General features: G+C 43.1%; 1 protein-coding gene across 1 annotated transcript; it reads left to right on the forward strand.

Moving 5' to 3' along the window:
* Positions 1-6244: 6244 nt before the first annotated feature.
* Positions 6245-27125, forward strand: LOC308705717 (uncharacterized protein; the record flags this gene model as incomplete). The annotated part of the gene is made up of 3 exons (XM_081390868.1): positions 6245-6804; positions 11416-13037; positions 26674-27125. 3 exons carry the CDS (start codon positions 6245-6247, stop codon positions 27123-27125), a joined length of 2634 nt encoding a protein of 877 aa, XP_081246994.1.
* Between the last annotated feature and the right edge of the window lie 44964 nt (positions 27126-72089).

A 72089-nucleotide genomic window follows, 5' to 3' on the forward strand; every position in this document is an offset into this window, starting at 1 on the left:
AGACTGAAGGCAGGAAGCTGTAGTATTTTGGTATACAGTGTCGGCATAATCCAAAATTGGCAATAAAAGTTGAGAAACAATTCTTTTTCTGACGGGAAAATTAAAACAGTTAATTGATTGGTATAAAATTCTAAGTGAGCAGTTGAGCTTATTAGTTATATTATGTACATGAGTGGTAAAAGAAAGATCAGAGTCCAGCCAAAGGCCAAGATACTTGACCTGCCTAGTAGGTTTTATGAGAGTTTGATCAATAAATTAAATTTTTAGTAAATCTTCAGATGAAGGATTGGGCTTTTTTTTGAAAAAGCATCAAATATGATTTGGATTTGTTAAGTAGAAGCTTGTTGGACAATAGCCACCGCTGGACTGATTCAAAACCATTTTGTAATGTAGTGCTGATGTCATAAATATTAGGTTTGGAACAATAAATGACCGTGTCATCGGCATAAAGTTGGATATTGCATTCAGTGCAGCTACGCGGAAGATCATTGATAAATATCGAAAAAAGTAAAGGCCCGAGAGAGGAACCTTGAGGAATTCCTCTCTCAATGTCAGTGAAATTAGAGATGCTGCCCCCAAAGGACACACACTGGCGACGATTATGTAAATAAGAGTTGAACCAAAGCAAAGAAAAAGTAGACAGACCAACAGAATACAATTTGTCTAAAAGTAAATAATGATCAACTAAGTCAAAAGCTTTAGTAAGATCTAAAAATAATGCACCTGTACACATACGGTTATCAAAACTCGAAAACACATCATTGGTAAATTTAAGAAGTGCTGTAGTGGTAGAAAAATGTTTTTTGAATCCAGATTGGCATGGAGTTTGAATTGTTCTGTTTAAAAGAAGACATTTCAAGCTTTCTATAGATATATTTCTCAGGTCTGTGAGACAAGTAGGCTTCCTTATACACCGAGTTTTAGTTCATTTATGAGACGAGCTCCAGTTCACGCGCCGGCGCCTCCGTGTCCTGATTATCTCTTGTCTACTATATTTATTATACTTATTTATTAAATCCAGGCAATTGGTTGATGAAACATTGATTAAAATTAAGATACAATTAATACAAAACGAAATTCATTTTAAAGACCGGCTTTGTGCTTTCTGTTTGAGGTCTCTGTGAAAGTTTTAAAGCAGTCTTTTAGTGCCGCTTTCAGAGCGCTCACGTGCGTAACATTGTTTTTTTCCTCATAAATGCGAACACAAAAAATAAAATGAATATGTTATGTTATGTTCTGTGGAGAGCCAACCCTTCTTCATCCAGTGGGTAGTATTACTTTTGGTTTGCGCAGTGTAATTCACAGAATTACAAAAAAATATTTTGCCACCTAAAAGTTAAAGATTTTTTGTGTCCCACGGCATGTGTAGCCTATTTCCCTCATATTAAATATAAAACGCATGTGTAGACTGATATTTTTCTGATGTCTGGACTCCTTTATTAAAAAAAAATTGGACCATATTCAGTGAAATTGACACTATAATCCGACAGAACAACATAAATAAGGTGGTTTTAGAAAAAAAACAGAGCTTCTAACTCCACCTGGAGCGTGTTACTTGTTTTGCAAAAATCCACCGCTCCCGGATCATCGGGTCCAATCAGCGCAGGGGGGTGTGAGATCTGACTGTCAATCACATGTCGTGCACACACCACAGATCCCACTCCCCCCTTGCGCACGTTACAATCACATGCACACGCCTGAAGTTCGCGCAGTAACGAAGAGTGATGGCGGAAAAGATTCCAATTCCTTTCAAAACACTAACAAATCAAATAAACTCATTTAGAGTATAAATGAAATTAGCAATAATCTATGGGTAGATTAGCCAGGGCAGCATAGCTCCGAGTACTCCATGGTGTTGATCGATGCTTATGAGACGGGCGCGTTCATAGAAAATCTGGTGCACATGCACTGACGAGCACAAACTCGATGGTAGGGTATTCGTTGATGGGGGAGGGGCATGAGAGTTGTAAACATTAAAAAAATTGGCTAAGTCCACTCAATCTTCCAGGGTTGCCGACGGCAGCTTTAATAAGGGAGTATGGATATATAAACAGTTTCAATATAATGGTATTAAATGCATTTTCTGAGAATTTATATTTCAAGTTTTTACTGCAAATGTCACGTCCATAACGCTGGAATTGACATCACTTGATTACACATTGTACTGTATTACCTTGTTATGATATAGTGACCCATTCAATGTGCCAATTTGCCAAACATATTTTTCTTACCTTGTCATCCAAGGCCAGGGCACTTTTTGTACAACCAACGTGCTGGTTGATCTGCTGCTGCAGCGGCGGCCAGCAGCGTGTACGCCTTTTGCGCGCTTCCACATCCCACGCAACTACGGATCTCCCAGGAACATTCATTATATTGCTGCGTACATTTATCCGTGTCGGAGTTCTGAGTAGTAGGCTAACCTACCTAGATTATAATCAGAAATATGTTTTCAAAAGCATCACTTTCATCAAATTTTATGTGACAATTTCCAGTAGGCAACTGACTGCAAACAGGCACATCAAGACACAAACGAGCAGGCGTATGTGCTGGGGCTGAGCCCCGGAGAACCCCGGCCCAATTTAACCACTGAATATAACTGTATGTGTAGAAATAACTAATATATATTTGCTTACCTGTCTATTAAAACACATGCGAGAGCGGAGTCTCTATTGACAGATCAAGTTTTGCAATCAACAATGCCGAACCATGATGACTGAATGACACAACAGCGGTGTGCGAGATATTGTATCATAGATATACAGTACATACAGTGGGGCAAAAAAGTATTTAGTCAGCCACCAATTGTGCAAGATCTCCCACTTAAAAAGATGAGAGAGGCCTGTAATTTTCGTCATATGTATACCTCAACTTAACTATGAGAGACAAAATGCAACAAAAACAATCCAGAAAATCACATTGTCTGATTTTTAAAGAATTTATTTGCAAATTATGATGGAAAATAAGTATTTGGTCAATAACAAAAGTTCATATCAATACTTTGTTATATACCCTTTTGTTGGCAATGACAGAGGTCAAACGTTTTCTGTAAGTCTTCACAAGGTTTTCACACACTGTTGCTGGTATTTTGGCCCAATCCTCCATGCAGATCTCCTCTAGAGCAGGGCAACACAGACTTTCAACTCCCTCCAAAGATTTTCTATGGGGTTGAGATCTGGAGACTGGCTAGGCCACTCCAGGACCTTGAAATGCTTCTTACGAAGCCACTCCTTCGTTGCCCGGGCGGTGTGTTTTGGATTACTGTCATGCTGAAAGACCCAGCCACATTTCATCTTCAATGCCCTTGCTGATGGAAGGAGGTTTTCACTCAAAATCTCACGATACATGGCCCCATTCATTCTTTCCTTTACACGGATCAGTCGTCCTGGTCCCTTTGCAGAAAAACATCCCCAAAGCATGATGTTTCCACCCCCATGCTTCACAGTAGGTATGGTGTTCTTTGGATGCAACTCAGCATTCTTTCTCCTCCAAACACGATGAGTTGAGTTTTTAGTTTTTGGTTTCATCTGACCATATGACATTCTCCCAATCCTCTTCTGGATCATCCAAATGCTCTCTAGCAAACTTCAGACGGGCCTGGACATGTACTGGCTTAAGCAGGGGGACATGTCTGGCACTGCAGGATTTGAGTCCCTGGCGGCGTAGTGTGTTACTGATGGTAGCCTTTGTTACTTTGGTCCCAGCTCTCTGCAGGTCATTCACTAGGTCCCCCCGTGTGGTTCTGGGATTTTTGCTCACCGTTCTTGTGATCATTTTGACCCCACGGGGCGAGATCTTGCGTGGAGCCCCAGATCGAGGGAGATTATCAGTGGTCTTGTATGTCTTCCATTTTCTACAGTTGATTTCTTCACACCAAGCTGCTTACCTATTGCAGATTCAGTCTTCCCAGCCTGGTGCAGGTCTACAATTTTGTTTCTGGTGTCCTTTGACAGCTCTTTGGTCTTGGCCATAGTGGAGTTTGGAGTGTGACTGTTTGAGGTTGTGGACAGGTGTCTTTTATACTGATAACAAGGTCTACTTCGTGTGTAAACTAAACAAGCCAATGCACATTGGTGTACAATCATTTGCAACAGCTGCTGTGCCTTGCAGCGCGGGTATATAACGAGCAGAAGGTGTGATTGCACTTCAGTTCCCTTTCGTCAGCAGGGAACTCCGACGCCTCGTCGGGGGAGTTCCCCTGACGAATTGGGATCACGCTAGGGAGACCAATTGCCTTCGAGTGAATTAAAACGAGCCAATGAACATTGGCATGCAACATTTGCATTCCGCAGCCCGCCTACCAGCGCGGGTATAAAGCCCGGAAGCAAACATTGCATCATCGCTTATTGCTTCGGAGCCGACCGGTTGTGTCCTCTTTGAGTGAATGAGCTTAAGATTGTATCTTTCTTACGCTCTACGAGTCTGCTGTTTCAGGAGGGGATCTTTCTGTGTTGGTGAGACGGCGCTTCAGCGACCACGCGATTCCTGTCTGCCGGCTGCGTCTACACTGTTAATTCAAAAGCTGTTTTCACAGCTGGTAAACGGTTGAGTGCGCACAGCGGGCTTGCAGTTTCCCCGCTGTGTCGCCGCGTTGGATCCCTGTGTGCTTCAGCACAATAAAGAGAGTACTTTCTTCCTGAAAGAGCAACACGAGTGAAAATCGCGTCCTTTTCAGGATGACGTTTCACTCGTGTGTTTCTGGATGCGATCGTTTCCTGTCCTCATTGACGGCCACGACCGCTGTTTCACATGCCTAATCGGTGTGTTGAAGCTGCGTTCGTGGGTGGTTCATGCTCTCTCATGAGTGCATGACCACGTCGGCACGTTGTTCGTCTCCCCTTTTTAAAGGATCGAGCCGTTCAATGTGCCGTGTGCCGTCGAGCGCCGGCTGACAGCGCGGGTTGTCACGGCAACTCAACGCGCGTCATTCGGCGCTCTAGATGCGCGGCCGAGACTCGTGTGCCTCTACGAGGTTGAGTCCCATTTGCTTGTTCCCCAATTTAGTTCCTTTTCTAAAAAGAGGACTACTTTGGTTAATGACATTTGGTGGTCTGAGGGTTACAGTACGGAATGTCTCGCCAGGTGAAAGACCCTCACGAGCTTCCTACTCCTCTAGCGCATCGCAAACATGCTGAGACTGTGTTCGTGGGTGGGTTATGCTTTCTTATGAGAGCATGACCACGTCGGCACGTTGTTCGCCTTGAGCGCTCAGCGTGCCGTGTGTCATCAAGGCGATGGCCACGTTCACTGTCTTGCATGCCTGGTTGACGGCCATGATCACTGTTTCACATGCCTAATCAGTGTGTTGAGACTGTGTTTGTGGGTGGTTATGTTCTCTCATGAGTGCATAACCACGTCGGCACGTTGTTCGTCTCCCCTTTCTCGTAAAGGCTTGAGCCGCTCAGCATGCCGTGTGCCGTCGAGGCTTTCGGATGGAATTCTGGTCTTTCTCATGAGGGACCAAGCATTTCATTCGGGGCCCCAGGGGAGGGCAGATGTCGGTTGCTACATCGGAGAGAGGGCTGTTATACTCTGAAAATGATGCTGAGTTCCTACTATAATGGTGTGTTCTCATGCTGAAGATTCAGACTTGACAGCCACACTTTCCTGGGCTATTCTAAAGTGCCTGGATGTGTGTGAAAAATTTTGGCAGTATGGAAGCTTTTTGGTGCCAATATGGCAAGCCAAACATGCCTAAATCTGCAGAAGTTTTTCCTCTCTCACTACCCCTGCACTTTCACTGCACGTGGGTAGTTCTGACTCGGGGTGGAGCTGCGCTTAGTGACTGACCGTGATTAGTCACAACGCTGGCCCTCGGTCAGACGATGTCCACACTAGTGGTCCAGGAGCGCCTCAAAACCAGCCCGCTCAGAGTTGTTTCCCCCTAGCAAAAGGAAGGGAAATAACTCTGAGAGAAGCGACCAGAGTATGTGACATTCTGCTCTTCGGGAGTGCGTGTCATCACCACTCCTTCCCCCGGGAGAGGGCCGGGTGGAGAATTTTGTTTCTGTTCCGCCGCTGGTCATCCAGTCAGTGGTACCCAAAGTTTGAGCAGTCCACTTCCTCTAAGTCGCTCACGGGCCCCAGCGCTCAGATGGCAGTGAGGGCTTCGGCCTCGTCACTCTCGTCTCTCGCTGGGTGAGGCGGAAACCAGGACTCGATGCCCCCGGGCCTCGCTCCTCGTTTCCCCTCACGGTCGAGACTGGCAGTAAAATAAGACCAGTCTCCTCCGTCTGAGAGGGTCAGAATGGCAGTGTGCGCCGCCCCCGAGCTGCGCCGCTCTCGTTCCCCTCTCCCCAGCTCTCAGATAGCAGTGGCGCCACCCCGGTCACGTCACTCCTGTCTGCTGCTGGGCGGGAAGGTACGGAGACCAGCAGCCGCCCTTGGGCCTCGCTCCTCGTCTCCTCCCCTTCTCTCGCCAGGCGACAGCCCGCAGCAGAACACTCTAGGGTCTTCTCTGCCGTCTGTCCCCCGGTGGAGGCAGGTAGGTGTTGTCCAAATACACACCCAGACCCCGCTCTCGGCCGCTACAATGCCACCGGAGCCGTGTCCCTGCCTTCCGCCTCGCTGCCCCTCCGCGGGTACGCCGGCGGTGCGGGTGGGCTCGTTGCGGCAGTTTCTCGGAGCCTGGCTAGCGCTCCCGAGGCCGTCGCACTGGCTCATCCACACCTTTCGGCTCGGCTATGCAACTCAGTTTGCACACCGGCCTCCCAAGTTCAAGGGCATCCACTTTACCCATGTGCATCCAGTGGATGCTCCTATCTTGCGGAAAGAGATCGACGCCCTGCTGGCGAAGGACGCGATCGAGCCGGTCCCTCCAGCCGATATGAGGTCAGGGTTTTACAGCCCTTACTTCATTGTACCCAAGAAAGGCGGTGGGTTACGGCCAATCCTGGATCTGCGAGTATTGAATCGGGCCCTGCACAAGCTCCCGTTCAAGATGCTCACGCAGAAACGCATTTTCGAATGCATCCGTCCCCGGGATTGGTTTGCAGCGATCGACCTGAAGGACGCGTACTTTCATGTCTCGATTCTTCCTCGACACAGACCATTTCTTTGGTTTGCTTTCGAGGGTCGAGCATATCAGTACAAGGTCCTACCCTTCGGGCTGGCCCTGTCGCCCCGTGTCTTCACGAAAGTCGCGGAGGTGGCCATTGTTCCCATGAGAGAACAAGGCGTTCGCATTCTCAACTATCTCGACGACTGGCTCATTCTTGCTCACTCGCGAGATGTGTTGTGCGATCACAGGGACATGGTGCTCTGTCACCTCAGTCAGTTGGGGCTTCAGGTCAACTGGGAGAAGAGCAAACTCTGCCCCGTGCAGAGGATCTCTTATCTCGGTATGGAACTGGACTCGGTCGCTCAGACTGCGCGCCTCACAGAGGAGCGCGTCCAGTCAGTGCTCACCTGTCTCAAGTCCTTTCGAGGCAGGACAGCGGTCCCACTGAAACAGTTTCAGAGGCTCCTGGGGCATATGGCAGCCGCAGCCGCAGTAACGCCGCTCGGCTTGTTGCATATGAGACCGCTCCAGCACTGGCTTCACGATCGAGTCCCGAGGTGGGCGTGGCAGAGCGGCACGTTCCGGGTCAAAGTCACCCCGCACTGTCGCCAAACCTTCACCCCTTGGTCGGATCCTGGGTTTCTACGGGCCGGAGTGCCCCTAGTCCAGATCTCCAGGCATGCTGTGGTGTTCACAGATGCTTCTGCCAAGGGTTGGGGGGCCACGTACAAAGGGCATGCAGTCTCGGGTCTGTGGACGGGGCCCCAGCTGCATTGGCACATCAACTGCCTAGAGTTGCAAGCAGTACGCTTGGCCTTGTGTCGCCTCAAGGGGTTTCTCAGACACAAGCACGTACTGGTCCGTACGGACAGCACTGCGACCGTTGCGTACATCAACCGACAAGGTGGTCTGCGCTCCCGTCGTATGTCGCGACTCGCCTCCCACCTCCTCCTATGGAGTCAGAAGCATCTGAGGTCGCTTCGTGCCGTTCATGTCCCAGGGGAGTTCAATTGTGTGGCCGACGAGCTTTCACGTCAGCCTCCCCTTCCGGGAGAATGGCGACTCCATCCCCAGGTGGTCCAGCTGATTTGGCGAATCTTCGGAGCCGCACAGGTAGACCTGTTTGCCTCTCTGGACACGACCCATTGCCAGTGGTATTACTCCCTGACCGAAGGAACTCTCGGCACGGATGCCCTGGCACACAGCTGGCCCCGGGACCTACGCAAATATGCGTTTCCCCCAGTGAGCCTTCTTGCACAGACTCTGTGCAAGGTCAGGGAGGACGAGGAGCAGGTCCTTTTGGTGGCCCCGTATTGGCCAACCCGGACTTGGTTCCCAGAACTCACGCTCCTCACGACAGCCCCTCCTTGGCCGATTCCTCTGAGGAAGGACCTTCTTTTTCAGAGACGGGGCACTCTATGGCACCCGCGTCCAGACCTCTGGAAACTCCATGTCTGGTCCCTGGACGGGACGCGGAGGTTCTAGATGGCCTGCCACAGGCAGTGGTAGATACCATCTCTTCAGCTAGAGCCCCCTCTACGAGGCGCCTCTATGCTCTGAAGTGGAACCTGTTTGTCGGCTGGTGTTCTTCCCATCGAAGAACCCACGAACTTGCCCGATCAGAGTCGTGCTCTCCTTCCTACAACAGGGGTTGGAGCGAAGGCTGTCTCCCTCCACCCTTAAAGTGTATGTTGCCGCAATAGCCGCACATCACGATGTAGTTGAAGGTAAGTCCGTGGGGAAGCACGACCTGGTCATCAGATTCCTCAAGGGTGCTAGGAGGCTAAATCCACCTCGCAACTTTCACCCTGTACCCTCTTGGGACTTAACTCTGGTGCTTAAAGCACTTCAAAGTCCTCCTTTTGAGCCTTTGTTGTCAGTCGAGCTTAATATCCTGTCCATTAAGACAGCGCTCCTGTTAGCATTGGCTTCCTTCAAGAGGGTGGGGGATCTGCAGGCATTTTCGGTCGACGAATCGTGCCTAGAGTTCGGGCCTGGCCTTTCTCAGGTTATATTGAGACCCAGGCTCGGATATGTGCCCAAGGTTCCTACCACTCCCTTCGCGGACCAGGTAGTGAACCTGCAAGCGCTGCCCCAGGAGGAGGCAGACCCAGCCCTAGCTTTTCTCTGTCCCGTCCGGGCCCTCCGGGTTTATATAGACAGAACGCAAAGCTTTAGGACCTCAGATCAGCTCTTTGTTTGTTACGGAGTCCAGCAGAAGGGGAAGGCTGTCTCCAAGCTGAGGTTAGCCACTGGTTAGTGGATGCTATCACCAGGGCTTATGAGTCCCAGGGTGAGCCCTGCCCTCCCAGGTTGCAGGCTCATTCCACTAGGAGTGTTGCCGCTTCTTGGGCTCTGGCACAAGGCGCCTCGCTAACAGACATTTGTAGAGCTGCGGGCTGGGCGACACCGAACACGTTCGCTAGATTTTATAGCCTACGTGTGGAACCTGTTTCCTCCCGAGTACTCGCCACGGCCAGTAATTAGAGGGAATAGGTGTGTCGGCTTGCGACGCCATTCCGTGAGCGGATACGTGCGTCTTTTGCTCCGTTGGTTACCCAACAAACGGCTAACCTCGTGAGTTCCTCCATCACCCCTCCGGTGCCAGGCGTTGCGGACCGCCCGGCACCAGGTCTGCTACCTTCAGTAAGGAGTTGCTAGTAGACTGGGTGCTTTTCCAGTGGTCCCTGCGGTGACCCATAATTGCCACGTGCAGTTCAGCCGTGTCTTCCCCTTGACAGACTCACTCTGTCGTCCCTGTTGAGTACGCTCCACACTCCTCCGGACTGGGACTACCTTCAAGGACTGCCATATGTTTCACTACCCTACGTGGTTAGTACATGTGTGTATTTGAGGGCCTTCCTCTAGGCTGCCTCAGCTTCCGCAGCGTTCCCCCCCCCCCATTATTATTTTCCTTGGGGACGGGCACGCTTTCCCAGTGTTATCCAATATCCACTGATTGGGTCTTGTGGAACAGCAGTGTGATTCCCTAGCTAGCTCCCGCAAAATTTCTGGAAACTGCTGCAGGGCTGTAGCTTAGCTGGGCGCTGGAAGGGGCCAGCACCATGGCGTTTTGGTAGGGATCCCGAGGCGTCGGAGTTCCCTGCTGACGAAAGGGAACGTCTCGGTTACGTATGGTAACCCTCGTTCCCTGAGTCCAGGGAACGGAGACGCCTCGTCCCGTCGCCATGTTGCTGTACCTTCGCGGAGGGCTGGACACTGTTCGGCTCCTCAGCGAAAAGCGATGATGCAATGTTTGCTTCCGGGCTTTATACCCGCGCTGGTAGGCGGGCTGCGGAATGCAAATGTTGCATGCCAATGTTCATTGGCTCGTTTTAATTCACTCGAAGGCAATTGGTCTCCCTAGCGTGATCCCAATTCGTCAGGGGAACTCCCCCGACGAGGCGTCTCCGTTCCCTGGACTCAGGGAACGAGGGTTACCATACGTAACCGAGACGTTTTTCACTGAGGAGCCGAGAATTGACCCGACCACGCAGCGGGGTGCAGGAGCTGTGGCGAGGGGACGAAGTCTCCGTTCCCTCCTTCAGGGAACGAGGGTTACATACGTAACTGAGACGTTCCCCTTCAGTCGCTCACTCTCGATGTTCGTCGATGCGCCAAAGCGCTACAGCTGCTGCCCTCTTCCAGTGCCCTATGAACTGAGAGCATCAGTCACTGTTGTTCTGTGGTAACCCATACAGTGAGATTATTGGATAACACTGGAAAAGCATGCCCTTTCCATTAGGAAGCAGAATGCTGCGGAAGCCCCATTCTACCCGAAGGAGTTATGTGGAGAAAGTAGGTCCTTCCTCAGAGGAATGAGCCAAGGAGGGGCTGTCACAAGCAGCATCAGTTCTGGAAACCAGGTCCGGGTGGGCCAGGTAAGGGGCTACCAGCAGGACATGCTAAATACTGTTTTTGCCCCACTGTACATAGAACCTCGTTAGTGGTTTACGTATAGCGGTCCATTGAAACGGCCGCTAATGAGGAATCTATGTAATCTATGCTTTCTACAAGCGGAAACCGAGGAGCCATTATTTAATTTATTTACAAATCCATGAGAGTTTTTGGGATTTTGTAAGTACACAACTGCATTAAATATAGCACACTGTGCAAGTGGTTATTTTTATATTTTATTACAAAAATCTTACATATTGTCCCTTTAAGTCACATCAATATACTGTAATGCTGCTTGTCTTGGAAGAAATTAAAAAAAGTTACAAGCTTCTCAAAAACTTCAGAACTCTAAAAAAGAGAATGAAAAATATGAATCAGTGTATGGAAATGAATTAAAAAATAATAATAATAATAATAATAGAAACACTCCACTAACAGTTATAAAGTCACTGCAAACCAGGAAATATAGTAATACATAGCTGATTTAAATGTTGATGCTAAATCAATTCTCTCTTTTGTAGATCACATCATGATGCCACACTATTGAATCCAGGTCCTCCAGCGCTTTATTGTCTGAACACTGAAAGAAAATATTTTGATGGGACTGATAAAAAGGTCAGACAGTGGACATATGGAAGAAGAGACAGAAACAAGCAGAACAAAGTCATATTGATGGTGGGAGAAACCGGCGCTGGGAAAACCACCATGATCAACACCATGATCAACTACTTACTGGGAGTAAAGTTTGAGGATCAAGAGTTTTATCAAATCACTGAAGATGAAAAAGATCAAGATCAGTCAAAATCCCAGACACGCAAGATCACTGTTTATGAGGCGTTTGCTGAAGAAAACCCAACATCTCTGACCATCATTGACACTCCAGGATACGGAGACACTGAAGGATTCGAGAAAGACAGAGAGATTTCTGAGAATCTGACCAGATTATTTTCAGATAAGGATGATGGGATTCATTACATTGATGCAGTGTGTTTTGTGATGAAGGGGTCTCAGAATCGACTCTCTGGAAAAGAGCTTTACATATTTCACTCAGTTCTGTCTCTGTTTGGTAAAGATATAGAGAACAACATAGTGTTTCTACTCACACAGTCAAATGGACGACGTCCAAAAGATGCTCTCAATGCCATTAACACAGCAGAAATACCCTGCAGAAAAGACGTGGGAGGAAAGCCTGTTCACTTCTTATTCAACAACCAGCAGAAAGAAAAAAGAGACGAGGAGTACGAGCATCTCGACAGATCAGCCTGGGAAATGGGAGAGAGAAGCATGAATCAGTTCATCAAACTCCTGGAAGAAAATAACAGAAAAAGTGTTGAGATGACATTAGATGTTCTGAAAGAGCGAAGACGACTTGAAGCCTGTGTCTCTAATCTGATAGAGCGAATAGATCTGAAGGAGTCAAAAATGAAAGAATTGAATCAGATTCAGGAAGCCCTCAGACAGAACAGAGACAAGATTGAGAAATGTGAGAACTTTCAGTTTAAAGTCGAGAGAGTTTTCAAAGAAAAAGTCCCCATGGTAAATGAATGGCCGTGGAACAGCAACCCAACCTGCTGTTCCGTCTGTCAGGAAAACTGTCATGAGTGGGACTGCTCAGTGGCACCAGATCCCTCATGGTGTTGGGTCATGAAAGACAGCCACTGCACTGTGTGTACAGGAAAGTGTCATCACAGCAAACATGTCAGAGAGAACAAAAAATATGAGACGAAGACAAAGGTTGTCACAATGACATTTGACGAGCTCAAACATAAGTATGAAGACACTGGTGACCAGAATGAAGCCAACTTTGATAAAAATACATTTGAAAGTCTTAAGAAAGAAAGTGAAGAGTATTTTGAAAAAATGAAAATAGAAGAAAAACTGAAGAGCGATCTGGAGAAGAAAATAAAAGAAAAGTCCAACCTGCTGCATGAAGTTTATATCAGCATCATGAGTCTGTCTAAGATCGCATTAAAAGCCGACAGCGCTTTCACTCTTCTACATCTGGATTTCCTGATTGACAGACTGAAGGAGGAGGGAAAAGATGAATGGATAAAGAACCTGGAGGAGCTGAAGAAAGCTGGAGAAGAAAGGAAAAACAAGGGGGCTTTAGATCAGCTGTTGGGTTTTTGGAGTCATATAACTGGTAACAAATAATGCAACAAATATGAAAATACAAGATGAAAAAGCAGAACAGATGCTGTTTCATTACAGAAAATACAGGGGGTTTGTTTAGTTTAATGATGAAATTTTTGCATATATGAATATATTGAAAATGACAAATGATTATAACAATTTAAGTTGACACTATTATTTTGTGTCTTTATTTTAACTTTAGATATTATCACGTAACAGGTTTATAATCATATAATGCCTACTTTCACCACTTTGTCAATAATGTCCTATAAATATTTTATTTAAAAAAAAATCTGTATTTTTTTTTCTGTAATGTCACTTCTGCTCTAGTTCTCGTGTATTACTCCAGCGTACTCTTGTATCTCTGTCTTACAGTAATGTGTTCTGTTGCACTTATATGATAAATTGCATGTGATAATAATCATTTAAAAGTATTATGTAGTTCTCTGTGCTCTTTCTCTCTAATGTCCAGATCTAAATCTGCTTTGTGTATCGTAATGAACAACTATACAAATAAATCTGATGTGAATTGACCTTTTTTGACTTGTGCTTTACTGGTTAATCTGGTTTGAGTCTGTTCTGTTCAGGTGATCAATCCACAGTTTCAGCAGTTCTCAAACTGTGGTACATATCAAAACTGTCTTGAGTCTATTCCTCCTGAATTCAGCAGCGGTTGTTAATTTGTTGTCATGTGGTTTGTTCGGGGACTGCACGGAAAAATGTTCAGTAAGACGGAAGATGACCCAAGAGGTCCTCACTGCAGCCTGTAGCACGATGACGTAGCTGGATCAGATCCAACACGTACTGGACGCTGTTACGCACATGTGCGGTGGTGTGTTTTGGTGACATCATATATGCATGCGCACTAGTAGATTGTGATTGGTGTTGTCAACTGGAGTGCATTCTCCAGTGACTACAAGGAGATGTATCGAGGGCCATAACTATGGAAGGGGAACGGGGCCAAAGTCTTTGAACGAAACCCTTGAATTTTGACCGAGTCAACACGCACTGTTTGTCCGCGTTAACGCAGCAATTTTTTACATGTTTTTTTTTTTTTTATGTGTAGACACGCACATTCTGATCGTGTTAAGGTGTCAGTTGTTGTCGCGTTACTTTAGTACGTGTAAAGACGCACAGTTTTACCATGTTAAGACGACCAATTTGAACGTGTTTCTCAATGCGGACATTCTGGCCATGTTCGAACTTGTAATATTTTTTTAAAGCAGACTTACTTTTAGATTTACCTACATTTTAATCCTTTAGTTTATTGTGGCCTTGTTTTACTGATATCTTCAAGGGTTAGTTCACCCAAAAATGAAAATTCTGTCAGTAATTACTCACCCTCATGTTGTTCCAACCATGTAAGTCTTTCGTTCATCTTCGGAACACAAATTAAGATATTTTTGATGAAATCTGACAGAATTTTGACTCCTCCATAGGCTTTCAGAGGGACCCAAACTCGCCGGCCCAGAATAGTTATTAAAAACATCGTTAAAATAGTCCAAGTGACTACAGTGGCTCTACATTAAGTTTATCATGCGACGACAATACTTTTTGTGCGGAAAAACAACAAAAATAACGACTTTATCCAACTATTAGTGTTCTTCAATGTGGGCCTCTGACGAGAGTTCACGGGAGCGCCACGACGCATGCGCGAGAACTGAGATTACTCCTTGGGAGTATTACTGCCATCTACTGTACAAGATGATGTCCCGACATTGCCGGAAGCGCAAAACGATCTGTTTATAAGCAGAGGAAGACACGCGCTGTATGTAAAACTGTATTCGTCAATATGTCCGCAGATTTCGATGTAGATGAAGATGAAGACTTGAATTTTTTTAACCAACCATACTTATTCGAACCAGAATACACAGACACTGAACTATAAGAGATGGAAGAGTCTGCATCACAACCGCAGTCTTAAGCTTCTGAAAGACAGAGAGCATTGGACATCTGGTGGTGTAAATGTAATCAGTGCCAAGCGATGCCTAATGAACAGGAGAGTGTGTTCTGCATCGATTGGGACATTGTCATGCCACAGCTCGAAAGTTTGGATAGCGCAGACAATGGGACGACAAGTGTATGTCGCTGTATAACAGAGGATCCCGGTTTTCCGCCCCTGCTAAGTCGCAGTGTTTTAGAAGTGTTTATTTCTTTGCCAAAAGTGAACTGGAAGGGACGTCCGAGGCCAGAAGGACCGGGTGGCATGCTATCTATGAAGTAATTAGGTTTGTTTCTATTGTAGAGTTATTACATATGCAGCCTAGTTATTTATTATGCATCTTTGTATTATGCTATCCATGTGTGTAAACACACTTGGCAATCAAACTCTTTCTGATTCTGATCTGTTTTCTGTTTACAGTCAGTGCAGACTGGTGGCTTACCGGGTTGTTCTAGAGTGGATACTGAAAGGTCAAAAACTTGGAAGACACAACAGAAAAGTTCTGCCGTCATGTGTTGTGCGAGCCATATGGGAAAAATATCCATCATCATCTGGAGCATATGCTGGTTTCAAGGAAGCCGAAGAAGCTTTCAGGCTAATTTAAAGAAAGGAAAAGCAACACAATAAAAAAATTATATTTTATTTTTATTTTTCATTATTAGTACAAATATTTTCAAATAAAACGTGTGGGTACTGCTGGTATAAATACTTGTTAAATAAAAATGTACATAAACATAAATTGGCTTATGTTTGTCAATCACAGTTTATAAAACAGGTTTTGTTGAAATGTTTGAGAATTTCAGTCAGAGTATGGCTTTATCATATGAAGGAGCTTTTTTGTTTTGATATCACTGCAATAGATAAGCAATTTTTGTTATTCCCAGCAGTTTTACACTAAATTTGTGCTTACCCAAACAAAAATAAATACGTAAACATGCATGTTGAGGTAGCGTTTTACCAAACGAAAAATCTAACAACACAAGAAAATCCAAGAAAAATATTACAGTATGCCGTACCAATACTTGGTAAACCTTGACACATGTTTTGCAATAGCTGCTTCCTTTCCCGGTTTGGGTTTTGTTGCGATATTGAAAGGGCCGTTAAAACAGGCAAAGAAACGTGAGAGGTTGGGTCCTTGAAAAGTACAGTAGGGTCACTGCGCCGCTCCTGTACCTTTTGAAGAAGTTCTTCCCTGAAGGTTTGTGTAGTCGGTTCATAAATTTTCCTTGCCAACCATTCTTTCTTTTGTTTTGGAAAAACAATGTATCGCGGATCACCTATAAAAGTGCAATATATAGTCACAAGGCAATATTTTCTGCCCTGATTAAAGTACCCTGTCCATTTTTTTTGGCATAGGCCTATGCACACACACACACACACACACACACACATACACACACACATACATATATATATATATATATATATATATATATATATATATATATATATATATATATATATATATTAGAGGTGGGCATAGATTAATTTTTTTAATCTAGATTAATCTAGATTAATTTTGAAATTAATCTAGATTAATCTAGATTAAAATGGCTCATTTGAATTCTGCCGAAGGCATTCAGAATATGTGTGCTACCCAAATAATGACTATACAAGTAAGTCTTTGAGAACGGGTTTCTGGGCGATGGGCGATATGGCCTAAAATCCATATTATGATATACATTGCAGCCTCTTGTGATAACGATATATATTATAATTTTTCATTTCATTTCGTTTATTTGGTTTATCACTAACAAATATACAATAACAAATATTCAACTCATCATATACATAACTTTTGATTAAACCAAAGGGTATAGGCTGAAGCTCAAGGCTTATTAACGCCTATCCCTCTCAATTTTCACAAACAGTCAAACAGTGCTCAATTCTCTTCTTGCAAACACTTGAAACAACAAAGTCATAGAAATTGATTACCCAAAACTTATCTATGTGAAAGTATCATCTTGTTTCTTAGGAGCCTTTTAAATCCACTTATTGTTTGTGTCAATTTAAGGTCTATATGCAAACAATTCCATAAATTCACTCCTTTTACAGAGATAGTTCTGCATCTAATATTTGATCGTACCTTCAGTTTTTTAAACAAACATGTTCCTTTTAACTCATACTTACAATAACGTTTCTCAAACATACTCAAAATTTTATCAGGCAGCATTTTATAATATGCTTTATACATTGTCAATGTAACCTTGTAATCCACTAAATCATAGAATTTTAAAATGTTTAATTTTAAAAATAAATCGTTTGTATGATCCCTATATTGTGATCTTGTGATGATAATAAAACCATTTCAGAACAGGTTACACAGACCCTGCTAAACAACTGCTAAATGTATTATTATTTTTTTTTTTTTAAAGGGTGTATGTAGTTTTGTGAACATATATTGCGCAAAACTGTAAGTATACAACACAATTTTGCAGATAAATAAAATGTAAGTACACTAGCTGCAGAGACTTAAGTAGGTCTAATGTTTATTATGGCTTGGAGCTTATGAAACCCCAAATTTAAAATTAGAATATTGTCTAACTGATGTCTTTTCAGTTAAAAAGAAACACAACAACGATTCTTAAAATCGGGCGCAGACAGAGATTATGTGCTACACCACTAAGATATATTGGGAATAATACGCGCGCGCTGGTATTCAGTGATATCATGTTTCGTTTTGAATTTGAGGTGGTAGAACGGATTAGTCGTGTGTTAACTTACCGAACTGTTACCCACACACTCTGTCTACATAGTTTGCTGCTGCTCGTTGGACGGCTTAAATCCAAACCTTTCTTTCACTTTCAAAACCAAAGCTTTCACTTTCAGCAGTTTACTTAAGATGACGACGAATTATGATGCGTTGCAGCCGGGTTTACCTCGCGGCCGCGGGTAGATTGCATCATCATAGCTTGTGTAGTATAGAGGCAGCTCCCAACCCAACTTTGAGAATAGATTAACGGCGATATTTTTTTTATCGCGCGATAAGAGTCTCGCGTTAACGCAGCACGTTAACGCCGATAACGGCCCACCACTAATATATATATATAATGTATATTGGTGTGTGTACAATTGAATTGAGCATTTAGTGTTGTAAACACCCCACTTTTTGGAAGCTGACTACTTGCCTGAGGAGGTTGTGGCCTGTTGACGGTTTACATTTTCATTGTGATCCATGACAGCAAGTTGAGTACGAGCTGTCATCGAGGAGTAGTGGAAATGCAGATTCTTTCTACAATATTTCAGAAGAACTGAATGGTAAACCTCAAGACTGCCTGAGAAAAAAAATATATACATTTTATACTGTTTCCCTTTCCATGTGAAATTGAATAAATTTTGGTGTAAGAGTAACTTGCCTGTGTGCTTGAAGAAGGCCATTTGCCTCATGTCCTTCAAGAGATTTGGATGTAAAACAAGAGATGATAGTGTGTGAAAGGCTGGAGATTTTTAGTAGCCATCGTTTCCTTCTTTGCTGGTCAGGAGTGAGGTCATCGTGGGCACATCTTTGTTGCCGTCCATTTTCTTCCCAAATGTGTTCACCGCAAATGTGATGGAGAAGGGATTTCCACTTTTCTGTCAACAGCTGTTTAAAAATATTTACAATATAATTTTTGAAAGAAGTTTGTCTATATCAGATTAAAAAAATATATTAGATAACATACATCTGGGTCACCGCTGCAGGATGCACATGCATACCACAAATGGTTGCATATGCTTTTTATCCATGGCTGAAGGTTTCTATTTTGTCTTTTTTTGGAAACTGACAGTAATTTTTTGAAGAAACCTGAAAAATATTATGTAAGTTATGTATTCAACATTATGAGGTTGTGGGGTAAGCCTAGTGCATACAAACAGCAGTTATATTTTGTTATTGTCAAACTTTAGTTTATGCAAAGCAGCTTTCCTCTACTGCTGTAGAGATTCTGAAAAATTAAATTCAATACATCAACGAACATATGAATTATTGAGGAAAAATGTACATACCCTTCACAACATGCCAGATGTCAAACTCGTGATGAATTTGTGGATAATCAACCCTCATAATCTTTATAATAGATGGGGATCTGTCCGTAGTCATTACCTCAATTTCAATTCCCATTTCCAAAAGTGAGTTTACACCTCTCTTAAAGCCTATGGGCTCCATGCCAACAGAGCTTGCCGCTTCTGTAACCTTTATTTCATTTTTTGAATGTTTATAATTATATCATCAATTGTTATTTCTGCATAAGACTTGATAGCTTATAATTACAAAATTTAAAAATAATAATACTACAAATATTTTAAGTGCACCAATATTTCAAAACGCATGTTAAATATACATGTTGATAAATTATAAAGATAAAAGATAAAGATAAAATAGGTTACAATTTGTTTCACTTATACACACAATTTAGATTTACACTTACAGTGCCTGTCATTTCTCCCATCCCCTGACATATGCACACCTTTGTGCAGTATGTTTTTCATCCTCAAGGCTTCCAACATTTTATCCTGTTGTTCTCTGTACATAACATCTACAACAGGGATTAGATAAGAGGACTGGATAGCGTAGAAGGTTGTTTTCTTTGGTAGTTGGAGGTTGAGCAATGTAGCCCAATCATCAATGTCCGTATATGTTGCCCCAGTGAACAGTGTACACGCTGACTCAAGAAGGTTGTTATCTGGCATTCCTCGAATTTCATCAGACAATTTCCATTTTCCTTTATGACCATTCGAACATTCCCAATGAACACATATGAGGCTACCACAGGTTATTTTTTGGGTTTCAATGACTGCTGCTCCGCAATGATGGCATCTACTAAACAGATCCATCAAGCTGGACATTGTTCACTCATTGACAATCCATTTTCGATCTTTGTATCTACTGTTGTCTTCATCTTCCTCTGTAGTTGGAGTTGATGTTGAGGTCGAACTTAGAGGAACAAAACCTAGGTCCTTCTTTTCTGTTTGAGGAATCAGGGAAAGCATGCTGACATCAAGACTAAGATCTTCAAATTGGTTCTCACTTTCAGCATCTGTTTGTTCATACTGAAAAAAAATATATATATATATATTACTTACATTCGTGTTTGACAAATTACAAAGAACAAAAACATAATAGAATAGTAAATAACAAAGTTAAGCCATTGTACATTTTATGCCCATTATAAAATGTCTGATTTAAATATTAAAAACCACTAAATAAGGACATTTTAATTAAAAAGTTCACTTACTTATTGATTGGACTTTGTTGCAGGTAAGGCGTAGTATGTTCCTGATGTTGATGGTTTTGAACACTGTACTGTTTCTGGACTTGATAACACCAACAGAAGTTTCGACGGAAATTAATAGTCAGGTTCTTGCGTAGAACTATGGATTATATTTTGCTTAACTGGGGTTAACAGGGGAACACCAGCTAAATATGCAGCCGAAAATATTTCCTCTGTACATGTGTTTTCACTTTGATCAGTTACTTGAGGGCAAAGACTGGTAAGGAGTGGACCTGCTGACTGGGGGTCCTGACTGAGCTGTAATGGGTCCTTTGTCTCCTAAAACATTTCAAGTCACTGTTGTAACTCGGGTGTAATTCATTGTATCATAGGCAATGCAGTTTTTTATATATAGCCATATGCAAATAAAGTCAAATAACTAAATTAATGTATCGTTACTTTAACAACGACCACATGCCGATTCCACTTATTACCTTGTTGTAAAACTTGTAAAAACAAGTTGGGCACAGCTGTTGATTTCAGTAATCGTCTTGTGTTTAGTTGAACTGGTTTGAAGTCATCTATTGAAAAATGTTCACTGCACAACTTTATGTTCTTAACGACTTTAAGCGGTAAATTAACATCCCGCTGAACTGCCAGCAGCCATAGCTTCAGTCACTCACGATCATTTAATGGGAATTTGTGAAAGGTAAGCCGTTCATTTTGCAGAATTGGTAAAGCACCTTTACGTTTTCTCGTTGGTTTCTCACGATTCTGACATCCAGGAAATGCACACTTTTTAACCATTGTAAAAACTACATCGAGACCTAAATCACAATAAGTGTCAAATTCAATAGCTTATAAAGCGCGTGTCTTCCTCTGCTTATAAACAGATCGTTTTGCGCTTCCGGCAATGTCGGGACATCATCTTGTACAGTAGATGGCAGTAATACTCCCAAGGAGTGAGCAGGCAGTAACAAATAGTAGTAGAAGAAGAACGCCGTAATCTCAGTTCTCGCGCATGCGTCGTGGCGCTCCCGTGAACTCTCGTCAGAGGCCCACATTGAAGAACACTAATAGTTGGATAAAGTCGTTATTTTTGTTGTTTTTCTGCACAAAAAGTATTGTCGTCGCATGATAAACTTAATGTAGAGCCACTGTAGTCACTTGGACTATTTTAACGATGTTTTTAATAACTATTCTGGGCCGGCGAGTTTGGGTCCCTCTGAAAGCCTATGGAGGAGTGAGACAGCTGTCAGATTTCATCAAAAATATCTTAATTTGTGTTCCGAAGATGAACGAAAGACTTACATGGTTGGAACAACATGAGGGTGAGTAATTACTGACAGAATTTTAATTTTTGGGTGAACTAACCCTTTAACTGCTAGAGTAAATTTATAAATGTTACATTGTAAATTAAGTAAATGTGTTCCATATTATAAATGATAATTTATTTATATGGGTTATTAAATGTTTGTTTAAAGTTATTGGCCTATCATTTTCAAAAGTATATAACTTACACAGCATAGGCTATATTTGTAACTGAACACACACACACACACACACACACACACACACACACACACACACACACACACACACACACATAACTATTCACTTTCACATAATAATGTTTTTGTAATTTGGTGTTCAACCCATCATATTTTTTTTTTGTCAGAGCTGTTGTGTAAACAAATTAAAATAAAAGTCAAATAAGACAGCAGGTTAAACTATGTCCTCAGAACAAGAGTAAAGTGTCTGTTTTATCGGTAAAAGCACAAATGGAGACATGAGTTCTGACCCTATAGTTTGTTTGTGCTGTTCTGTCTCTGTGTTGTTTACAGTAAACATCGTCTTGGATGCTGCAGGCTGATGAGTGCTATAATGAAATTAGTACATCATATTTAAAATATGTTTTGATCACAGGCTCGACATGTACGCTTGACAAAATCCACCAAGTGGATTTTTTGAAGGGGCAAGTGAAAGAGAATTTGATTTGCCCGACCGGACAAATAGCCTGATAAAAATGTCAATAACAAAAAAAATACTATTCTGCATTCATTTAGTGTAAGTGGCGACTGATAGTGAATACAATTCACCTTATTTTCCATGACAACAAGGGCGACGCCATTACGCTAATTTTGTCATCTTACTTCCGGCTGAGCGGGACTTCAACTTCCGGCTGAAACGACCTACGCTAGTTTCTAGCGTAATTCCATAGTTGTAACGGTAAAATATGTAAAGTATTATATGCTCAGTTAGGGGCTGCCATAACAATTGGATTAAGAGGATAGAACAATTTAACCAACGGTGTTACGAACACAATGTAGGCTAAAGCGATCGGAGTGTTGTGGTGCACCTGAGGCAATGGCGGAAGGCGCTAAACTTGAAGTGCTCACCCAAGCGCTGTGTGTTCGTACCATGTGTGTTATATGTGTTCGTACCATTTTATGGACGGGGAGCAGACTGACGAACGAACACCCTTACCCCGAGTAAAGGCTCGGCTACGATGTTCTGGTAAAGAAGTCCTGACGGGTGCTGAACAGGTTGTCAGATGCAGGTAAGCTAACTTACCTAACTGTTGTTTCCTAACTTACCTATCTATATGCTTGTTAGTCTAACGTTAGATGAAGTCCGTTCTATGAATACATTAGTAACGAGCCGTTCACAAAATACAACGAATCTTGCATGATTACCATTGGCCACCTATATGTCATATTTCTTATATTTCGTTTACTCTGTGATATGGACCTAAGGGTCTGAAATAAAGAATGGATGAATATTCACGATAGTACAATATATTATGGTACATTACAGTCTTATAATAGCTCACATTATTCCTGTAAGGAGGCCAGCTAGCTACATCTCTTATTCAGATATTGACCTATGTAGAGTTAGGAGATTGTGTATATACTGTTTCGTTTTTAATGCATCTTTCTTTTTCACACTGTTCTAAGTATGAGTGCCATCATAAATGAATCCATTCTCATTTTAAGTACTAATTTAAATCTACATTTTAAATTTAAATCTAATTTAATTAAGTACTATTTAAATCTATTTTAAGTACTAATGTAAAAATGTTTATGGTTCTATTATTTCCTTAGATCATCGATGAGCGTCAGTGTTGCAGTGGACATCTGTGAGGATGATCACAGCCACATGCCCCAGACCTGTGATGCAGAAACACAATGGGAGGATCCATCTGTCTCTGACCACAACTACGCTCCAAAATCTCAACTCAACCTGAAGCCACCTACATCTGAAATGGGAACACAATGCGTTGAGCCATTGCCATAGTACATAACTCTGCTGAGAAATGACCACCTTTGTCAGCTCTACACAGGGTCGACATTGATGCATTCCACTCAGTTGCCGAGCACCTTACCAGTTCACACACCAACAGCTTTCAGCTACACACTTGGTATCAGCTCCTGATGACTCTGATGAAGCTGCGTCTTAAAGGGTTAGTTCACCCAAAAATGAAAACTCTGTCAGTAATTACTCACCCTCATGTTGTTCCAGCCTCGTAAGACCTTCGTTCATCTTCGGAAACACAAATTAAGATATTTTTTATTAAATCTGAGAGCTGTCCTCCATTCTCACTCCTCCATTTTATTATTTTTCTCAATTTGTGTTCCGAAGATGAACGAAGGTCTTACGGGGTTGGAACAACATGAGGGTGAGTGATTACTGACAGAATTTTCATTTTTGGGTGAACTATCCCTTTAATTTATTGCAGGGTGATCTTGCTGAAAGGTTTGGTGTTTCTCAGTCCATTGTAAGCAAGGTGATTTTGCGTTGGCTTGACATCATGGAGAAGTGTTTCAGAGAGCAGTTTCCAAACACAACATGTAGAGCACAATATATCAAAATTGCGCAAATGTATATATCGCAATATGCATAATTTTTTTTAGCTTTAATAAGCTTTAATCAGTTTATATAATTCATACAGTGAAAAACTAAGCAGTGTTTTACATTTACATTTGATTATTCAGTTTCTGTTGTTAAATAACCCTAATGTAGGATAACCTGAACCCCGTGGTTTACACTGATGTTAAAATAACACTTCTTATATACAGTAAAACACTGATGTTCACTATCACAAGTTGAAGGGATGTTTTCTTGTTACAAAAAGAATGTGAAACACATATGTAGGTTATATAATTTTAAATCTAATTTAAGTTAAGTTTATATACTTTAAGCATTATCGTATCGCATATCGAATATCGCATTGTTTAATGAGTTATCGCATATCGCATTTTTCTTCAATATCGTGCACTTAATAACTTGGTCCAGGCGATGAAGTAATGGCAGACAGAGGCTTCACCATTACCGATCTCCTCTATGAAAGGAAGGTGAAACTTGTCCTCCTTTTGAATCTTGTAAAACAGATGTTACCTGTTATGAATAGTTCCCTTTCAAGGGAACTTCGAGCTGCGTCGAGACGCGGTGGGAACGCTCTGCGTGATTGCGTCGTGAAGCACGTGTATAATCAGTCCAATGGAAAGACGAGACGTCATAGGCGGGTGACGTCATCGACCAGGAAGCTATAAAGCACCCCTGCGACAGACCGTGGCAGCTTTCTGTGCCTTCAGCAAGCGATCTGTGTATTCTGTCCTTGTCATATTTATTGTTGTCTGTCAAGTTGCAATATATATATTTATTATGGCAAAAGAGAACAAGCAAGTGTTGTGTTGTTCCCTCCCCACGTTATATCACGGGTGGGGACACACACTTCAGCTTTGTGTTGCTTGTTTGGGAGTGGAGCATGCCAACAGTCAGTTCTCGAGGGGGCTGACTGTGAGCATTGCGAGAAGCTGTCCGTGAGGACGCTCCGCTCCCGCCGGCCGTTCTTCGAGGAGGACGGTTCGGTGCGCGCGCCCCGAGGCGCGGGTCCCGCTGCTGCCGAGGCACGGCATCGACGCGCATCTTGGGGATCGCAAATGGTTCTAACAAACACCTGTTCGATCCACGTGCCTTGATCGGGGAGAAGCACGCTCTGCGGTTTCTGCTCCCCGGGAGTAGGCATTCATCCTGCGATTTCCAGTTCCGAGGAATTGGTATCGTTAGTGTTTTTGTTTAAAAAAAAAAAAAGAAAACAAGTAAATAAATAAATAAAAAGATAAGGCAGATGTTTATGAGTTTTCAATAAATAAATAAACAAGTCAGCTCATAACTCTGTTGAATAAAGAGGAGCTTATAAAAGGAGGTTTTATATAATGCTGTTGCTAAGTTAAATATTACTGGCCAGCCGAACATATATATATGAGAGTGAAAGTATAAGGAAAACTCTATATCTCAGCCTCCTCGTCGGGGAGTGCCGTTTTTTCCCTATCTCCACACTGAGGTGTCGAGATCGTGGAATAAACCGGTTTCTGTTTATGTATTTTATCCCTAAACTTCTACTATAGTAATGTTATGGGTATTACGTATTATGGTATGACAGTGCCTCGGGTTAAAGAGACGCTTGCGAGCTATCTCTCTCCCGTGTTGGTGTCATAATAACCCCGACGTTACCCACCAGCCACCATAAATAATAGATAAATATTATTAGGCAGCACTGGTGGGTAAAATGTATAAGCATGGATTAATGTGAGGATGTAACAGCACTGACGCTATTTGAGAATTGCGTCGCGCAACAGATAAACTATACCGGGGAGGGACAGTTTCGAGAAATCGTTTCTCCTCGGCGTCCTCTTGGGCGACTCTCTGAGGAGGGTCGCAGCGCTGCCAGTTCGGTTGTTTCCTGCTGGTGGCCACGGAGTGTTATATTTATATATATATATATATATAGTTTTTCTGATGTAAAGAAAAATTAAGATAAAATATGTCTTTTCTTCTGGACGCTCGAAGACGAAGAAATAAACTCTTCAGTGGCGTTCCAAAGGTTTCTTCCTCACCGATCTAACGTTCCTGAGACTGCTGGGCGGGAGCAGTCTCAGCATACTTAAGCTCCTCGCAGCATAGAGTGCGGTAAAACAAAGATTCGCCATTCGGGCTCATCCACAATCGATGGGGACCTGGGTGGCGGTCACAGTCTAGCCAGTTAGAGATATGCAAGATCTGAGGACTGTTTTATCTCTAAAATAGCTAAAAATGGAAGAAGCCCTGATGCCGAGGCTGCAGGCTTCTGAGGGTGGTCCCCTCCGGGGTAGGGACGGTTTTGAGAAATCGTTTCTCCTCGGCGCCCTCTGGGGTGCAACTCTCTGAGGAGGGTCGCAACGCTGGCTGTTCGGTTTTTCTGCCGGTTCGCCGTTTCAGGACACCGAGGTGTCAGCGTCCCCAAACGATCCTCTGAGGAGGGTCGTAGAGCAGTCATTTCGGTTTCCCTGCCGGTTCGCCGTTTCAGGGCGCCGAGGTGCCTGCTTTTTTCCAGCGATCCTCCGAGGAGGGTCGTCGGAACAAAGCTAGTTAGAGGTAGGCAAGATCTGAGGACTGTCGTTATCTCTATTAAAACTTAGACAAGAAGTCCTGACGCTGAGGCTATCAGGCTTCTGAAGGTTTCCCCGGGGCAGGGACGGTTTTGAGAAATCGTTTCTCCTCGGCACCCTCTGGGGTGCGACTCTCTGAGGAGGGTCGCAGCGCTGCCAGTTCGGTTGTTCCCTGCCGGTTCTCCGTTCAGGGCACCGAGGTGTCAGCGTCCCCATACGATCCTCCGAGGAGGGGCGTAGAACGGTCAGTTTGGTTGTTCCCTGCCGGTTCGCCGCTTCAGGGCACCAAAGTGACTGTTCAACCAAATCCAGAGGCCAGTCTCGAGAGACTGGTTCTCCTAGTAGAATTTCTGGCAGCGTGGAAACTACTGCCATATATTTCTCAGTGGGTCCTGCACACTTTAGAAAAGGGTTTCAGAATTCAGTTCGGTTCTCGTCCGCACAGATTTCTAGAGGTCCTCCCCACAGTGGTGGACCCCGAGCAGGCTCTGGTTATGGAGCAGGAAGTACTGACACTTCTGCAAAAGGAGCTATAGAAGGGGTTTCTCCTCCCAGCAGACAGTCAGGGTTTTACAGCCGTTACTTCATTGTTCCGAAAGAGGATGAGGGGTTGCGTCCTATTCTAGACCTGCGTCAATTAAACAGCAGGTTTCAGAATCTCAAGTTCAAAGTATGCTATACGCTAAAATGATTGTCACAGATTCAGTCCGAGGACTGGTTTGTCACAATAGACTTGAAGGACGCTTACTTATCTATCCATCCTCATATCACAGGAGGTTCCTGAGGTTTGCTTTCGGGGGCGAAGCATACCAGTATTGGGTTCTTCCCTTCGGCCTAGGTTTATCACCCCGCATCTTTAAAAAAAAGCGTGGATGCAACTCTGGCTCCTTTGAGACTCCAGGGCATTCGCGTATTATACTTTATCTACGATTGGTTGATTTTAGCTCAGTCCGAGCAGTTGGCGGTTCGGCATCGAGATGTCGTTCTGTCTCACATAAAGAGGTTGGGGTTGTGGCTCAACGCCAAGAAGAGTGTGCTCCTCCCAGCTCAGAGGACCACTTTTCTGGGTGTTTTATGGGATTCGACAATAATGCAAGCACGTCTGTCTCCTGCACGTATTTCTGCGATTCTCACAGCCGTAAAGGGGATAAAACTAGGCCAGTCACTCACTGTGAAACAGTTTCAGAGACTGTTGGGGCTCATGGCAGCTGCGTCCAACGTAATCACTTTTGGCCTTTTGTACATGAGACCTTTGCAGTGGCTCAGGATCAAGGGGTTTTCTCCGAGGGGAAATCCATTTCGCACGATCAAGGTCACGCGGCGATGCCTTCGTGCCTTGGTCATGTGGAAGAAACCTTGGTTCCTCGCCCAGGGCCCAGTGCTGGGGGCTTCTTGTCGACGCGTAACGCTTTCGACGGATGCTTCCCTCACGGGATGGGGGGCGGTCATGAGTGGCCGCTCAGCGAAAGGTCTTTGCAGGACCATCAACGTTCTTGCCACATAAATCGGCTAGAAATGATGGCGGTATTTCGAGCTCTCAAATACTTCCTGCCAGACCTGAGAGGTCACCATGTGCTTGTCCTTCCGGACAACACACTGATGGTCTCGTATATCAGAGCAGATATCCTGTTGAGGCAGGGGCTGAGCCCCGGGGAATGGGGACTTCACCCCAAGGTGGTGGAGCTCCTTTAGGAGAACTTCGGTCAAAACTCAAGTCTACCTTTCGCATCGTTTATACAACGCATTGCCCATTTGGTTCTCCCTGATGCATCCAGCTCTGCTTGAACTGGATGCAACGTATTAGGTGTGGTTGAGGCTACACCTGTACGCATTTCCTGATATCTTTGCTCCTGGGAGTTACTCTCTTCCGGAGTTATGGATACTATGGGCTCGGCCTCTGAGGGGGCCCAGCTCATAGATTCAGGTCTCTCGACTGAGGTCGTGGAGACCATACTCCAGTCTAGAGCTCCCTCCACGAGAAGACTGAATATGCATTGAAATGGAAACTGTTCTCTGCCTGGTGTGGAGAATGCCTTCTGAATCTTGCTATCTGCCCTATGGTACAGTACTTGATTTCTGCAATGAATGTTTCTTTGCTGGGTTATCTCTGAGGAGAGATCCTTATTTCATCTTCTCCGTGGTACTTGAGGCTGGGGCCTGCACGTACTTGGATTTGCACCTGGTATAGTGATAGTCTTCCTCACCCCTTGCCGGGTTGTATTCCTACTAAATTTGTGGGTCATTTGTGCTGCAGGCCTTCTGTCCTCCACCTTAATACAAGCCAGATCAGGAAGAACTTAATCTGTTTTGCCCTGTCCGGGCTCTTGGATGCTTATGTCCACAGAGCTGCAACCTGTGGCATATATATAAGAGCAGTTATTTGTCTGCTTCAGGTTACCTAAGATAGGTTGCCCTGCATCTAAACAGATAATGGGCAAGTGAGTAGTTGAGGCTATCTCACTTGCTTATGAAGCGGCCGGACAGCCTTCACCTTTGGCTGTCCCGGCCCATTCTACCAGGAGTATGGCTGCCTCTAAGGCTTTATTATCAGGAGTTTCACTCTGACATCTGTAATGCGGCAGGCAGGTCCTCACCGCATACATTTGTTAGATTTTATGACTTGGACCTAGGCTCCACTCCAGGGTCTAGGGTGCTTGTTTCCTAGTATGCGCATGGTCTTCATACAGAACAGGCATTTGTCATATGGCATCGTGGGTATAGGGTTCCCACCGCGTCTCGACGCAGCTCGAAGTTCCCTTGAAAGGGAACGTCTCAGGTTACGTATGTAACCCTGGTTCCCTGAGAGGGAACGAGACGCTGCGTCGCCTTGCCATACTCCCTGCATGCCTGTGATCGACTTGCTTCGGCTTACAGAAGCTGCCACGGTCTGTCGCAGGGGTGCTTTATAGCTTCCTGGTCGATGACGTCACCCGCCTATGACGTCTCGTCTTTCCATTGGACTGATTATACACGTGCTTCACTACGCAATCACGCAGAGCGTTCCCACCGCGTCTCGACGCAGCGTCTCGTTCCCTCTCAGGGAACCAGGGTTACATACGTAACCTGAGACGTTATTTTTATAAACCTTTACAATGTGCCCAGATGTTACCTGTTATGAATAGTTATTTTTTATAAACCTTTACAATGTGCCCAGATGTTACCTGTTATGAATAGTTATTTTTATAAACCTTTACAATGTGCCCAGATGTTACCTGTTATGAATAGTTATTTTTATAAACCTTTACAATGTGCCCAGATGTTACCTGTTATGAATAGTTATTTTTATAAACCTTTACAATGTGCCCAGATGTTACCTGTTATGAATAGTTATTTTATAAACCTTTACAATGTGCCCATATGTTACCTGTTATGAATAGTTATTTTTATAAACCTTATAACGAATATGACTTAGCTCAAATGATTATAGGGAATCAAAATTATGAATCGGGTTGATTCATCTATATTCTTACAATATTAATCAATAATTGAAGCTGAAATTTGGACCCATTTGTATACATCAATAATCAATTACAATGAGTTATAATTGAATCATTAATATACCCAAAAGGTCCCTCTTTCAGATCAATTAATCAAAATAATATTTTAAGGGAAATTAATGTATTAATTAAACAGTTGTTTGTCCCGCAAACTGGTCGTAAAATTAATGCCATTAACTTCTCGACAAATTATCTTTCTTATAATTCGAAGAAAGCTATATTTTCTGGCCATGAAAATTACTTTCTTGTTCTTATAAAATGTAGGTTACTTAACAGTAACGCATTGTAAAGCGTAACTTGATCGGAGTTTCATTGACTTGTAACATGAACACTTAGAGACAATCCAGAATATAATGGTTTTAATAATTGGACTAATTACTACATCGATTCACACAGAATATATGTATATACAAAACACGTAACACAAGACTAAACGAATAACGAAAATGAGAGAGAGAGAGATAGATAGATAGATAGAGAGAGATCGGAAGATGCGAGAGATGGAGAGGATGAGCGAGCGAAAGTGAAAGCAACCTGTGCGATCAGAGAAAGCACAGTTTTAGGCAGACTCACAGACAGCAACCTTTTGACAGACAACAAGGAATCAGATCACCTTGAAAAAGGGAAGATACAACCTTAAACAGCATTTAGATTTCGAGACTTGCATGTGGTCTGTTGTGGTGCTGAGGCAGGCGCGCGCGCATGGGCCTTTTGTTCTCTCATGCGTGTTCAGGTGAGCGCGGCCGCGGGATTTTCAAAAGAGTCTTTTCTTTTAGTTGAAGTTGCTTGCTGCGTTTGCTTCGCTGAGTCCGAATACGAAAGAATGCTCCCTAAAAGGGAGCCATGGGTCTTCTGAAGAAGAGGGTTCGTAAAAGCAGGAGAGAGAGAGAGAGAGGATTTTCTGAGTCGGTCTTTTATGGACAATATGGGTTGACGCCTCTGTTCGCGCGAACAACCAATGAACGTCCAAAGGTCTGAAGCGGGAAAAATGTCTTTGTCTCTGGGGCCACGCCCACTCGGATGAGTCATGAGGAGATGAGCTTTGAGCTGTTCGGCTCCCGAAATATGAAAAAGTGTCAAATAATGCCCCCTCCTTGAACTGCCACCTTACCGTGGTGGAGGGGTTTGAGTACCCGAATGAACCTAGGAGCTATGTTGTCTGGGGCTATATGCCCCTGGTAGGGTCACCCAAGGCAAACAGGTCCTAGGCGACGGGTCAGACTAAGAGCGGTTCAAAACCCCTTATGATGCCCAAAAAAAGGAGGACCGTGACGTCGCCCGTATGGCGCAGCCAGGGCCCCACCCTGGAGCCAGGCCCGGGGTTGGGGCTCGTATGCGAGCGCCTGGTGGTCGGGCCTCCCCCCATGGGGTCCGGCCGGGCTCAGCCCGAAGGAGTGACGTGGGGCCACCCTCCCGTGGACCCACCACCTGCAGGAGGGACCGTAAGGGGCCGGTGCAAAGTGGATCGGGCGGCAGTCGAAGGCGGGAGCCTAGACAACCCGATCCCTGGACGCGGAATCTAGCTCTAGGGACATGGAATGTCACCTCTCTGGCGGGGAAGGAGCCTGAGCTTGTGCGTGAGGTTCAGAGATTCCGACTAGAGATAGTTGGGATCACCTCTACGCATGGCTTGGGCTCTGGAACCACACTCCTCGAGAGAGGATGGACTCTTCACCACTCTGGAGTTGCCCATGGTGAGAGGCGGCGGGCTGGTGTGGGTTTGCTTATAGCCCCCCAGCTCAGCCGCCATGTGTTGGAGTTCACCCCGGTGAACGAGAGGGTCGCTTCCCTACGCCTTCGGGTCGGGGATAGGTCTCTCACTGTCGTTTGTGCTTACGGGCCGAACGGCAGTGCAGAGGACCCGGCCTTCTTGGAGTCTCTGGGAGGGGTGCTGGAAAGTGCTCCGACTGGGGACTCCATCGTTTTACTGGGGGACTTCAACGCCCACGTGGGCAGCGACAGTGACACCTGGAGGGGCGTGATTGGGAGGAACGGCCCCCCTGATCTGAACCCGAGTGGTGTTCTGTTATTGGACTTCTGTGCTAGTTACAGCTTGTCCATAACGAACACCATGTTCAAGCATAAGGGTGTCCATCAGTGCACATGGCACCAGGACACCCTAGGCCGGAGGTCGATGATCGACTTTGTGGTCGTTTCATCCGACCTCCGGCCGTATGTCTTGGACACTCGGGCGAAGAGAGGGGCGGAGCTGTCAACTGATCACCACCTGGTGGTGAGTTGGATCCGATGGCGGGGGAGGAAGCTGGACAGACTCGGCAGGCCCAAACGTACTGTGAGGGTCTGTTGGGAACGTTTGGCCGAATCTCCTGTCAGAGAGATCTTCAACTCCCACCTCCGGCAGAGCTTCGACCAGATCCCGAGGGAGTCTGGAGATATTGAGTCCGAGTGGACCATGTTCTCCACCTCCATTGTCAACGCGGCCACTCGGAGCTGTGGCCGTAAGGTCTCCGGTGCCTGTCGAGGCGGCAATCCCCGAACCCGGTGGTGGACCCCGGAAGTAAGGGATGCCGTCAAGCTGAAGAAGGAGTCCTATCGGGCCTGGCTGGCTTGTGGGACTCCTGAGGCAGCTGATGGGTACCGACGTGCCAAGCGGACTGCAGCCCGGGTGGTTGTGGAGGCAAAAACTCGGGCCTGGGAGGAGTTCGGTGAGGCCATGGAGAAGGACTATCGGTCGGCCTCGAAGAGATTCTGGCAAACCGTCCGGCGCCTCAGGAGGGGGAAGCAGTGCCCTACCAACGCTGTTTACAGTGGAGGTGGGCAGCTGTTGACCTCGACTGGGGATATCACCGGACGGTGGAAGGAATACTTCGAGGATCTCCTCAATCCCGCCGTCACGTCTTCCATTGAGGAAGCAGAGGCTGAGGGCTCGGAGGCGGACTCGTCCATCACCCAAGCTGAAGTCACCGAGGTAGTCAAGAAACTCCTCGGTGGCAAGGCACCGGGGGTGGATGAGATCCGCCCTGAGTACCTCAAGTCTCTGGATGTTGTGGGGCTGTCTTGGCTGACAAGCCTCTGCAACATCGCAAGTCGCAAGTAATGGCCTAAAATCTTCATAGCCACACCCTAGCAACCAGTTTCAGCACCCTAGCAACCACTAAGAGCTCCCTAGCAACCACCCTAAACAAAAAAAAAAAGTTTTTTACATTTTTTTGTATTTTTTAACGCAATATTACACTCGTGGCCTTGCAATATTGCTCCATGCTTGTGCCTATTCGGCCATAGGCACGAGGCCGCAGGCCGAGTGCCGTACTGAAGGCACTCGTTATTAAAGATTTTAATAACTCTATAAAAACTCCATAGTAACCATCTTTGACAACTACCAACCACCTAGTAACACCATAGCAACTAACAAAAACACCTTAGCAACCATCCTGAACACCCTAGCAACGTCTAGAAATGCTCTAGTAACCACAAAAAACTCTAGCAACCACCCAGAACACCCTAGCAACTGCCTAGCAACCACCTAGAACACCTAGCAACTGCCTAGCAACCACCCAGAACACCCTAGCAACTGCCTAGCAATGCCCTAGCATCCACCCAGAATACCATAGCAACTGCCTAGCAACACCATAGCAACCACCTAGCAACGCCCTAGCAACCACCAAGAATACCCTAGCAACTGCCTAGCAACCACCAAGAATACCCTAGCAACTGCCTAGCAACCACCCAGAACACCTTAGCAACTGCCTAGCAACACCATAGCAACCACCCAGAACACCCTAGCAACCACCTGGCAACAGCATCTTGCTAAAAACATGCTGGCAACATGCTAATCAAGCTAGCATGTTGCTAGCAACATGCTAATCAAGCTAGCATCATGCTAGCAACATGCTAATCAAGCTAGCATCATGTTAGCAACATGCTAATCATGCTAACATAATGCTAGCAACATGCTAATAAAGCTAGCATCATGCTAACAACATGCTAATCAAGCTAGCATTATGCTAGCATCATGCTAATCAAGCTAGCATCATGCTAGCAACATGCTAATCATGCTAACATTATGCTAGCAACATGCTAATCAAGCTAGCACCATGCTAATCATGCTAGCAACATGCTAATCATGTTAGCATCTAGCTAAAAACATGCTAGCAACATGCTAATCATGCTAGCATCTTGTTAAAAGCATGCTAGCAAAACATGCTAATCATGCTAGCATCATCCAACCAACATGCTAATCATGTTAACAACATGTTAATCCTGCTAACATCATTCTAACAACATGTTAATCATAGTAAATCATGCTGGAATATGTTAAATCGTAATAAATAATCTTATAAACATGGTAAATCGTGGTAAATAATGCTAAAATGTGGTATATCATGGTATCACAACATGTCAATTGTGTTAGCATCTGCCCAGTGGCGAATTTTGCCACTGCAAGCACCACTTCACATTTTCTTCAGGAAATGTACATTCTAGTTATTATTATTAGTGGTGCTTTTTTGAAAGCATCACTATTGTTATCCTCCATACTTATTAGTGGTGCTTTTTTGAAAGCATCACTATTGTTATTGCTCATACTTATTATTAGTGGTGCTTGCTGAAAGCAAGGCATCACTATTGTTATTGCTCATACTTATTATTCTTATTAGTGGTGCTTGCTGAAAGCAAGGCATCACTATTGTTATTGCTCATACTTATTATTCTTATTCTTTTTATTATTATTCCGGACAAAAGTTTGGCGCGTAATGCGCCCCGCACCGTTTGTCACAGACCCCTGAGTGAGGTGGCAAATCGACCGGCTCATTGAGGAGAGGTGTGCTATGACTTTTATAAGCGATCGGGGGGGCGGTGTTCGCCCCAGGGGCGAAAAAGCGGCCCAAAAAGTCCCATTGACTTAACATTGCGACGAACTTTGAGCACTCGTAGCTCTGAGCGAGGATTTCGGAGAAACGTGTGATTTGCCACATTTGAAGAGGCTGACAGGCTCTGTAAGAACATATCTCACAATGGGGTAAAAGTTGCACCCCTGGGGGGCAGGAGCGTCCCAAAGTTGCCCCATTGACTTACTATGGGGAAGGAATGTCCCGTGAAACACACATGCTTTTCCTACTATGGTAAATTGCATAGGGATTTTGTATTGAACGTAGCTCTGGATCACAGTGTCAGAGAGACAAGGGGGCGGGCTCATTTTACTCAGACGACCAATCAGTCTCTAAGGATCATTGTGAAGCTATCAAGCCACGCCCTAGCAACCATTTAGAGCCCCTTAGCAACAAGTCCCATAGACTTACATTGAAAGAGATCAAAGGGATATCTCTGGACTGAATTGTCATAGAAACATGGAGGTGGTCTCAGTTGACTCGGGGCAGCAAACAGCCAATCATGAATCACCTCAACACTTCCTAGCCCCTCCCTAGCAACCATTGTCGAGCACCTTAGCAACCAAAATCCAAAGAGGGATATCTTCCATTCTGAATGTCACAGAGGCATGGGAGTTGGTTTATATCATTCATAGTGACAAGAAGCCTTTGCAGTTTCATCATTGGCAGCTGCCAAGCAACTCCATAGCAACCAAACAGAGTACCGTAGCAACCAAAATTCAAAGAGGGATATCTTCCATTCTGAATGTCACAGAGAAATGGGAGTTGGTTTATATCATTCATAGTGAAAAGAAGCCTTTGCAGTTTCATCATTGGCAGCTGCCAAGCCACTCCATAGCAACCAAACAGAGTACCCTAGCAACCAAAATCCAAAAGAGGGATATATGCCATTCTGAATGTCACAGAGAAATGGGAGTTGGTTTATATCATTCATAGTGACAAGAAGCCTTTGCAGTTTCATCATTGGCAGCTGCCAAGCCACTCCCTAGCAACCAAACAGAGTACCCTAGCAACCGTTTAGCAATACAAATATCTCTGTATCAGAACATCGTATAGAGATGGGAGTTGGTTTATATCATTCATACTGACAAGCAGCCTTTGGAGTTTCATGATTGGCAGCTGCCAAGCCACTTCCTAGCAACCAAACAGAGTACCCTAGCAACCAAAATCCAAAGAGGGATATCTTCCATTCTGAATGTCACAGAGGCATGGGAGTTGGTTTATATCATTCATAGTGACAAGAAGCCTTTGGAGTTTCATGATTGGCACCTGCCAAGTCCATCACTAGCAACCAAACAGAGTACCCTAGCAACCCCCTTATCAAGACCCATGTCTCTGCATCAGAACATTGTATAGAGATGGGGGTTGGCTCTTTTGTTTCGGTTGGGAAACAGTCTGTAAATATCACCATGGTAACTGTGTATTCACACCCTAGCAACCGTTTAGAGCCACCTAGCAACCATGTTGAAACATATAGAAGCCATATTTCAGCTCCACAACATCGTACAGACATGGTTGTTGGCTCGTATGCAATCATGTACACCACCCTAGCAACCGAGTGGCGAATTTTGCCACTGCAAGCACCACTTCACATTTTCTTCAGGAAATGTACATTCTAGTTAATGGTGCTTGCTGAAAGCAAGGCATCATTAGTGTTCTCTTGCATACTTATTATTATTATTCTTATTTTTATTCTGGACAAAGTTTGGCGCGTAACTCGTCCCGCACCGTTTGTCTCAGACCCCTGAGTGAGGTGTCAAATCGACCGGCTCATTGAGGAGAGGTGTGCTATGACTTTTATAAGCGATCGGGGGTGCGATGTTTGCCCCAGGGGCAAAAAAGCGTCCAAAAAAGTCCCATAGACTTAACATTGCGACAAACTTTGACGACTCCTAGCTCAGAGCGAGGATTTCACATAAACTTGTGATTTGCCACATTTGAAGAGGCTGACAGGCTCTGTAAGAACATACCTCACAATGGGGTAAAAGTTGTAGCCCTGGGGGGCAGAAGCTGCCCAAAGTTGCCCCATTGACTTACTATGGGGAAGGAACGTCCTGTGAAACTCACATGCTTTTCCTACTATGGTAAATTGCATAGGGATTTTGTATTGAACATAGCTCCTGATCACAGTGTCATAGAGACAAGGGGGCGGGCTCATTTTACTCAGACGACCAATCAGTCTCTCAGGATCATTGTGAAGCTATCAAGCCACGCCCTAGCAACCATTTAGAGCCCCTTAGCAACAAGTTCCATAGACTTCCATTGAAAGAGTTCAAAGAGATATCTCCGGACTGAATTGTCATAGAAACATGGGGGTGGTCTCATTTGACTCGGGGCAGCAAACAGCCAATCATGAATCACCTCAACACTTCCTAGCCCCTCCCTAGCAACCATTGTCGAACACCTTAGCAACCAAAATCCAAAGAGGGATATCTTCCATTATGAATATCACAGAGGCATGGGAGTTGGTTTATATCATTCATAGTGACAAGAAGCTTTTGCAGTTTCATAATTGGCATCTGCCAAGCCACTCTATAGCAACCAAACAGAGTACCTTAGCAACCAAAATACAAAGAGGGATATCTGCCATTCTGAATGTCACAGAGAAATGGGAGATGGTTTATATCATTCATAGTGACAAGAAGCCTTTGCAGATTCATCATTGGCAACTGCCAAGCCACTCCCTAGCAACCAAACAGAGTACCCTAGCAACCGTTTAGCAAAACGAATATCTCTGTATCAGAACATCGTATAGAGATTGGAGTTGGTTTATATCATTCATACTGACAAGCAGCCTTTGAAGTTTCATGATTGGCAGCTGCCAAGCCACTCCCTAGCAACCAACAGAGTACCCTAGCAACCAAAATACAAAGAGGGATATCTTCCATTCTGAATGTCACAGAGGCATGGGAGTTGGTTTATATAATTCATAATGACAAGAAGCCTTTGCAGTTTCATCAGTGGCAGCTGCCAAGCCACTCCCTAGCAACCAAACAGAGTATCCTAGCAACCAAAATCCAAAGAGGGATATCTTCCATTCTGAATGTCACAGAGGCATGGGAGTTGGTTTATATCATTCATAGTGACAAGAAGCCTTTGGAATTGCATCATTGGCAGCTGCCAAGTAACTCCATAGCAACCAAACAGAGTACCCTAGCAACCAAAATCCAAAGAGGCATATCTTCCATTCTGAATGTCGCAGAGGCATGGGAGTTGGTTTATATCATTCATACTGACAAGCAGCCTTTGGAGTTTCATGATTGGCAGCTGACAAGCCACTCCCTAGCAACCAAACAGAGTACCCTAGCAACCAATATCCAAAGAGGGATATCTTCCATTCTGTATGTCGCAGAGGCATGAGAGTTGGATTATATCATTCATACTGACAAGCAGCCTTTGGAGTTTCATGATTGGCAGCTGCCACGCTACTCCCTAGTAACCAAACAGAGTACCCTAGCAACCGTTTAGCAAAACGTATATCTCTGCATCAGAACATCGTATAGAGATGGGAGTTGGTTTATATCATTCATACTGACAAGAAGCCTTTGCAGTTTCATCATCAGCAGCTGCCAAGCAACTCCATAGCAACCAAACAGAGTACCCTTGCAACCATTTTACAAGACCTACATCTCTGCATCAGAATATTGTATAGAGATGGGGGTTGGCTCATTAGTTTCAGTTGTAAAACAGTCTGTAAATATCACCATGGTAACTGTGTATTCACACCCTAGCAACCATTTAGAGCCACCTAGCAACCATATTGCAACATATAGAAGCCATATTTCAGCTCCACAACATCGTACAGACATGGTTGTTGGCTCGTATGCAATCATGTACAACACCCTAGCAACCGAGTGGAGAGTTTTGCCACTGCAAGCACCATTTCACATTTTCTTCAGGAAATGTACATTCTAGTTATTCTTATTATTCCACACAAAGTTTGGCGCGTAACTCGCCCCGCACCGTTTGTCACAGACCCCTGAGTGAGGTGTCAAATCGAGCGGCTCATTGAGGAGAGGTGTGCTATGACTTTTCTAAGCGATGGGGTGTACGATGTTCGCACAGCGGACAAAAAAGCGGCCAAAAAAGTCCCATTGACTTTACATTGGGAGTTCTAAAAATATTTGAATCCCAACCGACGTTTTCACACACACACCACTCCAAAGGGCCTGACACCCCTGCGTCTCTCCCTCTCTCTCTCCCTCAGAGGATTTATATTATCAAGCAGCCAATAAGTTATGGCCTAAAATCTTCATAGCCACACCCTAGCAACCAGTTTCAGCACCCTAGCAACCACTAAGAGCTCCCTAGCAACTACCCTAAACCAAAAAAAACCATTTTTAAATTTTTTTTATATTTTTTAAAGCAATTTTACTCTCGTGGCCTTGCGATATCGCTCCATGCTTGTGCCTATTCGGCCATAGGCACGAGGCCGCAGGCCGAGTGCCATACAGAAGGCACTCGTTATTAAAGATTTTAAGAACTCTATAAAAACTCCATAGTAACCATATTTGACAACTACCAACCACCTAGTAACACCATAGCAACTAACAAAAACACCTTAGCAACCACCCTGAACACCCTAGCAACGTCTAGAAATGCTCTAGTAACCACAAAAAACTAGCAAGCACCCAGAACACCCTAGCAACTGCCTAGCAACCACCTAGAACACCTAGCAACTGCCTAGCAACCACCCAGAACACCCTAGCAACTGCCTAGCAATGCCCTAGCATCCACCCAGAATACCATAGCAACTGCCTAGCAACACCATAGCAACCACCCAGAACACCCTAGCAACCACCTAGCAACGCCCCAGCAACCACCAAGAATACCCTAGCAACTGCCTAGCAACCACCAATAATACCCTAGCAACTGCCTAGCAACCACCCAGAACACCTTAGCAACTGCCTAGCAACACCATAGCAACCACCCAGAACACCCTAGCAACCACCTGGCAACAGCATCTTGCTAAAAACAAGCTGGCAACATGCTAATCAAGCTAGCATCATGCTAGCAACATGCTAATCAAGCTAGCATCATGCTATCAACATGCTAATCAAGCTAGCATCATGCTAGCAACATGCTAATCAAGCTAGCATCATGCTAATCATGCTAGCATTATGCTACCAACATGCTAATAAAGCTAGCATCATTTTAACAACATGCTAATCAAGCTAGCATAATGCTAGCATCATGCTAATCAAGCTAGCATCATGCTAGCAACATGCTAATCATGCTAGCATTATGCTAGCAACATGCTAATCAAGCTAGCATCATGCTAGCAACATGCTAATCATGCTAGCAACATGCTAATCAAGCTAGCATCATGCTAGCAACATGCTAATCATGCTAGCATTATGCTACCAACATGCTAATAAAGCTAGCATCATGCTAACAACATGCTAATCAAGCTAGCATAATGCTAGCATCATGCTAATCAAGCTAGCATCATGCTAGCAACATGCTAATCATGCTAGCATTATGCTAACAACATGCTAATCAAGCTAGCATCATGCTAGCAACATGCTAATCATGCTAGCAACATGCTAATCAAGCTAGCATAATGTTAACAACATGCTAATCATGTTAGTATCTAGCTAAAAACATGCTAGCAAAATGCTAATCATGCTAGCATCTTGTTAAAAGCATGCTAGCAACATGCTAATCATGCTAGCATCATCCAACCAACATGCTAATCATGCTAACAACATGCTAATCCTGCTAGCATCATTCTAACAACATGTTAATCATAGTAAATCATGCTGGAATGTGGTAAATCGTAATAAATCATCTTAGAAACATGGTAAATCATGGTAAATAATGCTAAAATGTGGTATATCATGGTATCACAACATGTCAATTGTGTTAGCATCTGCCCAGTGGCGAATTTTGCCACTGCAAGCACCACTTCACATTTTCTTCAGGAAATGTACATTCTAGTTATTATTAGTGGTGCTTGCTGAAAGCAAGGCATCACTATTGTTATTGCTCATACTTATTATTTTTCTTCTTCTTATTATTATTCTTCCACACAAAAGTTTGGCGCGAAACTCGCCCCGCACCGTTTGTCACAGACCCCTGAGTGAGGCGTCAAATCGAGCGGCTCATTGAGGAGAGGTGTGCTATGACTTTTCTAAGCGATCGGGTGTACGATGTTCGCACAGCGGACGAAAAAGCGGCTAAAAAAGTCCCATTGACTTTACATTGGGAGTTCTAAAAATATTTGAATCCCAACCGACGTTTTCACACACACACCACTCCAAAGGGCCTGACACCCCTGCGTCTCTCCCTCTCTCTCTCCCTCAGAGGATTTATATTATCAAGCAGCCAATAAGTTATGGCCCAAAATCTTCATAGCCACACCCTAGCAACCAGTTTCAGCACCCTAGCAACCACTAAGAGCTCCCTAGCAACCACCCTAAACCAAAAAAAAACATTTTTTTATTTTTTAAATATTTTTTAAAGCAATTTTACTCTCGTGGCCTTGCGATATCGCTCCATGCTTGTGCCTATTCGGCCATAGGCACGAGGCCGCAGGCCGAGTGCCGTACAGAAGGCACTCGTTATTAAAGATTTTAAGAACTCTATAAAAACTCCATAGTAACCATATTTGACAACTACCAACCACCTAGTAACACCATAGCAACTAACAAAAACACCTTAGCAACCACCCTGAACACCCTAGCAACGTCTAGAAATGCTCTAGTAACCACAAAAAACTCTAGCAAGCACCCAGAACACCCTAGCAACTGCCTAGCAACCACCTAGAACACCTAGCAACTGCCTAGCAACCACCCAGAACACCTAGCAACCAACCAGAACACCCTAGCAACTGCCTAGCAATGCCCTAGTATCCACCCAAAATACCATAGCAACTGCCTAGCAACACCATAGCAACCACCCAGAACACCCTAGCAACCACCTAGCAACGCCCTAGCAACCACCAAGAATACCCTAGCAACTGCCTAGCAACCACCCAGAACACCTTAGCAACTGCCTAGCAACACCATAGCAACCACCCAGAACACCCTAGCAACCACCTGGCAACAGCATCTTGCTAAAAACATGCTGGCAACATGCTAATCAAGCTAGCATCATGCTAGCAACATGCTAATCAAGCTAGCATCATGTTAGCAACATGCTAATCATGCTAGCAACATGCTAATCAAGCTAGCATCATGCTAGCAACATGCTAATCATGCTAGCATTATGCTACCAACATGCTAATAAAGCTAACATCATGCTAACAACATGCTAATCAAGCTAGCATAATGCTTGCATCATGCTAATCAAGCTAGCATCATGCTAGCAACATGCTAATCATGCTAGCATTATGCTAGCAACATGCTAATCAAGCTAGCATCATGCTAGCAACATGCTAATCATGCTAGCAAAATGCTAATCAAGCTAGCATCATGCTAGCAACATGCTAATCATGCTAGCATTAGGCTAACAACATGCTAATAAAGCTAGCATCATGCTAACAACATGCTAATCAAGCTAGCATAATGCTAGCATCATGCTAATCAAGCTAGCAACATGCTAATCATGCTAGCATTATGCTAGCAACATGCTAATCAAGCTAGCATCATGCTAGCAACATGCTAATCATGTTAGCATCTAGCTAAAAACATGCTAGCAACATGCTAATCATGCTTGCATCTTGTTAAAAGCATGCTAACAAAATGCTAATCATGCTAGCATCATCCAACCAACATGCTAATCATGCTAACAACATGTTAATCCTGCTAGCATCATTCTAACAACATGTTAATCATAGTAAATCATGCTGGAATGTGGTACATTGTAGTAAAAAATCTTATAAAAACATGGTAAATCGTGGTAAATAATGCTAAAATGTGGTATATCATGGTATCACAACATGAAAATTGTGTTAGCATCTGCCCAGTGGCGAATTTTGCCACTGCAAGCACCACTTCACATTTTCTTCAGGAAATGTACATTCTAGTTCTTATTTTTATTCTGGACAAAGTTTGGCGCGTAACTCGTCCCGCACCGTTTGTCTCAGACCCCTGAGTGAGGTGTCAAATCGACCGGCTCATTGAGGAGAGGTGTGCTATGACTTTTATAAGCGATCGGGGGTGCGATGTTTGCCCCAGGGGCAAAAAAGCGTCCAAAAAAGTCCCATAGACTTAACATTGCGACAAACTTTGACGACTCCTAGCTCAGAGCGAGGATTTCACATAAACTTGTGATTTGCCACATTTGAAGAGGCTGACAGGCTCTGTAAGAACATACCTCACAATGGGGTAAAAGTTGTAGCCCTGGGGGGCAGAAGCTGCCCAAAGTTGCCCCATTGACTTACTATGGGGAAGGAACGTCCTGTGAAACTCACATGCTTTTCCTACTATGGTAAATTGCATAGGGATTTTGTATTGAACATAGCTCCTGATCACAGTGTCATAGAGACAAGGGGGCGGGCTCATTTTACTCAGACGACCAATCAGTCTCTCAGGATCATTGTGAAGCTATCAAGCCACGCCCTAGCAACCATTTAGAGCCCCTTAGCAACAAGTTCCATAGACTTCCATTGAAAGAGTTCAAAGAGATATCTCCGGACTGAATTGTCATAGAAACATGGGGGTGGTCTCATTTGACTCGGGGCAGCAAACAGCCAATCATGAATCACCTCAACACTTCCTAGCCCCTCCCTAGCAACCATTGTCGAACACCTTAGCAACCAAAATCCAAAGAGGGATATCTTCCATTATGAATATCACAGAGGCATGGGAGTTGGTTTATATCATTCATAGTGACAAGAAGCTTTTGCAGTTTCATAATTGGCATCTGCCAAGCCACTCTATAGCAACCAAACAGAGTACCTTAGCAACCAAAATACAAAGAGGGATATCTGCCATTCTGAATGTCACAGAGAAATGGGAGATGGTTTATATCATTCATAGTGACAAGAAGCCTTTGCAGATTCATCATTGGCGACTGCCAAGCCACTCCCTAGCAACCAAACAGAGTACCCTAGCAACCGTTTAGCAAAACGAATATCTCTGTATCAGAACATCGTATAGAGATTGGAGTTGGTTTATATCATTCATACTGACAAGCAGCCTTTGAAGTTTCATGATTGGCAGCTGCCAAGCCACTCCCTAGCAACCAACAGAGTACCCTAGCAACCAAAATACAAAGAGGGATATCTTCCATTCTGAATGTCACAGAGGCATGGGAGTTGGTTTATATAATTCATAATGACAAGAAGCCTTTGCAGTTTCATCAGTGGCAGCTGCCAAGCCACTCCCTAGCAACCAAACAGAGTATCCTAGCAACCAAAATCCAAAGAGGGATATCTTCCATTCTGAATGTCACAGAGGCATGGGAGTTGGTTTATATCATTCATAGTGACAAGAAGCCTTTGGAATTGCATCATTGGCAGCTGCCAAGTAACTCCATAGCAACCAAACAGAGTACCCTAGCAACCAAAATCCAAAGAGGCATATCTTCCATTCTGAATGTCGCAGAGGCATGGGAGTTGGTTTATATCATTCATACTGACAAGCAGCCTTTGGAGTTTCATGATTGGCAGCTGACAAGCCACTCCCTAGCAACCAAACAGAGTACCCTAGCAACCAATATCCAAAGAGGGATATCTTCCATTCTGTATGTCGCAGAGGCATGAGAGTTGGATTATATCATTCATACTGACAAGCAGCCTTTGGAGTTTCATGATTGGCAGCTGCCACGCTACTCCCTAGTAACCAAACAGAGTACCCTAGCAACCGTTTAGCAAAACGTATATCTCTGCATCAGAACATCGTATAGAGATGGGAGTTGGTTTATATCATTCATACTGACAAGAAGCCTTTGCAGTTTCATCATCAGCAGCTGCCAAGCAACTCCATAGCAACCAAACAGAGTACCCTTGCAACCATTTTACAAGACCTACATCTCTGCATCAGAATATTGTATAGAGATGGGGGTTGGCTCATTAGTTTCAGTTGTAAAACAGTCTGTAAATATCACCATGGTAACTGTGTATTCACACCCTAGCAACCATTTAGAGCCACCTAGCAACCATATTGCAACATATAGAAGCCATATTTCAGCTCCACAACATCGTACAGACATGGTTGTTGGCTCGTATGCAATCATGTACAACACCCTAGCAACCGAGTGGAGAGTTTTGCCACTGCAAGCACCATTTCACATTTTCTTCAGGAAATGTACATTCTAGTTAGTGGTGCTTGCTGAAAGCAAGGCATCACTATTGTTCTCTTGCATACTTATTATTATTATTCTTATTATTCTGGACAAAGTTTGGCGCGTAACTCGCCCCGCACCGTTTGTCTCAGACCCCTGAGTGAGGTGTCAAATCGACCGGCTCATTGAGGAGAGGTGTGGTATGACTTTTCTAAGCGATCGGGTGTACGATGTTCGCACAGCGGACGAAAAAGCGGCCAAAAAAGTCCCATTGACTTTACATTGGGAGTTCTAAAAATATTTGAATCCCAACCGACGTTTTCACACACACACCACTCCAAAGGGCCTGACACCCCTGCGTCTCTCCCTCTCTCTCTCCCTCAGAGGATTTATATTATCAAGCAGCCAATAAGTAATGGCCTAAAATCTTCATAGCCACACCATAGCAACCAGTTTCAGCACCCTAGCAACCACTAAGAGCTCCCTAGCAACCACCCTAAACCAAAAAATAACATTTTTTTATTTTTTTTATATTTTTTAAAGCAATTTTACTCTCGTGGCCTTGCGATATCGCTCCATGCTTGTGCCTATTCGGCCATAGGCACGAGGCCGCAGGCCGAGTGCCGTACAGAAGGCACTCGTTATTAAAGATTTTAAGAACTCTATAAAAACTCCATAGTAACCATATTTGACAACTACCAACCACCTAGTAACACCATAGCAACTAACAAAAACACCTTAGCAACCACCCTGAACACCCTAGCAACGTCTAGAAATGCTCTAGTAACCACAAAAAACTCTAGCAAGCACCCAGAACACCCTATCAACTGCCTAGCAACCACCTAGAACACCTAGCAACTGCCTAGCAACCACCCAGAACACCTAGCAACCAACCAGAACACCCTAGCAACTGCCTAGCAATGCCCTAGTATCCACCCAAAATGCCATAGCAACTGCCTAGCAACACCATAGCAACCACCCAGAACACCCTAGCAACCACCTAGCAACGCCCTAGCAACCACCAAGAATACCCTAGCAACTGCCTAGCAACCACCAAGAATACCCTAGCAACTGCCTAGCAACCACCCAGAACACCTTAGCAACTGCCTAGCAACACCATAGCAACCACCCAGAACACCCTAGCAACCACCTGGCAACAGCATCTTGCTAAAAACATGCTGGCAACATGCTAATCAAGCTAGCATCATGCTAGCAACATGCTAATCAAGCTAGCATCATGTTAGCAACATGCTAATCATGCTAGCAACATGCTAATCAAGCTAGCATCATGCTAGCAACATGCTAATCATGCTAGCATTATGCTACCAACATGCTAATAAAGCTAACAACATGCTAATCAAGCTAACATAATGCTAACATCAAGCTAATCAAGCTAGCATCATGCTAGCAACATGCTAATCATGCTAGCATTATGCTAGCAACATGCTAAATCAAGCTAGCATCATGCTAGCAAACATGCTAATAATGCTAGCATAATGCTAATCAAGCTAGCATCATGCTAGCAACATGCTAATCATGCTAGCATTAGGCTACCAACATGCTAATAAAGCTAGCATCATGCTAACAACATGCTAATCAAGCTAGCATAATGCTAGCATCATGCTAATCAAGCTAGCATCATGCTAGCAACATGCTAATCATGTTAACATTATGCTAGCAACATGCTAATCAAGCTAGCATCATGCTAGCACCATGCTAATCATGTTAACAACATGCTAATCATGTTAGCATCTAGCTAAAAACATGCTAGCAACATGCTAATCATGCTAGCATCATCCAACCAACATGCTAATCATGCTAACAACATGCTAATCCTGCTAACATCATTCTAACAACATGTTAATCATAGTAAATCATGCTGGAATATGTTAAATCGTAATAAATCATCTTAGAAACATGGTAAATCGTGGTAAATAATGTTAAAATGTGGTATATCATGGTATCACAACATGTCAATTGTGTTAGCATCTGCCCAGTGGCGAATTTTGCCACTGCAAGCACCACTTCACATTTTCTTCAGGAAATGTACATTCTAGTTAGTGGTGCTTGCTGAAAGCAAGGCATCACTATTGTTATTGCTCATACTTATTATTAGTGGTGCTTGCTGAAAGCAAGGCATCACTATTGTTATTGCTCATACTTATTATTATTATTCTTCTTTTTATTATTCCACACAAAGTTTGGCGCGTAACTCGTCCCGCACCGTTTGTCACAGATCCATGAATGAGGTGTCAAATCGACTGGCTCATTAAGGAGAGGTGTGCTATGACTTTTATAAGCGATCGGGGGTGCGGTGTTCGCCCCAGGGGCGAAAAAGCGTCCGAAAAATCCCATAGACTTAACATTGCGACAAACTTTGACGAGTCATAACTCTGAGCGACGATTTCGCAGAAACGTGTGATTTGCCACATTTGAAGAGGCTGACAGGCTCTGTAAGAACATACCTCTCAATGGGGTAAAAGTTGCACCCCTGGGGGGCAGGAGATGCCCAAAGTTGCCCCTTTGACTTACTATGGGGAAGGAACGTCCCGTGAAACACACATGCTTTTCCTACTATGGTAAATTGCATAGGGACTTTGTATTGAACGTAGCTCTGGATCACAGTGTCATAGAGACAAGGGGGAGGGCTCATTTTACTCAGACGACCAATCAGTCTCTCAGGATCATTGTGAAGCTATCAAGCCACGCCCTAGCAACCATTTAGAGCCCCTTAGCAACAAGTTCCATAGACTTCCATTGAAAGAGTTCAAAGAGATATCTCCAGACTGAATTGTCATAGAAACATGGGGGTGGTCTCATTTGACTCGGGGCAGCAAACAGCCAATCATGAATCACCTAAACACTTCCAAGCCCCTCCCTAGCAACCATTCTCGAGCACCTTAGCAACCAAAATCCAAAGAGGGATATCTTCCATTCTGAATGTCACAGAGGCATGGGAGTTGGTTTATATCATTCATACTGACAAGAAGCCTTTGGAGTTTCATGATTGGCAGCTGACAAGCCACTCCCTAGCAACCAAACAGAGTACCCTAGCAACCAAAATCCAAAGAGGGTTATCTTCCATTCTGAATGTCGCAGAGGCATGGGAGTTGGTTTATATCATTCATAGTGACAAGAAGCCTTTGGAATTTCATCATTGGCAGCTGCCAAGTAACTCCATAGCAACCAAAAAGAGTACCCTAGCAACCGTTTAGCAAAACGTATATCTCTGCATCAAAACATAGTATAGAGATGGGACTTGGCTCTTTTGACTAAATCATGGTAAACTATGGTAAATCATCCTAGAATCATAGTAAATCATACTAAAACATGGTAAATCATGGTATACTATAGTAAATCATAGTAAACTATGGTAAATCGTGGTAAATCATGGTAAACTATGGTAAATCATGCTAGAATCATAGTAAATCATACTTGAACATGGTAAATCATGGTATACTATAGTAAATCATGGTAAACTATGGTAAATCATGGTAAACTATGATAAATCATGCTAAAATCAGTAAATCATACTTGAACATGGTATATCATGGTATACTATAGTAAATCATGGTAAACTATGGTAAATCGTGGTAAATCATGGTAAACTATGGTAAATCATGGTAAACTATGGTAAATCATGCTAGAATCAGTAAATCATACTTCAATATGGTAAATCATGGTAAACTATGGTAAATCATGGTAAACTATGGTAAATCATGGTAAACTATGATAAATCATGCTAGAATCAGTAAATCATACTTGAACATGGTATATCATGGTATACTATAGTAAATCATGGTAAACTATGGTAAATCGTGGTAAATCATGGTAAACTATGGTAAATCATGGTAAACTATGGTAAATCATGCTAGAATCAGTAAATCATACTTCAACATGGTAAATCATGGTATACTATAGTAAATCATGGTAAACTATGGTAAATCATGGTAAACTATGGTAAATCATGGTAAACTATGATAAATCATGCTAGAATCAGTAAATCATACTTGAACATGGTATATCATGGTATACTATAGTAAATCATGGTAAACTATGGTAAATCGTGGTAAATCATGGTAAACTATGGTAAATCATGGTAAACTATGGTAAATCATGCTAGAATCAGTAAATCATACTTCAACATGGTATACTATAGTAAATCGTGGTAAATCGTGGTAAACTATTGTAAATCATGGTAAACTATGGTAAATCATGCTAGAATCAGTAAATCATACTTGAACATGGTAAATCATGGTATACCATAGTAAATCATGGTAAACTATAGTAAATTGTGGCAAATCATGTTAAACTATGGTAAATCATGGTAAACTATGGTAAATCATGCCAGAATCAGTAAATCAAACTTGAACATGGTAAATCATGGTATACTATAGTAAATCGTGGTAAATCATGGTAGAATCATAGTAAATCATACTTGAACATGGTAAATCATGGTATACTATAGTAAATCTGGTAAACTATGGTAAATTGTGGTAAATCATGGTAAACTATGGTAAATCATGGTAAACCATGCTAGCAACATGGTAAAACAAGCTAGCATCATGCTAGATACATGCTAATCATGCTAACATGATGCTAGCATGATGCTAATAATGCTAGCATGATGCTAGCAACATGCTAATAATGCTAGAATGATACTAGCTACATGCTAATCATGCTAGCTTCTTGCTACAAACATGCTAGCAAACGTGCTATTCATGTTAGCATCTTGTTAAAAATGCTAGCATCATGCTAACAACATGCTAATCATGCTAGCTACATTCACGTTAGCTTTTGCTAAAAACATGCTAGCATGATGCTAGCAACATGCTAATCATATTAGCACCATGCTAGCAACATGCTAGCATTATGTTAGTCACATGCTTATAATGCTAGCATGATGATAATTTTGTTATAATCTTGCTAAAAACTAGCTAAACGCACTTTAGCAACCGAGTGGTGAGTTTTGTCACTGCAAGCACCACTTCACATTTTCTTCAGGAAATGTACATTCTAGTTCTTTTTATTATTATTCTGGACAAAGTTTGGCGCGTAACTCGCCCCGCACCGTTTGTCTCAGACCCCTGAGTGAGGTGTCAAATCGACCGGCTCATTGAGGAGAGGTGTGCTATGACTTTTATAAGCGATCGGGGGTGCGGTGTTCGCCCCAGGGGCGAAAAAGCGGCCAAAAAAGTCCCATTGACTTAACATTGCGACGAACTTTGACCACACGTAGCTCTGAGCGAGGATTTCGCAGAAACGTGTGATTTGCCATATTTGAAGTGGCTGACAGGCTCTGTAAGAACATACCTCACAATGGGGTAAAAGTTGCACCCCTGGGGGGCAGGAGATGCCCAAAGTTGCCCCATTGACTTACTATGGGGAAGGAACGTCCCGTGAAACACACATGCATTTCCTACTATGGTAAATTGCATAGGGACTTTGTATTGAACGTAGCTCTGGATCACAGTGTCATAGAGACAAGGGGGAGGGCTCATTTTACTCAGACGACCAATCAGTCTCTCAGGATCATTGTGAAGCTATCAAGCCACGCCCTAGCAACCATTTACAGCCCCTTAGCAACAAGTTCCATAGACTTCCATTGAAAGAGTTCAAAGAGATATCTCCAGACTGAATTGTCATAGAAACATGCGGGTGGTCTCAGTTGACTCAGGGCAGCAAACAGCCAATCATGAATCACCTCAACACTTCCAAGCCCCTCCCTAGCAACCATTGTCGAGCACCTTAGCAACCAAAATCCAAAGAGGGATATCTTCCATTCTGAATGTCACAGAGGCATGGGAGTTGGTTTATATCATTCATAGTGACAAGAAGCCTTTGGACTTTAATGATTGGCAGCTGACAAGCCACTCCCTAGCAACCAAACAGAGTACCCTAGCAACCAAAATCCAAAGAGGCATATCTTCCATTCTGAATGTCGCAGAGGCATGGGAGTTGGTTTATATCATTCATAGTGACAAGAAACCTTTGGAGTTTCATGATTGGCAGCTGACAAGCCACTCCCTAGCAACCAAACAGAGTACCCTAGCAACCAAAATCCAAAGAGGGATATCTTCCATTCTGAATGTCACAGAGGCATGGGAGTTGGTTTATATCATTCATAGTGACAAGAAGCCTTTGGAGTTTAATGATTGGCAGCTGACAAGCCACTCCCTAGCAACCAAACAGAGTACCCTAGCAACCAAAATCCAAAGAGGGATATCTTCCATTCTGTATGTCACAGAGGCATGGGAGTTGGATTATTTCATTCATACTGACAAGCAGCCTTTGGAGTTTCATGATTGCCAGCTGCCAAGCCACTCCCTAGCAACCAAATAGAGTACCCTAGCAACCAAAATTCAAAGAGGGATATCTTCCATTCTGTATGTCACAGAGGCATGGGAGTTGGATTATATCATTCATACTGACAAGCAGCCTTTGTAGTTTCATTATTGACAGCTCCCAAGCCACTCCCTAGCAACCAAATAGAGTACCCTAGCAACCAAAATTCAAAGAGGGATATCTTCCATTCTGTATGTCACAGAGGCATGGGAGTTGGATTATATCATTCATACTGACAAGCAGCCTGTGGAGTTTCATGATTGGCAGCTGCCAAGCTACTCCCTAGCAACCAAACAGAGTACCCTAGCAACCGTTTATCTCTGCATCAGAACATCGTATAGAGATGGGAGTTGGTTTATATCATTCATACTGACAAAAAGCCTTTGCAGTTTCATCATTAGCAGCTGCCAAGCAACTCCATAGCAACCAAACAGAGTACCCTAGCAACCATTTTACAAGACTTACATCTCTGCATCAGAATATTGTATAGAGATGGGGGTTGGCTCATTAGTTTCGGTTGTAAAACAGTCTGTAAATATCACCATGGTAACTGTGTATTCACACCCTAGCAACCATTTAGAGCCACCTATCAACCATATTGCAACATATAGAAGCCATATTTCAGCTCCACAACATCATGCAGACATGGTTGTTGGCTCGTATGCAATCATGTACAACACCCTAGCAACCGAGTGGCGAGTTTTGCCACTGCAAGCACCACTTCACATTTTCTTCAGGAAATGTACATTCTAGTTATTATTATTAAGTTGGCTTGAGAGAGCCAACATATTGAAATCCTATTTAAACTTATTATTATTATTATTATTATTATTCTTCTGAGCGTAAAAATTTACAACTCAAACTCCTCCTAGAGCTTTAACTCCACATACTCCAAACTCGGCACAGACACTCAAACTGATCTGACTCGGTGTGCTATATCTTTTCAGACTGATCGGACTTACGGTTTTCCTAAAAATGACGATCAAAACTCGAAAAAACTCATTCAAAAACTCCCATTGACTTACATTGGGAGTTCTAAAAAATTCAAACCGACAAAAATTTAAATCTAAACACCTTGAAGACTAAACCAAACTGCCATTCTATATACTATATGAGCCATTGAGACTAATTTAAACTAATGCACTCTAAACTCATACACTTATAAACTAATTAACTTATAAACTCATGAATTCATAGACTTATGACCTCTTAAACTCATAAATTAATAAACTTTGAACTCTTAAACTCATTTAAAACTTATAAACTCTAAACTCAAAAACTCTTACACTTATAAACTCATCAATTTATACACTTATAAACTCTAAACTCATAAACTCTGAGTGTGTGTGTGTGTGTGTGTGTGTGAACACACACACACACACACACACACACACACACTCTAAACTCATTTAAACTTAAACTCTAAACTCATTTAAACTTGTAAACTCAAAACTCCTTACTTGTAAACTACTTTAAACTTCAAACCACTTTAAACTTCTTAAGTTTAAAACTTCCAGCTCCCAAGCAACTCCATAGCAACCAAACTTGAGTACCCTAGCAACCGTTTTGCAAGACCTATATCTCTGTATCAGAACATCGTATAGAGATGAGGTTTGGCTCTTTTGACTCATGCTAGCAAACAGCACTTCCAACATGCTACACATGCTAGCAGTGAATAGCTACATGCTAATAGCGATTACTTAAGTGCTATATCATGCCAAGATCATGCTAAGAACTCTATAAAGACTCCATAGTAACCTCTGTGACAACTACCAACCACCTAGCAACACCATAGCAACCGCCCAGAACACCCTAGCAACCGCCCAGAATACCTTAGCAACCGCCTAGCAACACCATAGCAACCACCCAGAACACCCTAGCAACCGCCTAGCAACCACTCAGAATACCCTAGCAACCGCCTAGCAACACCATAGCAACCACCCAGAACACCCTAGCAAAAGCCTAGCAACCACCCAGAATACCCTAGCAACCGCCTAGCAACACCATAGCAACCACCCAGAACAACCTAGCAACCGCCTAGCAACCACCCAGAACACCCTAGCAACAGCATAGCAACCACTCAGAACACCCTAGCAACCGCCTAGCAACCACCCAGAATACCTTAGCAACCGCCTAGCAACACCCTAGCAACCGCCTAGCAACCACTCAGAATACCCTAGCAACCGCCTAGCAACACCATAGCAACCACCCAGAAACCCCTAGCAACCGCCTAGCAACCACCCAGAATACCCTAGCAACCGCCTAGCAACAGCATAGCAACCACCCAGAACACCCTAGCAACCGCCTAGCAACCACCCAGAATACCCTAGCAACCACCTAGCAACACCATAGCAACCACCCAGAACACCCTAGCAACCACCTAGCAACACCCTAGCAACCACCCAGAACACCCTAGCAACCGCTTAGCAACACCATAGCAACCACCCAGAACACCCTAGCAACAGCATAGCAACCACCCAAAACACCCTAGCAACCACCCAGAATACCCTAGCAACCACCTAGCAACAGCATAGCAACCACCCAGAACCCCCTAGCAACCACCTAGCAACCACCCAGAATACCCTAGCAACCGCCTAGCAACACCATAGCAACCACCCAGAACACCCTAGCAACCGCCTAGCAACCACCCAGAATACCCTAGCAACCACCTAGCAACACCATAGCAACCACCCAGAACACCCTAGCAACCGCCTAGCAACCACCCAGAATACCTTAGCAACCGCCTAGCAACACCATAGCAACCACCCAGAACACCCTAGCAACCGCCTAGCAACCGCCTAGCAACACCATATCAACCACCCAGAACACCCTAATTAATTTAAACTAAATTAAACTTCAAACTACTTTAAACTTTAAACTAAATTAAACTTCAAACTACTTTAAACTTTAAACTAAATTAAACTTCAAACTACTTTAAACTTTAAACTAAATTGAACTTCAAACTACTTTAAACTTTAAACTAATTTAAACTTTAAACTACTTTAAACTTCAAACTATTTTAAACTTCAAACTTCTTTAAACTTTAAACTAATTTAAACTTCAAACTTCTTCAAACTTTCTGGTCCGGCTTTCTCAAGCCAACTTAAAGTTTGTCTCGACGAACTTTTTAATCTAGTTATTAGTGGTGCTTGCTGAAAGCAAGGCATCACTATTGTTATTGCTCATACTTATTAGTGGTGCTTGCTGAAAGCAAGGCATCACTATTGTTATTGCTCATACTTATTATTATTATTCTTCTTTTTATTATTCCACACAAAGTTTGGCGCGTAACTCGTCCCGCACCGTTTGTCACAGATCCATGAATGAGGTGTCAAATCGACTGGCTCATTAAGGAGAGGTGTGCTATGACTTTTATAAGCGATCGGGGGTGCGGTGTTCGCCCCAGGGGCGAAAAAGCGTCCGAAAAATCCCATAGACTTAACATTGCGACAAACTTTGACGAGTCATAACTCTGAGCGACGATTTCGCAGAAACGTGTGATTTGCCACATTTGAAGAGGCTGACAGGCTCTGTAAGAACATACCTCTCAATGGGGTAAAAGTTGCACCCCTGGGGGGCAGGAGATGCCCAAAGTTGCCCCTTTGACTTACTATGGGGAAGGAACGTCCCGTGAAACACACATGCTTTTCCTACTATGGTAAATTGCATAGGGACTTTGTATTGAACGTAGCTCTGGATCACAGTGTCATAGAGACAAGGGGGAGGGCTCATTTTACTCAGACGACCAATCAGTCTCTCAGGATCATTGTGAAGCTATCAAGCCACGCCCTAGCAACCATTTAGAGCCCCTTAGCAACAAGTTCCATAGACTTCCATTGAAAGAGTTCAAAGAGATATCTCCAGACTGAATTGTCATAGAAACATGGGGGTGGTCTCATTTGACTCGGGGCAGCAAACAGCCAATCATGAATCACCTAAACACTTCCAAGCCCCTCCCTAGCAACCATTCTCGAGCACCTTAGCAACCAAAATCCAAAGAGGGATATCTTCCATTCTGAATGTCACAGAGGCATGGGAGTTGGTTTATATCATTCATACTGACAAGAAGCCTTTGGAGTTTCATGATTGGCAGCTGACAAGCCACTCCCTAGCAACCAAACAGAGTACCCTAGCAACCAAAATCCAAAGAGGGTTATCTTCCATTCTGAATGTCGCAGAGGCATGGGAGTTGGTTTATATCATTCATAGTGACAAGAAGCCTTTGGAATTTCATCATTGGCAGCTGCCAAGTAACTCCATAGCAACCAAAAAGAGTACCCTAGCAACCGTTTAGCAAAACGTATATCTCTGCATCAAAACATAGTATAGAGATGGGACTTGGCTCTTTTGACTAAATCATGGTAAACTATGGTAAATCATCCTAGAATCATAGTAAATCATACTAAAACATGGTAAATCATGGTATACTATAGTAAATCATAGTAAACTATGGTAAATCGTGGTAAATCATGGTAAACTATGGTAAATCATGCTAGAATCATAGTAAATCATACTTGAACATGGTAAATCATGGTATACTATAGTAAATCATGGTAAACTATGGTAAATCATGGTAAACTATGATAAATCATGCTAAAATCAGTAAATCATACTTGAACATGGTATATCATGGTATACTATAGTAAATCATGGTAAACTATGGTAAATCGTGGTAAATCATGGTAAACTATGGTAAATCATGGTAAACTATGGTAAATCATGCTAGAATCAGTAAATCATACTTCAATATGGTAAATCATGGTAAACTATGGTAAATCATGGTAAACTATGGTAAATCATGGTAAACTATGATAAATCATGCTAGAATCAGTAAATCATACTTGAACATGGTATATCATGGTATACTATAGTAAATCATGGTAAACTATGGTAAATCGTGGTAAATCATGGTAAACTATGGTAAATCATGGTAAACTATGGTAAATCATGCTAGAATCAGTAAATCATACTTCAACATGGTAAATCATGGTATACTATAGTAAATCATGGTAAACTATGGTAAATCATGGTAAACTATGGTAAATCATGGTAAACTATGATAAATCATGCTAGAATCAGTAAATCATACTTGAACATGGTATATCATGGTATACTATAGTAAATCATGGTAAACTATGGTAAATCGTGGTAAATCATGGTAAACTATGGTAAATCATGGTAAACTATGGTAAATCATGCTAGAATCAGTAAATCATACTTCAACATGGTATACTATAGTAAATCGTGGTAAATCGTGGTAAACTATTGTAAATCATGGTAAACTATGGTAAATCATGCTAGAATCAGTAAATCATACTTGAACATGGTAAATCATGGTATACCATAGTAAATCATGGTAAACTATAGTAAATTGTGGCAAATCATGTTAAACTATGGTAAATCATGGTAAACTATGGTAAATCATGCCAGAATCAGTAAATCAAACTTGAACATGGTAAATCATGGTATACTATAGTAAATCGTGGTAAATCATGGTAGAATCATAGTAAATCATACTTGAACATGGTAAATCATGGTATACTATAGTAAATCTGGTAAACTATGGTAAATTGTGGTAAATCATGGTAAACTATGGTAAATCATGGTAAACCATGCTAGCAACATGGTAAAACAAGCTAGCATCATGCTAGATACATGCTAATCATGCTAACATGATGCTAGCATGATGCTAATAATGCTAGCATGATGCTAGCAACATGCTAATAATGCTAGAATGATACTAGCTACATGCTAATCATGCTAGCTTCTTGCTACAAACATGCTAGCAAACGTGCTATTCATGTTAGCATCTTGTTAAAAATGCTAGCATCATGCTAACAACATGCTAATCATGCTAGCTACATTCACGTTAGCTTTTGCTAAAAACATGCTAGCATGATGCTAGCAACATGCTAATCATATTAGCACCATGCTAGCAACATGCTAGCATTATGTTAGTCACATGCTTATAATGCTAGCATGATGATAATTTTGTTATAATCTTGCTAAAAACTAGCTAAACGCACTTTAGCAACCGAGTGGTGAGTTTTGTCACTGCAAGCACCACTTCACATTTTCTTCAGGAAATGTACATTCTAGTTATTATTATTCTTCTTTTTATTATTCCACACAAAGTTTGGCGCGTAACTCGTCCCGCACCGTTTGTCACAGATCCATGAATGAGGTGTCAAATTGACCGGCTCATTAAGGAGAGGTGTGCTATGACTTTTATAAGCGATCGGGGGTGCGGTGTTCGCCCCAGGGGCGAAAAAGCGTCCGAAAAATCCCATAGACTTAACATTGCGACAAACTTTGACGAGTCATAACTCTGAGCGACGATTTCGCAGAAACGTGTGATTTGCCACATTTGAAGAGGCTGACAGGCTCTGTAAGAACATACCTCTCAATGGGGTAAAAGTTGCACCCCTGGGGGGCAGGAGATGCCCAAAGTTGCCCCTTTGACTTACTATGGGGAAGGAACGTCCCGTGAAACACACATGCTTTTCCTACTATGGTAAATTGCATAGGGACTTTGTATTGAACGTAGCTCTGGATCACAGTGTCATAGAGACAAGGGGGAGGGCTCATTTTACTCAGACGACCAATCAGTCTCTCAGGATGATTGTGAAGCTATCAAGCCACGCCCTAGCAACCATTTAGAGCCCCTTAGCAACAAGTTCCATAGACTTCCATTGAAAGAGTTCAAAGAGATATCTCCAGACTGAATTGTCATAGAAACATGGGGGTGGTCTCATTTGACTCGGGGCAGCAAACAGCCAATCATGAATCACCTAAACACTTCCAAGCCCCTCCCTAGCAACCATTGTCGAGCACCTTAGCAACCAAAATCCAAAGAGGGATATCTTCCATTCTGAATGTCACAGAGGCATGGGAGTTGGTTTATATCATTCATACTGACAAGAAGCCTTTGGAGTTTCATGATTGGCAGCTGACAAGCCACTCCCTAGCAACCAAACAGAGTACCCTAGCAACCAAAATCCAAAGAGGGTTATCTTCCATTCTGAATGTCGCAGAGGCATGGGAGTTGGTTTATATCATTCATACTGACAAGCAGCCTTTGGAGTTTCATGATTGGCAGCTGACAAGCCACTCCCTAGCAACCAAACAGACTACCCTAGCAACCAAAATCCAAAGAGGGATATCTTCCATTCTGAATGTCACAGAGGCATGGGAGTTGGTTTATATCATTCATAGTGACAAGAAGCCTTTGGAATTTCATCATTGGCAGCTACCAAGTAACTCCATAGCAACCAAAAAGAGTACCCTAGCAACCGTTTAGCAAAACGTATATCTCTGCATCAAAACATAGTATAGAGATGGGACTTGGCTCTTTTGACTAAATCATGGTAAACTATGGTAAATCATCCTAGAATCATAGTAAATCATACTAAAACATGGTAAATCATGGTATACTATAGTAAATCATAGTAAACTATGGTAAATCGTGGTAAATCATGGTAAACTATGGTAAATCATGCTAGAATCATAGTAAATCATACTTGAACATGGTAAATCATGGTATACTATAGTAAATCATGGTAAACTATGGTAAATCATGGTAAACTATGGTAAATCATGGTAAACTATGATAAATCATGCTAAAATCAGTAAATCATACTTGAACATGGTATATCATGGTATACTATAGTAAATCATGGTAAACTATGGTAAATCGTGGTAAATCATGGTAAACTATGGTAAATCATGGTAAACTATGGTAAATCATGCTAGAATCAGTAAATCATACTTCAACATGGTAAATCATGGTATACTATAGTAAATCATGGTAAACTATGGTAAATCATGGTAAACTATGGTAAATCATGGTAAACTATGATAAATCATGCTAGAATCAGTAAATCATACTTGAACATGGTATATCATGGTATACTATAGTAAATCATGGTAAACTATGGTAAATCGTGGTAAATCATGGTAAACTATGGTAAATCATGGTACACTATGGTAAATCATGCTAGAATCATAGTAAATCATACTTGAACATGGTAAATCATGGTATACTATAGTAAATCATGGTAAACTATGGTAAATCATGGTAAACTATGGTAAATCATGGTAAACTATGATAAATCATGCTAAAATCAGTAAATCATACTTGAACATGGTATATCATGGTATACTATAGTAAATCATGGTAAACTTTGGTAAATCGTGGTAAATCATGGTAAACTATGGTAAATCATGGTAAACTATGGTAAATCATGCTAGAATCAGTAAATCATACTTCAACATGGTAAATCATGGTATACTATAGTAAATCATGGTAAACTATGGTAAATCATGGTAAACTATGGTAAATCATGGTAAACTATGATAAATCATGCTAGAATCAGTAAATCATACTTGAACATGGTATATCATGGTATACTATAGTAAATCATGGTAAACTATGGTAAATCGTGGTAAATCATGGTAAACTATGCTAAATCATGGTAAACTATGGTAAATCATGCTAGAATCAGTAAATCATACTTCAACATGGTAAATCATGGTATACTATAGTAAATCGTGGTAAATCGTGGTAAACTATGGTAAATCATGGTAAACTATGGTAAATCATGCTAGAATCAGTAAATCATACTTGAACATGGTAAATCATGGTATACTATAGTAAATCATGGTAAACTATAGTAAATCGTGGTAAATCATGGTAGAATCATAGTAAATCATACTTGAACATGGTAAATCATGGTATACTATAGTAAATCTGGTAAACTATGGTAAATTGTGGTAAATCATGGTAAACTATGGTAAATCATGGTAAACCATGCTAGCAACATGGTAAAACAAGCTAGCATCATGCTAGCTACATGCTAATCATGCTAACATGATGCTAGCATGATGCTAATAATGCTAGCATGATGCTAGCAACATGCTAATAATGCTAGCATGATACTAGCTACATGCTAATCATGCTAGCTACTTGCTACAAAAATGCTAGCAAACATGCTATTCATGTTAGCATCTTGTTAAAAAATGCTAGCATCATGCTAACAACATGCTAATCATGCTAGCTACATTCACGTTAGCTACATTATCATATTAGCATCATGCTAGCAACATGCTAGCATTATGTTAGTCACATGCTTATAATGCTAGCATGATGATCATTTTGTTATAATCTTGCTAAAAACTAGCTAAACGCACTTTAGCAACCAAGTGGTGAGTTTTGCCACTGCAAGCACCACTTCACATTTTCTTCAGGAAATGTACATTCTAGTTATTATTTTTATTCCACTTTTTTTTCGGCGCGTAACTCGTCCCGCATCGTTTGTCACAGACCCGTGAATGAGGTGTCAAATCGACCGGCTTATTGAGGAGAGGTGTGCTATGACTTTTATAAGCGATCGGGGGTACGGTGTTCGCCCCAGGGGTGAAAAACGGGCCGAAAAAAACGCATAGACTTAACATTGCAAAAAACTTTGACGAGTCATAGCTCTGAGCGAGGATGTCGCAGAAACATGTAATTTGCCACATTTGAAGAGGCTGACAGGCTCTGTAAGAACGTACCTCACAATGGGGTAAAAGTAGCACCCCTGGGGGGCAGGAGATGCCCAAATTTGCCCCATTGACTTACTATGGGGAAGGAACGTCCCATGAAACACACATGCTTTTCCTACTATGGTAAATTGCATAGGGACTTTGTATTGAACGTAGCTCTGGATCACAGTGTCATAGAGACAAGGGGGAGGGCTCATTTTACTCAGATGACCAATCAGTCTCTCAGGATCATTGTGAAGCTATCAAGCCACGCCCTAGCAACCATTTAGAGCCCCTTAGCAACAAGTTCCATAGACTTCCATTGAAAGAGTTCAAAGAGATATCTCCGGACTGAATTGTCATAGAAACATGGGGGTGGTCTCATTTGACTCGGGGCAGCAAACAGCCAATCATGAATCACCTAAACACTTCCAAGCCCCTCCCTAGCAACCATTGTCGAGCACCTTAGCAACCAAAATCCAAAGAGGGATATCTTCCATTCTGAATGTCGCAGAGGCATGGGAGTTGGTTTATATCATTCATAGTGACAAGAAGCCTTTGGAGTTTCATGATTGGGAGCTACCAAGACACTCCCTAGCAACCAAACAGAGTACCCTAGCAACTAAAATCCAAAGAGGGATATCTTCCATTCTGAATGTCACAGAGGCATGGGAGTTGGTTTATATCGTTCATAGTGAAAAGAAGCCTTCGGAATTGCATCATTGGCAGCTGCCAAGTAACTCCATAGCAACAAAACAGAGCACCTTAGCAACCACAATTCATAGAGGGATATCTTTCATTCTGAATGTCACAGAGGAATGGGAGTTGGTTTATATCATTCATACTGACAAGCAGCCTTTGGAGTTTCATGATTGGCAAGTGCCAAGCCACTCCCTAGCAACCAAACAAAGTACCTTAGCAACCATTTTGCAAGACCTATTTCTCTGCATCAGAACATCATATCGAGATGGGGGTTGGCTCTTTTGACTCATGCTAGCAAAGAGGAATTCCAACATGCTACACATGCTAGCTGTGAATAGCTACATGCTAATAGCGATTAGGTAAGTGCTAAATCATGCCAAGAAAATTCTAAGAACTCCAATAGTAATCATCTGTGACAACTACAAACCACTTAGTAACACCATAGTAACCACCCATAATACCTTAGCAACCGCCCTGAACACCCTAGCAACTGCCTAGCAACTCCCTAGCAACCACCCAAGATACCCTAGCAACCAACTAGGAACACCATAGCAACCACCCAGAATACCCTAGCAACTGCCTAGCAACACCCTAGCAACCACCAAGAATACCCTAGCAACCGCCTAGCAACCACCCAGAATACCCTAGCAACCACCTAGCAACATCATAGCAACCACCCAGAATACCCTAGCAACTGCCTAGCAACACCATAGCAACCACCCAGAACACCCTAGCAACTGCCTAGCAACGCCCTAGCAACCACCCAGAATACCCTAGCAACCACCTAGGAACACCATAGCAACCACCCAGAATACCCTAGCAACTGCCTAGCAACGCCCTAGCAACCACTAAGAATACCCTAGCAACCACCTAGCAACACCATAGCAACCACCAAGAATACCCTAGCAACCGCCTAGCAACCACCCAGAACACCCTAGCAACCGCCTAGCAACACCATAGCAACCACCCAGAACACCCTAGCAACTGCCTAGCAACGCCTTAGCAACCACCCAGAATACCCTAGCAACTGCCTAGCAACCACCCAGAATACCCTAGCAACCGCCTAGCAACACCATAGCAACCACCCAGAATACCCTAGCAACTGCCTAGCAACACCCTAGCAACCACCAAGAATACCCTAGCAACCACCTAGCAACACCATAGCAACCACCAAGAATACCCTAGCAACCGCCTAGCAACACCATAGCAACCACCCAGAATACCCTAGCAACTGCCTAGCAACATCATAGCAACTACTCAGAATACCCTAGTAACTGCCTAGCAACGCCCTAGCAACCACCTTCCTAGCAACATAATAATCATGCTAGCAATATGCTAATCATGCTAACATGGTACTAGCATTATGTTAGTCACATGCTTATCATGCTAGCATGATGTTAATTTTATCATCTTGCTAAAATCTAGCTAACCGCACCCTAGCAACCGAGTGGCGAGTTTTGCCACTGCAAGCACCACTTCACATTTTCTTCAGGAAATGTACATTCTAGTTATTAATGGTGCTTGCTGAAAGCAAGGCATCATTAGTGTTCTCTTGCATACTTATTATTAGTGGTGCTTTTTTGAAAGCATCACTATTGTTATTGCTCATACTTATTATTAATGGTGCTTGCTGAAAGCAAGGCATCATTAGTGTTCTCTTGCATACTTATTATTATTATTCTTATTTTTATTCTGGACAAAGTTTGGCGCGTAACTCGTCCCGCACCGTTTGTCTCAGACCCCTGAGTGAGGTGTCAAATCGACCGGCTCATTGAGGAGAGGTGTGCTATGACTTTTATAAGCGATCGGGGGTGCGATGTTTGCCCCAGGGGCAAAAAAGCGTCCAAAAAAGTCCCATAGACTTAACATTGCGACAAACTTTGACGACTCCTAGCTCAGAGCGAGGATTTCACATAAACTTGTGATTTGCCACATTTGAAGAGGCTGACAGGCTCTGTAAGAACATACCTCACAATGGGGTAAAAGTTGTAGCCCTGGGGGGCAGAAGCTGCCCAAAGTTGCCCCATTGACTTACTATGGGGAAGGAACGTCCTGTGAAACTCACATGCTTTTCCTACTATGGTAAATTGCATAGGGATTTTGTATTGAACATAGCTCCTGATCACAGTGTCATAGAGACAAGGGGGCGGGCTCATTTTACTCAGACGACCAATCAGTCTCTCAGGATCATTGTGAAGCTATCAAGCCACGCCCTAGCAACCATTTAGAGCCCCTTAGCAACAAGTTCCATAGACTTCCATTGAAAGAGTTCAAAGAGATATCTCCGGACTGAATTGTCATAGAAACATGGGGGTGGTCTCATTTGACTCGGGGCAGCAAACAGCCAATCATGAATCACCTCAACACTTCCTAGCCCCTCCCTAGCAACCATTGTCGAACACCTTAGCAACCAAAATCCAAAGAGGGATATCTTCCATTATGAATATCACAGAGGCATGGGAGTTGGTTTATATCATTCATAGTGACAAGAAGCTTTTGCAGTTTCATAATTGGCATCTGCCAAGCCACTCTATAGCAACCAAACAGAGTACCTTAGCAACCAAAATACAAAGAGGGATATCTGCCATTCTGAATGTCACAGAGAAATGGGAGATGGTTTATATCATTCATAGTGACAAGAAGCCTTTGCAGATTCATCATTGGCAACTGCCAAGCCACTCCCTAGCAACCAAACAGAGTACCCTAGCAACCGTTTAGCAAAACGAATATCTCTGTATCAGAACATCGTATAGAGATTGGAGTTGGTTTATATCATTCATACTGACAAGCAGCCTTTGAAGTTTCATGATTGGCAGCTGCCAAGCCACTCCCTAGCAACCAACAGAGTACCCTAGCAACCAAAATACAAAGAGGGATATCTTCCATTCTGAATGTCACAGAGGCATGGGAGTTGGTTTATATAATTCATAATGACAAGAAGCCTTTGCAGTTTCATCAGTGGCAGCTGCCAAGCCACTCCCTAGCAACCAAACAGAGTATCCTAGCAACCAAAATCCAAAGAGGGATATCTTCCATTCTGAATGTCACAGAGGCATGGGAGTTGGTTTATATCATTCATAGTGACAAGAAGCCTTTGGAATTGCATCATTGGCAGCTGCCAAGTAACTCCATAGCAACCAAACAGAGTACCCTAGCAACCAAAATCCAAAGAGGCATATCTTCCATTCTGAATGTCGCAGAGGCATGGGAGTTGGTTTATATCATTCATACTGACAAGCAGCCTTTGGAGTTTCATGATTGGCAGCTGACAAGCCACTCCCTAGCAACCAAACAGAGTACCCTAGCAACCAATATCCAAAGAGGGATATCTTCCATTCTGTATGTCGCAGAGGCATGAGAGTTGGATTATATCATTCATACTGACAAGCAGCCTTTGGAGTTTCATGATTGGCAGCTGCCACGCTACTCCCTAGTAACCAAACAGAGTACCCTAGCAACCGTTTAGCAAAACGTATATCTCTGCATCAGAACATCGTATAGAGATGGGAGTTGGTTTATATCATTCATACTGACAAGAAGCCTTTGCAGTTTCATCATCAGCAGCTGCCAAGCAACTCCATAGCAACCAAACAGAGTACCCTTGCAACCATTTTACAAGACCTACATCTCTGCATCAGAATATTGTATAGAGATGGGGGTTGGCTCATTAGTTTCAGTTGTAAAACAGTCTGTAAATATCACCATGGTAACTGTGTATTCACACCCTAGCAACCATTTAGAGCCACCTAGCAACCATATTGCAACATATAGAAGCCATATTTCAGCTCCACAACATCGTACAGACATGGTTGTTGGCTCGTATGCAATCATGTACAACACCCTAGCAACCGAGTGGAGAGTTTTGCCACTGCAAGCACCATTTCACATTTTCTTCAGGAAATGTACATTCTAGTTATTCTTATTATTCCACACAAAGTTTGGCGCGTAACTCGCCCCGCACCGTTTGTCACAGACCCCTGAGTGAGGTGTCAAATCGAGCGGCTCATTGAGGAGAGGTGTGCTATGACTTTTCTAAGCGATGGGGTGTACGATGTTCGCACAGCGGACAAAAAAGCGGCCAAAAAAGTCCCATTGACTTTACATTGGGAGTTCTAAAAATATTTGAATCCCAACCGACGTTTTCACACACACACCACTCCAAAGGGCCTGACACCCCTGCGTCTCTCCCTCTCTCTCTCCCTCAGAGGATTTATATTATCAAGCAGCCAATAAGTTATGGCCTAAAATCTTCATAGCCACACCCTAGCAACCAGTTTCAGCACCCTAGCAACCACTAAGAGCTCCCTAGCAACTACCCTAAACCAAAAAAAACCATTTTTAAATTTTTTTTATATTTTTTAAAGCAATTTTACTCTCGTGGCCTTGCGATATCGCTCCATGCTTGTGCCTATTCGGCCATAGGCACGAGGCCGCAGGCCGAGTGCCATACAGAAGGCACTCGTTATTAAAGATTTTAAGAACTCTATAAAAACTCCATAGTAACCATATTTGACAACTACCAACCACCTAGTAACACCATAGCAACTAACAAAAACACCTTAGCAACCACCCTGAACACCCTAGCAACGTCTAGAAATGCTCTAGTAACCACAAAAAACTAGCAAGCACCCAGAACACCCTAGCAACTGCCTAGCAACCACCTAGAACACCTAGCAACTGCCTAGCAACCACCCAGAACACCCTAGCAACTGCCTAGCAATGCCCTAGCATCCACCCAGAATACCATAGCAACTGCCTAGCAACACCATAGCAACCACCCAGAACACCCTAGCAACCACCTAGCAACGCCCCAGCAACCACCAAGAATACCCTAGCAACTGCCTAGCAACCACCAATAATACCCTAGCAACTGCCTAGCAACCACCCAGAACACCTTAGCAACTGCCTAGCAACACCATAGCAACCACCCAGAACACCCTAGCAACCACCTGGCAACAGCATCTTGCTAAAAACAAGCTGGCAACATGCTAATCAAGCTAGCATCATGCTAGCAACATGCTAATCAAGCTAGCATCATGCTATCAACATGCTAATCAAGCTAGCATCATGCTAGCAACATGCTAATCAAGCTAGCATCATGCTAATCATGCTAGCATTATGCTACCAACATGCTAATAAAGCTAGCATCATTTTAACAACATGCTAATCAAGCTAGCATAATGCTAGCATCATGCTAATCAAGCTAGCATCATGCTAGCAACATGCTAATCATGCTAGCATTATGCTAGCAACATGCTAATCAAGCTAGCATCATGCTAGCAACATGCTAATCATGCTAGCAACATGCTAATCAAGCTAGCATCATGCTAGCAACATGCTAATCATGCTAGCATTATGCTACCAACATGCTAATAAAGCTAGCATCATGCTAACAACATGCTAATCAAGCTAGCATAATGCTAGCATCATGCTAATCAAGCTAGCATCATGCTAGCAACATGCTAATCATGCTAGCATTATGCTAACAACATGCTAATCAAGCTAGCATCATGCTAGCAACATGCTAATCATGCTAGCAACATGCTAATCAAGCTAGCATAATGTTAACAACATGCTAATCATGTTAGTATCTAGCTAAAAACATGCTAGCAAAATGCTAATCATGCTAGCATCTTGTTAAAAGCATGCTAGCAACATGCTAATCATGCTAGCATCATCCAACCAACATGCTAATCATGCTAACAACATGCTAATCCTGCTAGCATCATTCTAACAACATGTTAATCATAGTAAATCATGCTGGAATGTGGTAAATCGTAATAAATCATCTTAGAAACATGGTAAATCATGGTAAATAATGCTAAAATGTGGTATATCATGGTATCACAACATGTCAATTGTGTTAGCATCTGCCCAGTGGCGAATTTTGCCACTGCAAGCACCACTTCACATTTTCTTCAGGAAATGTACATTCTAGTTATTATTAGTGGTGCTTGCTGAAAGCAAGGCATCACTATTGTTATTGCTCATACTTATTATTTTTCTTCTTCTTATTATTATTCTTCCACACAAAAGTTTGGCGCGAAACTCGCCCCGCACCGTTTGTCACAGACCCCTGAGTGAGGCGTCAAATCGAGCGGCTCATTGAGGAGAGGTGTGCTATGACTTTTCTAAGCGATCGGGTGTACGATGTTCGCACAGCGGACGAAAAAGCGGCTAAAAAAGTCCCATTGACTTTACATTGGGAGTTCTAAAAATATTTGAATCCCAACCGACGTTTTCACACACACACCACTCCAAAGGGCCTGACACCCCTGCGTCTCTCCCTCTCTCTCTCCCTCAGAGGATTTATATTATCAAGCAGCCAATAAGTTATGGCCCAAAATCTTCATAGCCACACCCTAGCAACCAGTTTCAGCACCCTAGCAACCACTAAGAGCTCCCTAGCAACCACCCTAAACCAAAAAAAAACATTTTTTTATTTTTTAAATATTTTTTAAAGCAATTTTACTCTCGTGGCCTTGCGATATCGCTCCATGCTTGTGCCTATTCGGCCATAGGCACGAGGCCGCAGGCCGAGTGCCGTACAGAAGGCACTCGTTATTAAAGATTTTAAGAACTCTATAAAAACTCCATAGTAACCATATTTGACAACTACCAACCACCTAGTAACACCATAGCAACTAACAAAAACACCTTAGCAACCACCCTGAACACCCTAGCAACGTCTAGAAATGCTCTAGTAACCACAAAAAACTCTAGCAAGCACCCAGAACACCCTAGCAACTGCCTAGCAACCACCTAGAACACCTAGCAACTGCCTAGCAACCACCCAGAACACCTAGCAACCAACCAGAACACCCTAGCAACTGCCTAGCAATGCCCTAGTATCCACCCAAAATACCATAGCAACTGCCTAGCAACACCATAGCAACCACCCAGAACACCCTAGCAACCACCTAGCAACGCCCTAGCAACCACCAAGAATACCCTAGCAACTGCCTAGCAACCACCCAGAACACCTTAGCAACTGCCTAGCAACACCATAGCAACCACCCAGAACACCCTAGCAACCACCTGGCAACAGCATCTTGCTAAAAACATGCTGGCAACATGCTAATCAAGCTAGCATCATGCTAGCAACATGCTAATCAAGCTAGCATCATGTTAGCAACATGCTAATCATGCTAGCAACATGCTAATCAAGCTAGCATCATGCTAGCAACATGCTAATCATGCTAGCATTATGCTACCAACATGCTAATAAAGCTAACATCATGCTAACAACATGCTAATCAAGCTAGCATAATGCTTGCATCATGCTAATCAAGCTAGCATCATGCTAGCAACATGCTAATCATGCTAGCATTATGCTAGCAACATGCTAATCAAGCTAGCATCATGCTAGCAACATGCTAATCATGCTAGCAAAATGCTAATCAAGCTAGCATCATGCTAGCAACATGCTAATCATGCTAGCATTAGGCTAACAACATGCTAATAAAGCTAGCATCATGCTAACAACATGCTAATCAAGCTAGCATAATGCTAGCATCATGCTAATCAAGCTAGCAACATGCTAATCATGCTAGCATTATGCTAGCAACATGCTAATCAAGCTAGCATCATGCTAGCAACATGCTAATCATGTTAGCATCTAGCTAAAAACATGCTAGCAACATGCTAACCATGCTTGCATCTTGTTAAAAGCATGCTAACAAAATGCTAATCATGCTAGCATCATCCAACCAACATGCTAATCATGCTAACAACATGTTAATCCTGCTAGCATCATTCTAACAACATGTTAATCATAGTAAATCATGCTGGAATGTGGTACATTGTAGTAAAAAATCTTATAAAAACATGGTAAATCGTGGTAAATAATGCTAAAATGTGGTATATCATGGTATCACAACATGAAAATTGTGTTAGCATCTGCCCAGTGGCGAATTTTGCCACTGCAAGCACCACTTCACATTTTCTTCAGGAAATGTACATTCTAGTTCTTATTTTTATTCTGGACAAAGTTTGGCGCGTAACTCGTCCCGCACCGTTTGTCTCAGACCCCTGAGTGAGGTGTCAAATCGACCGGCTCATTGAGGAGAGGTGTGCTATGACTTTTATAAGCGATCGGGGGTGCGATGTTTGCCCCAGGGGCAAAAAAGCGTCCAAAAAAGTCCCATAGACTTAACATTGCGACAAACTTTGACGACTCCTAGCTCAGAGCGAGGATTTCACATAAACTTGTGATTTGCCACATTTGAAGAGGCTGACAGGCTCTGTAAGAACATACCTCACAATGGGGTAAAAGTTGTAGCCCTGGGGGGCAGAAGCTGCCCAAAGTTGCCCCATTGACTTACTATGGGGAAGGAACGTCCTGTGAAACTCACATGCTTTTCCTACTATGGTAAATTGCATAGGGATTTTGTATTGAACATAGCTCCTGATCACAGTGTCATAGAGACAAGGGGGCGGGCTCATTTTACTCAGACGACCAATCAGTCTCTCAGGATCATTGTGAAGCTATCAAGCCACGCCCTAGCAACCATTTAGAGCCCCTTAGCAACAAGTTCCATAGACTTCCATTGAAAGAGTTCAAAGAGATATCTCCGGACTGAATTGTCATAGAAACATGGGGGTGGTCTCATTTGACTCGGGGCAGCAAACAGCCAATCATGAATCACCTCAACACTTCCTAGCCCCTCCCTAGCAACCATTGTCGAACACCTTAGCAACCAAAATCCAAAGAGGGATATCTTCCATTATGAATATCACAGAGGCATGGGAGTTGGTTTATATCATTCATAGTGACAAGAAGCTTTTGCAGTTTCATAATTGGCATCTGCCAAGCCACTCTATAGCAACCAAACAGAGTACCTTAGCAACCAAAATACAAAGAGGGATATCTGCCATTCTGAATGTCACAGAGAAATGGGAGATGGTTTATATCATTCATAGTGACAAGAAGCCTTTGCAGATTCATCATTGGCGACTGCCAAGCCACTCCCTAGCAACCAAACAGAGTACCCTAGCAACCGTTTAGCAAAACGAATATCTCTGTATCAGAACATCGTATAGAGATTGGAGTTGGTTTATATCATTCATACTGACAAGCAGCCTTTGAAGTTTCATGATTGGCAGCTGCCAAGCCACTCCCTAGCAACCAACAGAGTACCCTAGCAACCAAAATACAAAGAGGGATATCTTCCATTCTGAATGTCACAGAGGCATGGGAGTTGGTTTATATAATTCATAATGACAAGAAGCCTTTGCAGTTTCATCAGTGGCAGCTGCCAAGCCACTCCCTAGCAACCAAACAGAGTATCCTAGCAACCAAAATCCAAAGAGGGATATCTTCCATTCTGAATGTCACAGAGGCATGGGAGTTGGTTTATATCATTCATAGTGACAAGAAGCCTTTGGAATTGCATCATTGGCAGCTGCCAAGTAACTCCATAGCAACCAAACAGAGTACCCTAGCAACCAAAATCCAAAGAGGCATATCTTCCATTCTGAATGTCGCAGAGGCATGGGAGTTGGTTTATATCATTCATACTGACAAGCAGCCTTTGGAGTTTCATGATTGGCAGCTGACAAGCCACTCCCTAGCAACCAAACAGAGTACCCTAGCAACCAATATCCAAAGAGGGATATCTTCCATTCTGTATGTCGCAGAGGCATGAGAGTTGGATTATATCATTCATACTGACAAGCAGCCTTTGGAGTTTCATGATTGGCAGCTGCCACGCTACTCCCTAGTAACCAAACAGAGTACCCTAGCAACCGTTTAGCAAAACGTATATCTCTGCATCAGAACATCGTATAGAGATGGGAGTTGGTTTATATCATTCATACTGACAAGAAGCCTTTGCAGTTTCATCATCAGCAGCTGCCAAGCAACTCCATAGCAACCAAACAGAGTACCCTTGCAACCATTTTACAAGACCTACATCTCTGCATCAGAATATTGTATAGAGATGGGGGTTGGCTCATTAGTTTCAGTTGTAAAACAGTCTGTAAATATCACCATGGTAACTGTGTATTCACACCCTAGCAACCATTTAGAGCCACCTAGCAACCATATTGCAACATATAGAAGCCATATTTCAGCTCCACAACATCGTACAGACATGGTTGTTGGCTCGTATGCAATCATGTACAACACCCTAGCAACCGAGTGGAGAGTTTTGCCACTGCAAGCACCATTTCACATTTTCTTCAGGAAATGTACATTCTAGTTATTTTTCTTCTTCTTATTATTATTCTTCCACACAAAAGTTTGGCGCGAAACTCGCCCCGCACCGTTTGTCACAGACCCCTGAGTGAGGCGTCAAATCGAGCGGCTCATTGAGGAGAGGTGTGCTATGACTTTTCTAAGCGATCGGGTGTACGATGTTCGCACAGCGGACGAAAAAGCGGCTAAAAAAGTCCCATTGACTTTACATTGGGAGTT

The sequence above is a fragment of the Scardinius erythrophthalmus genome, assembly GCF_964197995.2.
Source record: "Scardinius erythrophthalmus genome assembly, chromosome: 2".
Classification (NCBI taxonomy): Eukaryota; Metazoa; Chordata; class Actinopteri; order Cypriniformes; family Leuciscidae; genus Scardinius; species Scardinius erythrophthalmus.